This window comes from Salvia splendens, chromosome 1, assembly GCF_004379255.2.
Source record: "Salvia splendens isolate huo1 chromosome 1, SspV2, whole genome shotgun sequence".
Classification (NCBI taxonomy): Eukaryota; Viridiplantae; Streptophyta; class Magnoliopsida; order Lamiales; family Lamiaceae; genus Salvia; species Salvia splendens.
Genome location: NC_056032.1, coordinates 47037452 through 47107660, shown reverse-complemented (window position 1 = coordinate 47107660; position 70209 = coordinate 47037452). Strand labels below are relative to the sequence as shown.

The 70209-nt window shown below is 45.5% G+C and overlaps 4 protein-coding genes across 8 annotated transcripts; 1 reads left to right on the top strand and 3 right to left on the bottom strand.

Annotated features, from left to right (window-relative positions):
- Positions 1-43247: 43247 nt before the first annotated feature.
- Positions 43248-44992, bottom strand: LOC121804727 (protein SOSEKI 1-like). The gene is made up of 7 exons (XM_042204373.1): positions 44890-44992; positions 44724-44764; positions 44420-44556; positions 44289-44358; positions 44095-44213; positions 43511-44021; positions 43248-43444 (listed from the first exon to the last, which is right to left on the bottom strand). Exons 1-7 carry the CDS (start codon positions 44956-44958, stop codon positions 43279-43281), a joined length of 1113 nt encoding a protein of 370 aa, XP_042060307.1. The 5' UTR covers positions 44959-44992; the 3' UTR covers positions 43248-43278.
- A 1263-nt stretch (positions 44993-46255) lies between these two features.
- LOC121757138 (chromo domain protein LHP1-like) lies at positions 46256-49067 on the bottom strand. The gene is made up of 6 exons (XM_042152640.1): positions 48608-49067; positions 48496-48521; positions 48340-48426; positions 47341-48120; positions 46675-46735; positions 46256-46562 (listed from the first exon to the last, which is right to left on the bottom strand). The coding sequence occupies exons 1-6, from the start codon at positions 48932-48934 to the stop codon at positions 46518-46520; spliced, it is 1326 nt and encodes a 441-aa protein (XP_042008574.1). The 5' UTR covers positions 48935-49067; the 3' UTR covers positions 46256-46517.
- Positions 49068-49173: 106 nt separating this feature from the next.
- Positions 49174-51495, top strand: LOC121757144 (tRNA (guanine-N(7)-)-methyltransferase-like). Of its 2 annotated transcripts, none has more exons than XM_042152659.1 (8): positions 49174-49508; positions 49607-49663; positions 49740-49815; positions 50093-50172; positions 50280-50329; positions 50407-50491; positions 50606-50704; positions 50930-51495. In XM_042152659.1, the coding sequence occupies exons 1-8, from the start codon at positions 49317-49319 to the stop codon at positions 51152-51154; spliced, it is 864 nt and encodes a 287-aa protein (XP_042008593.1). In that variant the 5' UTR covers positions 49174-49316; the 3' UTR covers positions 51155-51495. The 2 variants fall into 2 exon arrangements, with proteins under 2 accessions (XP_042008593.1, XP_042008585.1); XM_042152651.1 differs by having other exon boundaries at positions 50606-50773.
- A 65-nt stretch (positions 51496-51560) lies between these two features.
- Positions 51561-69549, bottom strand: LOC121757114. 4 transcript variants are annotated; one of them, XM_042152608.1, is made up of 26 exons: positions 69243-69549; positions 68845-68925; positions 67891-68028; positions 67510-67620; positions 67375-67425; positions 67181-67281; positions 65910-66003; positions 64873-65004; positions 64525-64794; positions 64347-64425; positions 63037-63125; positions 62869-62952; positions 62268-62342; positions 62133-62180; positions 61482-61577; positions 61115-61344; positions 56493-60010; positions 56322-56401; positions 56029-56109; positions 55683-55754; positions 55503-55608; positions 55227-55281; positions 54819-54947; positions 53664-53781; positions 52724-52806; positions 51561-52130 (listed from the first exon to the last, which is right to left on the bottom strand). In XM_042152608.1, the coding sequence occupies exons 1-26, from the start codon at positions 69405-69407 to the stop codon at positions 51758-51760; spliced, it is 6459 nt and encodes a 2152-aa protein (XP_042008542.1). In that variant the 5' UTR covers positions 69408-69549; the 3' UTR covers positions 51561-51757. The 4 variants fall into 4 exon arrangements, with proteins under 4 accessions (XP_042008542.1, XP_042008550.1, XP_042008556.1 ...); XM_042152616.1 differs by having other exon boundaries at positions 51561-52127; XM_042152622.1 differs by having other exon boundaries at positions 51561-52115.
- Positions 69550-70209: the final 660 nt, after the last annotated feature.

The following is a 70209-nucleotide window of genomic DNA, read 5'->3' as shown; positions in this document are numbered from 1 at the left end:
GATTCCAGCAGGGATTCCTCCCTTTCACTTACCTTGGTGTCTCTATCTATAAGGGGGGGCTGAAGGCCGGCTACCTTTTAGATATCCGACAGAAGATGGTGGACCGGATTCACAGCTGGTCTCACAGACATCTTTCTCTTGGAGGGCGCCTCGCTCTGATCAAGAGCACCCTTGTCACCATCCCTCTTCACATCTTCCAGGTTCTGAAGCCGTATCAGTACTGGATGAGAGAGTTGGAGCAGATCTTGGCCCGGTTCTTTTGGGGCACGGTTGGGGAGCAGAGGAAGATCCACTGGGTTAGTTGGAAGAAGAAGATTTGCCTGCCGTTGGATGAGGGAGGCCTCGGCATCCGTCGTTTCCGCGAGGTCGTCAAAGCTTTCAGCATCAAGCTCTGGTGGAGATTTCTCGCGCAGGATTCACTTTGGGCGCAGTTCACCATGCGCAAGTATTGCTTCCATGCAGGTCGTGCTTTCATTTCTCCTTACTCTGTGCATGATAGTCCTATCTGGCATCGTCTCACGGACATTAGGGGTCAGGTTCATGGTCTCATTAGGTGGTCCCTAGGCGAAGGGCGGATTAGTTTCTGGGATGACGTGTGGGTCGGGGATCTCCCCCTTAGGACCTATTGTCCGCCCGGGACTGATCTTCCTGCAGCTGAGGTTTCTAGGTTCTGGCATGATCATACTTGGCATGTTGAAAAACTGCATGATTATCTGGCTTTGTATGGTGTGCCTTTGCATGTGTTGGATCTTATCAGGGCTGTCCCGATTGAGGTGGGCAGGCGGGATGTGATGCGATGGAGCCTCACTGGCGATGGCGAGTTCTCGACGGCCTCAGCCTGGGAGCTCATTCGGACACGGTCCCCTAGACATTTCGGACTTCGCATGGTTTGGAATGCTGGGCTGACCCCTACCATCTCTGTCTTCATCTGGCGTCTCCTCCTCCACAGGCTCCCTGTTGAGTGTTATGTTCAGGCCCGTGGTATCTCTCTTGCATCCAAGTGTCTCTGTTGTGTCTCTTCTATTTCAGTCGAGTCGTTTCAGCATTTGTTTGTGTCGAGTCCTCTGGCGAGATCGGTTTGGGATTACTTTGATGGCTGGTTCCCTTACATCAGCACACACATTCACACGTGCACTGACATTGCACATAGATTAGGTTTTTGGTGGAGGTCCTCTCACAGGGCCACCGCCTTGCACATTAGTTTCATCATTCCCTGTTTGGTATACTGGTTTATCTGGACGGAGAGGAATAGCTGCAAGCACCGCGGTATTTCTTTTCGTTCTTCGCATGTTATTTGGGAGGTTGTTCGGCACCTGCGGATCTTGGTGGCGGCGGGTGTGCTAGTCCCCCTTCATTGGCGCGGTTGCACCCCGGTCGTTGACTTCATGCCTTTGGCTCCTCCTCGCCGGCGAGTTCTGAGGTCCCTGCAAGTTCTTTGGCATCCACCCGACGATCCTTGGGTGAAGCTGAACACTGACGGGGCCTTTACTAGCTCGACGGGACAGGCAGGCGGTGGGGGAGTGGTTCGGGGCTCAGACGGTTCTCTCTTGGGTGCCTTTTGTACGCCTCTCGCAGCTGGGTCGGCCTTCGAGGCGGAGCTATTAGCTCTTCTTCACGGGCTGACACTGGCTATGCAGTTCTCCTCGCATGTCTGGGTCGAGATGGATGCGGTAGCAGTGGTCGCGGTGTTCACTTCAGGACGCAGAGGAGCAGCGGATGTGAGACATCACATGGCTCGCATTCGTACTTTGCTCGCACAGATACAGTTCATGTTCTCTCACATATTTCGAGAGGGCAACCGACCAGCAGACTTTTTGGCAGGTAGGGGGGTCCAGACCCCTGCCATCACCTTCTTTGATGCGGATTCAGCGCCTCGGTATTTGAAGTCGCTCGTCAGGATGGACCAGTTGGGCTATCCGAACTTCAGATTCAGATATCGAGATGGATGACTACTTCACTTGGTTCGTGGTTTTGATTTATGGTTTTTTTATTTCCTTTGGATTTGGCCAGCTTTTGGCCATCATCCTTGTCCTTTTTATGATGTATAGCTTTGTCATGTTTATTCTCTCTTTAGTTAGATGATTAGTACCCGGTCTGTGGGGATACCATAGTAGCTTTGTTAGCTCTTGTGTTTTGTATCTCTCGTGCGGACCGAGTCACTTTTGGGCTCGTCTGATGTATGTTCTTTTGGTGATTTTTGATATATACAGGTTGGGGGTCCGCCTTAACCCCCCGCCGTGATGGTGGCAAGGATACCGCACCATCCAGGAGGTCTTGAGTTCGAATCCTGGATGGCGCAACTTGGGATTAATGTCCCCTGTGGGCGCCTTTACAAGGCTGGTTGCCTTGGGGCTTGGCAAGCTGATGGGCCTGGAACCCGTCTCGGGTGGCGGCTGTTCACGGGCGTAGACCCGTCTCGGGTGGCGCCGTCTCAGATGGCGGGCTGTTCACGGGCGTAGACCCGCCGGAGGTGCCCGGCTGGTTGGCGGCCTGTCTACGAACCACAAGGGGCTGGTTGGCGGCCTGTCTACGAACCACGAGGGGCTGGGGAAGGGCTGGTTAGCTTGCCGAATGTATCTCGAACTCCTAAATATGTATGTCCGGAGGAAAAAAAAACTTTAAAATAAACTCATGTCAAGAGCATTTGTCCTAGTGGCAAGGAGCTTAGACATTATTGTATGATGTGCCGAGTTCGAGCCCTCTTGACATCAATTGTAATTTCATCATTTCTATGGAAGTTTATTTGAAAAAAAAAAAAAAAAAAAAAACCCTTAACCCTAATACTCCACTCTCGGCCCAGCTACCCCAGCCCAATCCCGATTCCAGCCTCATAATACATCCAACAATTCCTATTTCACCTCCAATAGCCCATAACCCCAACCAGCCCATTTCTATTCCACTCCCAGCAGCCCAATCCACTGATATGCAGCCCAATCTTTCACGTCCACCAGTCCAAAACATACCCCAGAAATAAAAAAAAAACATGCAGCCCCAACCCAAATCTCCCCTCCCAAAGCATCCAACCACTTTGATTTTAAAGTCAGCCACTCCATTTAAGAACAAAATTACAACACCAAGCTTTGGAAAAAAAATTAAAGCTGCTTCGGGACTGACCGAAAGAGAACTTGCTGCATCTCTCTTTACGGATCGAAACCAGCCCCAAACAAGGCCACGCGAACCAGTCGCTCCCCCCCTCACACTCTTGAATGGTGAGGCCGGTAATGGGCTGGACTTCCCACCATTGCCGAACAAGACTGGCCCTCCCAATCTGGAACATTTTGCGGGTGCAGCCACTTCAAAATCATGGGCAGAATTGGGCGAAAATGAAGCCCAAGTGGACCAGCGACCAGGCGTGCAACCCATGCACACGGATGAGTCCAATAAAGGGCAGCCTAACATTTATTTTGCCCGCTCCATGGCTGATATTCTAAGGACGGGCCAGCCGGCGGAAGGTCCTATTTTACTCGATCGCAAAAAGGCGGATAAAAGAGGCGAAGTCCGCATCGTCGAAGGTAAGCCGTGCCTTTATTTTTCGGCTAATGAAACTTCTCTTCTTGCAGGCCGTATAGGACCTGCCATCGTCGGAAAATTCTCTCACTCCATCCCCCCTGCCCACCAAATTCAAAAGGCCCTAGGTAACCTCAAACTTGTGGGTTCTTTATCTTGGAATTTTTTAAATGCAAAGCATATTTTTATTCAACTTTCCGACATGCGTGACTATGTGAAAATTTTGAATGGTCCTAATAACTCTCCTGTTTGGTATGTTGAGCATCACCCTATGCGTGTCTTTAAGTGGACCCCCGATTTTGACCCCTTCTTTGAAATCCCTATTGTGGCTATTTGGTGCAATATTCTTGCCTTACCTGTGCATTTATTTGAGGAGTCCTCGTTGATTGCGATTGGTGAGATGCTTGGTAAGCCAGTCCAAGTTGATCGGGCTACTATTACTAGATCTCGCGTCTCCTTTGCTCGGATTTGTGTCGAGGTTGATTTGTCGCGCCCTATTCCGGAGGAGATAGATATTGATATTGCAGGTAAACATGTGACACTTAAGGTGAAATGGGACAAGATCCCTTTATATTGTAACGAGTGCAAGCACGTGGGGCACTCGGCGATGTCATGCTACGCTTCGGGGAGGCGGCCTATGCCGCCAAAGAGGGACTACTCCCAACGGCCGACCCCACAGAACCGGCCTCCTCCCAACAGAGATGGAGAGTCGCATCCGGCTGGCCCTAGTAGACAGCCTCAGGGCCCGAGGTTCCAGCCTTTTGCTAGCCAGGCTATAGAGAGGCCACCCCCTGAGGTTGGACAGCCACGGCGTCAGGACAGGCGCAGCCAGGCCTTGGTGATCAGAGAGCCGGCCCCTCGCCCCGTCTCACACCATGGGCCGTATTCAGCAGCCGCAGAAGGTTCACAGGCTGCAGGGGACGACGGCTTCGTCATGCCTAAGAAGAAGAATAAGGGAAAGAAGAAGTATAAGGGCAAGAAGAAACAGGCGAACACCACCTCGGCGAGGACAGTGTCAGACGGAGAGGGTATGGAGGGGGATGATTCCTCGTCAGGGAGAGAGCGGGTCTCTAGGTCCAGATCGCCATCTATTACACGCGGCTTCGGGTACGGACCTCTAGCTATGGTTTTGCACGGTGATAACATGTTCGGGGCCTTGGAGGATTTTCCCTCGGATGATGCTGAGGTTGAGGTAGATTGCGATGACCACCAGGATCATATGATTTGTGAGGTACCGAACACGAGGCTCGAACCCGACGATCCGGTGCTGCAGTACATTGGACCCACTTCCCCTCCCGCAGAGGGTTCATCGAAGAAGGCGAGGCTTTCGGCCTCGGGAGCCTACTGAGTTCCCCATGTCTTCTCACTTCATGATCTGGAATGCCCAGGGGATAGCGAACGCTACTACCCAAGGCACTTTCAAGAATATGATAGATATGTACAATGTTTTGTTTGCCGCGGTGCTTGAGCCCCAGACGGATCCCCAGCCTTCTTTCTTTAGTAGGCGATTTGGGTTGCAGTTTAGGTGTTCGAACACAAACGGCAAGATTTGGATCTTCTCTCACAGGGACTGGCAGGTCGAGGTCATTGACGACTCTGAGCAGGTCCTTCACGTCCGAGTTTCTGCTGCGATTTTCCCTTTTTCAATCTATCTCTCTGTAGTGTATGCTAAGTGCTCGAGGGAGGGGAGATATGATCTGTGGAATAAGCTCAGGGACATCTCTCTAGCCACTGACGGCGCCCCCTGGCTTGTTGGTGGTGACTTCAACATCTTCTTGTTGGAGGAAGAGAGACAGGGCAGCACGACAGACAGGCACGGAGAAATGATGGTATTCGCCTACGCCGTAGCAGACTGCCAGCTACTGGACCCAGGCTTTGATGGCCCACCGTTCACATGGACGAGGAGTGGGCTCTGGGAGAGATTGGACAGAGTTCTTCTTGGGGAGCACTGGACGACCGCCTTTGCGGCTACTAGGGTGACTCATTTGCCTAGGATCTCCTCAGATCATGCCCCTTTGCTTGTGCGATGCCAGATCACGGCTCAGATTCCGAGGCCTTCGTTTAGGTTTCAGAACATGTGGGTTCGGCATCACACTTTCAGGGATGAGATTGCCAGAGTGTGGACGGCGGAGACGGGCTTCTTCGGCATGCTTAATCTTCAGTTCAAACTCAGCAGAGTTAAGGGATTTCTCAAGGGATGGAACAGGGAGGTCTTTGGGAACATCTTTGAAAAGCTGAGGGAGGCAGAGGAGGCAGTTGCCGCTGCGCAGGCGGCTTACGACGGGGACCCCACGGGAGCCCACAGGAGTGAGCTTAGCCGTTGCACCGCCCTCTACGTACTCCGCACTAGGATGGAGGAGGATTTCTGGAAGCAGAAGGCTGCCATTCGGTCGGCGGCAGAAGGCGAAAGGAACTCCAAATTCTTCCACGGGTGGGTGCGACAGAAGCGGGTGAAGTCCCGGATTCACGCCATTCAGGCAGGAGGACAGACTCTCACGTCGGAGGAGGACATCAGACAGTCGGCGGTTGACTACTTCCAGCGGCTTCTCACGTCAGACGTTGAGCACTTGGAGCAGCCGGACCTTGATCTCTTGCGCGGTCTCCCAGAGTCCGTGGACCGCGAGGGCCTCTGTGCAGTTCCCGACTACGATGAGGTGAGGGCGGCAGTCTTTGGCATCAGTGGGGACAGCGCCTCGGGACCGGATGGCTTCTCGTCTCTTTTCTTCCAGCACTGTTGGGACATCGTAGGAGCAGAGGTGGTGGCAGCAGTGGCGGACTTCTTCTTAGGAGCTCCCATGCCCCGCAGCTTCACGGCCACGACCATCATTCTCTTGCCGAAGAAGGCAAGCCCGGCGACCTGGGCAGAGTACAGGCCGATCAGCCTTTGCAACGTGACCAACAAGATCATCTCCAAGATCTTGACATCGCGTTTGGCGCCGCTGCTTCCTCAGGTTGTGGCGCCGAACCAGAGCGGTTTTGTAAAGGGTCGCTTGCTTAGTGATAATGTGCTCTTGGCTCAGGAATTGATTCACGATATCGGCAGGTCGCTCATTCAGAAGGCAAAGTCGCCTAATCTGGCCCTCAAGCTAGATATGGCTAAGGCCTATGATCGAGTGCAGTGGCCTTTCCTCCTCCTGGTGCTTGAGAGGATGGGATTCCCGCCGGGGTGGGTGAGTATGGTCGATCGATGCATCTCTTCTTGCTGGTTCTCAGTGCTCGTGAACGGGGCTCCGGCAGGTTTCTTTCAGTCTACGAGGGGACTTCGCCAGGGAGATCCGTTATCGCCGTCGCTGTTCGTGCTTGCTGCAGATTATCTTTCGAGGAGCTTGAACAGGCTGGTTGACACACATCCCGATATGGAGTATAGATGTGCAAGGCGCGCGCCGGCCATATCCCATTTGTCTTATGCCGATGACGTTATCATTTTTGTCAGGGCGCACAGACAGTCCGTGGAGAGGCTGGTTCATTGTCTCGAGCACTATTCTGCCGTGTCGGGTCAGATGGTGAACAGGGGAAAGAGTCATTTCTACCTCTTTGAGAAGTTCGACGCTTGGGCGGCTGAGGTGGCAGAGGCGAGTGGATTCCAGCAGGGATTCCTCCCTTTCACCTACCTCGGTGTCCCTATCTATAAGGGGGGGCTGAAGGCCGGCTACCTTTTAGATATCCGACAGAAGATGGTGGACCGGATTCACAGCTGGTCTCACAGACATCTTTCTCTTGGAGGGCGCCTCGCTCTGATCAAGAGCACCCTTGTAACCATCCCTCTTCACATCTTCCAGGTCCTGAAGCCGTATCAGTATTGGATGAGGGAGTTGGAGCAGATCTTGGCCCGGTTCTTTTGGGGCACGGTTGGGGAGCAGAGGAAGATTCACTGGGTTAGCTGGAAGAAGAAGATTTGCCTGCCGTTGGATGAGGGAGGCCTCGGCATCCGTCGTTTCCGCGAGGTCGTCTAAGCTTTCAGCATCAAGCTCTGGGAGATTCTCTCGCGCAGGATTCACTTTGGGCGCAGTTCACATGCGCAAGTATTGTTTCCATGCTGGTCGCGCTTTCATTTCTCCTTACTCTGTGCATGATAGTCCTATCTGGCATCGTCTCACGGACATTAGGGGTCAGGTTTCATGGTCTCATTAGGTGGTCCCTAGGCGAAGGGCGGATTAGTTTCTGGGATGACGTGTGGGTCGGGGATCGCCCCCTTAGGACCTATTGTCCGCCCGGACTGATCTTCCTGCTGCTGAGGTTCTAGGTTCTGGCATGATCATACTTGGCATGGAAAATTTGCATGATTATCTGGCTTTGTATGGCGTGCCTCTGCATGTTTGGATCTTATCAGGGCTGTACCGATTGAGGTGGGCAGGCGGGATGTGATGCGATGGAGCCTCACTGCGATGGCGAGTTCTCGACGGCCTCAGCTTGGAGCTCATCCGGACATGTCCCCTAGACATTTCGGACTTCGCATGGTTTGGAATGCTGGGCTGACCCCTACCATCTCTGTCTTCATCTGGCGCCTCCTCCTCCATAGGCTCCCTGTTGAGTGTTATGTTCAGGCCCGTGGTATCTCTCTTGCGTCCAAGTGTCTCTGTTGTGTCTCTTCTTTTTCAGTCGAGTCGTTTCAGCATTTGTTTGTGTCGAGTCCTCTGGCGAGATCGGTTTGGGATTACTTTGATGGCTGGTTTCCTTACATCAGCACACACATTCACACGTGCACTGATATTGCACATAGATTAGGTTTTTGGTGGAGGTCCTCTCACAGGGCCACCGCCTTGCACATCAGCTTCATTATTCCTTGTTGGGTATACTGGTTTATCTGGACGGAGAGGAATAGCTGCAAGCACCGCGGCATTTCTTTTCGTTCTTCACATGTTATTTGGCAGGTTGTTCGGCACCTGCGGATCTTGGTGGCGGCGGGTGTGCTAGTCCCCCTTCATTGGCGCGGTTGCACCCCGGCCGTTGACTTCATGCCTTTGGCGCCTCCTCGCCGGCGAGTTCTACGGTCCCTGCAAGTGCTTTGGCATCCACCCGACGATCCTTGGGTGAAGCTGAACACCGACGGGGCCTTTTCTAGCTCGACGGGACAGGCAGGCGGTGGAGGAGTGGTTCGGGCTCAGATGGTTCCCTCCTGGGGGCCTTTTGCACGCCCCTCGTAGCTGGGTCGGCCTTCGAGGCGGAGCTCTTAGCTCTTCTTCACGGGCTGACTTTGGCTATGCAGTTCTCATCGCAGGTTTGGGTCGAGATGGACGCGGCAGCAGTGGTCGCGGTGTTCACTTCAGGATGCGGAGCAGCGGATGTGAGACATCACATGGCTCGCATTCGTACTTTGCTCGCACAGATACAGTTTATGTTTCTCACATCTATCGAGAGGGCAACCGGCCAGCAGACTTTTTGGCAGGTAGGGGGGTCCAGACCCCTGCCATCACTTTCTTTGATGCGGATTCAGCGCCTCGGTATTTGAAGTCGCTCGTCAGGATGGACCAGTTGGGCTATCCGAACTTCAGATTCAGATATCGAGATGGATGACTACTTCACATGGTTCATGGCTTTGACTTATGTTTTCTTGTTTTCCTTTGGATTTGGCCAATTTTTTGCCATCATCCTTGTTATTATTTTGATGTATAGCTTTGTTATGTTTATTTTCTCGTTAGTTAGATGGTTAGTACCCGTCTGTGGGGATACCATAGTAGCTTTTTTAGCTCTTGTGATTTGTATCTCTCGTGCGGACCGAGTCACTTTTGGGCTCGTCTGATGTATGTTCTTTTGGTGATTTTTTATATATACAGGTTAGGGGTCCGCCTTAACCCCCCGCCGTGATGGTGTTTGGAAAAAAAAAACCCTAAACCCTAAACCCAGCAACACAGCCACGGGTCACAGCCTTTCTATGCACCAGAAACAGTCGGCGTTGTCTTCCGGCGACCCGGGCATGGTCCCCTCATCCTCTTGGGCGGATAGGATGGAAGAAGATAAATTTTGGAGGGGAAACGACTATGGAAAATTCTGAAACCCACAAAGCAGCGGCTGTTCCGCCTGAAAGCAATCCAAATATTTTCTTTGGTCGATCAATGGCTGATGTTCACAAGTCGGGGCAGCCGGCAGAAGGTCCAATTCTCCTAGACCGTCAACGAGCTGACAAGAGAGGCGAGGTTCGGATTGTTGAAGGTAAACCTTGCTTATATTTTTCGGCTAATGAAACTTCAATTCTTGCAGGCCGTTTAGGACCTGCCATCGTCGGCAATTTTTCACACTCCATCCCTCCTGCCCACCAAATTCAAAGGCCTTAGGTAACCTCAACTTGTGGGTGCCATCTGTCTTGGAATTTCTTGAATGCAAAGCATATTTTTATCAATTGTCTGATATGCGGGACTATGTGAAATTGGTTAAATGGTCCTAACAACTCTCCTACTGTGTGGTATATTGAACATCATCCCATGCGTGTTTTTAAATGGACACCTGATTTTGACCCTTTTTTTGAGATCCCTATTGTGGCTATTTGGTGTAACATTCTTGCTTTGCCTGTGCATTTATTTGAGGAGTCCTCTTTGATTGCAATTGGTGAGATGCTAGGTAAGCCAGTTCAAGTGGATCGTGCCACTATTTCTAGATCACGTGTTTCCTTTGCACGTATTTGTGTTGAGGTTTGATTTGTCGAGGCCTATTCCGGAGGAGATAGATATTAACATTGCAGGGAAACACGTGACTTTGAAGGTGAAATGGGATAAGATTCCCCTATATTGTTCAGAGTGCAAGCACGTAGGGCACTCGGCGATGACTTGCTATGCTTCTGGGAAGCGCCCCATGCCTCCCAAGAGAGATTACACGCACGGACCGCCTGCACAGAACAAACCGACTCCCAACAGAGAGGAGCGAGTTGCGACGTGCAGAGCAGCCCCTTGCGGCGACCTCCGCAGCTGGTAATCCTCCACAGGTCCAGCGACAGCAGCCTAGAGCGGGAAAGGCTACAGAGAGGCCTCCCCCAGAGGTTAGCCAGCCCTCCGCGTCAAGTGAGACGCAGGCAGGAGTTGGCGGTCAGAGAGATGGCCCCCACCTCTGTCTCACACCCTGGGTCTTCTTCCGCAGCCGCAGAGGGTGCACAGGTTGCTGAGGATGACGGTTTCGTCGCTCCTAAGAAGAAGAAGAATGCGAAGAGAGCTGCTAGTCGACAGAGGTTGCAAGAGAGGCGTCGGGCGGAAAGACGGGCAACCGCTATTGCTGCGAGGACAGTGTCAGACGGCGAGGGAGAGCATGGCATTGAGGCGGATAAGTCCTCGTCTGAGAGTGAGCGGGGATCTAGATCGCTCTCTCCTACACTTCGACTTGGGCTCGGATTCGGCCCCCTAGCGATGGTGTTGCATGACAACAACATGTTCGGAGCCTTGGAGGATTTTCCCTCTGATGATGCTGAGGTTGTGGTAGACAGCGATGACCACCAGGATCATATGATTTGTGAGGTACCGAAGACGAGGCTTGAACTCTCAGATCCGGTGATTCAGTACATAGGACCTCCTTCCCCTCCAGCAGAGGGTACACCGAAGAGGGCGAGGCTTTCGGCCTCGGGAACTCGCTGAGTTTCCAATGTCTAGCCATTTCATGATCTGGAATGCCCAGGGGATAGCGAACGCTACTACCCAAGGCAGTTTCAAGAATATGATCGATATGTATAGTGTGTTGTTTGCCGCAGTGCTTGAGCCTCAGACAGAACCCCAGCCTTCTTTCTTTAGTAGGCGCTTTGGGTTGCAATTTAGGTGCTCGAACACAAACGGCAAGATTTGGATCTTCTCTCACAGGGATTGGCAGGTCGATGTGATCGACGATTCCGAGCAAGTTCTTCATGTCCGAGTTACTGCCTGCTATATTCCCTACTCCAATCTTTCTCTCCGTAGTGTACGCTAAGTGCTCGAGGGAGGGGAGATACGATTTGTGGAATAAGCTCAGGGACATCTCCTTAGCGACTGACGGGGCACCCTGGCTTGTTGGAGGCGACTTCAACATCTTCTTGTTGGAGGAAGAGAGACGGGGCAGTACGACAGATAGGCATGGAGAGATGATGGACTTTGCTGACGCCGTTGCAGACTGCCAGCTCCTGGACCCAGGCTTTGATGGCCCACCTTTTACTTGGACGAGGAGTGGGCTCTGGGAGAGGTTGGACAGAGTCCTTCTAGGGGAGCATTGGACGACAGTCTTTGCAGCTACTAGGGTGACTCACTTGCCTAGGATCTCTTCAGATCATGCCCCTTTGCTCGTGCGATGCCAGCTCACTACCCAGATTCCGAGGCCATCCTTTAGGTTTCAGAACATGTGGGTACGGCATCATACTTTCGGGGATGAGATCACCAGAGTGTGGGCGGCGGAGACGGGCTTCTTCGCCATGCTCAATCTTCAGTTCAAACTCAGCAGAGTGAAGAATTTTCTCAAAGGATGGAACAGAGAGGTCTTTGGGAACATCTTCGAGAGGCTGAGGGAGGCAGAGGAGGCAGTTACCGTTGCGCAGGCGGCTTACGACGGGGATCCCACGGGAGCCCATAGGAGTGAGCTCAGCCGATGCACCGCTCTCTATGTACTCTGCACTAGGATGGAGGAGGATTTCTGGAAGCAGAAGGCTGCCATTCGGTGGGCGGTAGAAGGCGAAAGGAATTCCAAATTCTTCCATGGGTGGGTGCGACAGAAGCGGGTGAAGTCACGGATCCACGCCATTCAGGCAGGAGGACAGACTCTCACGTCAGAGGACGATATCAGACAGTCGGCGGTAGGTTTCTTTCAGCAGCTGCTCACGACAGACGTTGAGCAGTTGGAGCAGCCGGACCTTGATCTCTTGAGCAGCCTTCCAGACTCAGTGGACCGCGAGGGCCTCTGTGCAGTCCCGGACTCAGATGAGGTGAGAGCGGCGGTCTTTGGCATCAGTGGAGACAGCGCCTCTGGACCGGATGGTTTCTCGTCCCTGTTCTTCCAGCACTGTTGGGACATCGTTGGAGCAGAGGTGGTGGCAGCAGTGGAGGACTTCTTCTTGGGGGCCCCTATGCCCCGCAGCTTCACAGCCACGACCATCATACTCTTGCCGAAGAAGGCAAGCCCGGCGACCTGGGCGGAGTACAGGCCGATTAGCCTTTGCAATGTGACCAACAAGATCATCACCAAGATCTTGACATCGCGTTTGGCGCCACTGCTTCCTCTAGTATTGGCGCCGAACCAGAGCGGTTTTGTCAAGGGTCGCTTGCTTAGTGATAATGTGCTCCTGGCTCAGGAATTGATTCATGATATCAGCAGGTCGCTCATTCAGAAGGCTAACTCCCCTAATCTGGCCCTCAAGCTAGATATGGCGAAGGCCTATGATCGAGTGCAGTGGCCTTTCCTCCTCATGGTGCTTGAGAGGATGGGATTCCCGCCGGGGTGGGTGAGTATGGTCAGGAGATGTATCTCTTCGTGCTGGTTCTCTGTGCTTGTGAACGGGGCTTCGGCAGGTTTCTTCCACTCTACGAGGGGACTTCGCCAGGGAGATCCGTTATCGCCGTCTTTGTTCGTGCTTGCTGCAGATTATCTGTCGAGGAGCTTGGACAGGCTTGTGGCTACACATCCTGATATGGAGTATAGATGTGCTCGACGCGCGCCGGCCATATCCCATCTGTCTTATGCCGACGACATTGTCATTTTTGTCAGGGCGCACAGACAGTCCGTGGAGAGGCTGGTACATTGTCTTGACCACTATTCTGCCGTGTCGGGCCAGATGGTGAACAAGGGAAAGAGTCACTTCTATCTCTTTCAGAAGTTCGACTCTTGGGCGGCCGAGGTGGCAGAGGTGAGTGGATTCCAGCAGGGATTCCTCCCTTTCACTTACCTGGGAGTGCCTATCTATAAGGGGGGGCTGAAGGCCGACTACCTTTTAGATATCCGACAGAAGATGGTGGACCGGATTCACAGCTGGTCCCACAGACATCTCTCTCTTGGAGGTCGCCTTGCTCTGATCAAGAGCACCCTTGTCACTATCCCTCTTCACATCTTCCAGGTTCTGAAGCCGTTTGAGTACTGGATGAGGGACTTGGAGCAGATCTTGGCCAGGTTCTTTTGGGGCACGGTTGGGGAGCAGAGGAAGATTCACTGGGTTAGCTGGAAGAAGAAGATTTGCTTGCCGTTGGATGAGGGAGGCCTTGGCATCCGTCGTTTTCGTGAGCTCGTCAAAGCTTTCAGCATCAAGCTCTGGTGGAGATTTCTCGCGCAGGATTCACTATGGGCGCAGTTCACCATGCGCAAGTATTGTTTCCATGCTGGTCGTGCCTTCATTTCTCCTTACTCTGTGCATGATAGTCCTATATGGCATCGTCTCACGGACATTAGGGGTCAGGTTCATGGTCTCATTAGGTGGTCCCTCGGCGAAGGGCGGATTAGTTTCTGGGATGACGTGTGGGTCGGGGATCTCCCCCTTAGGACCTATTGTCTGCCTGGGACTGATCTTCCTGCCGCTGAGGTCTCTAGGTTTTGGCGTGATCATACTTGGCATGTTGATAAACTGCATGATTATTTGGCTTTGTATGGTGTGCCTTTGCATGTGTTGGATCTTATCAGGGCTGTTCCGATTGAGGTGGGCAGGCGGGATGTGATGCGATGGAGCCTCACTGGCGATGGCGAGTTCTCGACGGCCTCAGCTTGGGAGCTCATCCGGACACGGTCCCCTAGACATTTCGGACTTCGCATGGTTTGGAATGCTGGGCTGACCCCGACCATTTCTATCTTCATCTGGCGCCTCCTCCTCCAGAGGGTCCCTGTTGAGTGCTATGTTCAGACCCGCGGTATCTCTCTCGCATCCAAGTGTCTGTGTTGTGTCTCTTCTTTTTCAGTCGAGTCTTTTCAGCATTTGTTTGTGTCGAGTCCGTTGGCGAGATCTGTTTGGGACTACTTCGATGGCTGGTTCCCTTATATTAGCACACACATTCACACGTGCACTGATATTGCACTTAGAATAGGTTTTTGGTGGAGGTCCTCTCACAGGGCTCCCACCTTGCACATCAGTTTTATCATTCCTTGCTTGGTATATTGGTTCATTTGGACGGAGAGGAATAGCTGCAAGCACCGCGGCGTTTCTTTTCGTTCTTCCCATGTTATTTGGCAGGTGATTCGGCATTTGCGGATTCTTGTGGCGGCGGGTGTGCTAGTCCCCCTTCATTGGCGCGGTTGCACCCCGACTGTCGACTTCATGCCTTCAGTTCCTCCTCGCCGGCGAGTTCTGAGGTCCTTGAGTGTGCTTTGGCATCCACCCGACGATCCTTGGGTGAAGCTGAACACAGATGGGGCCTTCTCTACCTCGACGGGACAGGCTGGTGGTGGGGGAGTGGTTCGTGGCTCAGACGGTTCTCTTTTGAGGGCCTTTTGCACGCCCCTTGTAGCTGCGTCGGCCTTCGAGGCGGAGCTTCTAGCTCTTCTTCATGGGTTGACGATGGCTATGGAGTTCTCATCACAGGTTTGGGTCGAGATGGACGCAGCAGCAGTGGTCGCAGTGTTCACTTCGGGACGCATGGGAGCGGCGGACGTGAGACATCACATGGCTCGCATTCGCATTTTGCTCTCACAGATGCAGGTTCGGTTCTCTCACATCCACCGAGAGGGTAACCGGGCAGCAGATTTTCTTGCAGGTAGGGGGGTCCAGACCCCTGCCATCACTTACTATGATTCAGATACAGCGCCTCGGTACTTGAAGTCGCTTGTGAGGATGGACCAGCTGGGCTATCCGAACTTCAGATTCAGATATCGAGATGGATGAGTTTTTTATTTTTGTTATGGATTTTGATATGTATTTCTTGTATTTCCTTTGGGCTTGACCACTCCTTGGTCATCGCCCAAGTTATTATGTGCTTTATTAGTTCGTTTGCTAGATGGATAATACCCGGCTTGTGGGGATATCCTAGTAGCTTAGATAAGTTGTTTGATATGTATCTCTTTTTGTGGACCAAGTCACTTTTGGGCTTGGTCAATGTACGACACTTTATTGTTTGATTTGATATGGACAGGTTGGGGGTCCGCCTAACCCCCCGCCGTAATGGTGTTTGAGGAAAAAAAAAAAAAAAAAAAAAAAAAAAAAAAAAAAAACCCTAAACCCTAAACCCTAGAACCCCCCGCCGTGATGGTGTTTGAAGGAAAAAAAAAAAAAAAAAAAAACCCTAAACCCTAAACCCTAAACCCTAAACCATCCAAGCCAAGTTGCTCTAGTGGCAACCAGCGCTGGATATCCGTGTCCCTTTCCCAGGTGGTCGCGTGTTCGACCCCTGGTAGACGCAAACAATTTCACCCTTCCTCCTTATATAGGAGTTAATTTAAAAAAAAAAAAAAAAAAAAAAAAAAAACCCTAAACCCTAAACCCCTAAACCCCTAAACCCTAAACCCTAAACCGTCCAGAGCCATTGTCCTAGCGGCAAGGAGCTTAGACATTATTGCATGAGGTGCCGATTTCGAGCCCTCTTGACATCAGTTGTAATTTCCTCTTATCTATAGTGTAGGAGTTTATTTGTAATTTCCTCCCTTATATAGGAGTTAATTTTTTAGAAAAAAAAACCCTGAACCCTAAACCCTAAACCCTAAACCCTAAACCATCCAAGCATTCGTGCATGCAAATCACACACACTAAAAACACACAATGCTCTCTAGCCCAAAAAATTTCCAAGTCCGATTTCGCCAATTTTAGAGTCTTTCGTTTAGTTTTTTTTCCGTTCATCTTGTTCGTTTGAGTCTTAGCTACGGTTCTACCGTTCTTGTTTTTGTTTCTGTCGTGTTTTTTGGCCGGTTTCTGGCCGTTTTTAGTTTCTGTCGCCGGAAATCCTTTTCCGGTCATCTTCTTCGGTCAATTTCCGGCGGTTGTCCACCGTCAGTCGTTCTGTCTTGGCCTGTCGTCGTGTCATTTGTTCTTGCTGGTACTTCTCTGTGAATCTGATCGTGTTTCTGGTGCATTTGGGTGGCCGCCAACGCCAACCCGAAGCTTTGCGGCAATGGCGGATCCACCGCCAGAGCCGTTCCTGCTCTTTGACAGTAAAACCAACAGTTTCTTTGGGAAGGATGAGGTTCCTGATCATGTTTGGAATAAGGCGATGAGTTTTGACTGTGATTCGGAGGTCGTTCGTGATCGCCGGAAAAGCTCGGCTTCGCCGTCAATGGCGGACCGGCCCCCAAGGCGCCTGGAGACTTCCCTCCAACGGTTGGTCTCTGTTTTTGAAGGTCATGCTCATGCAGATCCTGAACAAGACTTATCCGCGACGCCAAATGTGGGTTTCCAACCAATTTCGGAGTTCGCCGTCGGGGTGAATTCGAACGTCTCCGATCACTCAATGTCGGCTGAAGAGCTAGAAGATGATGACTTACTTGATGATGAAGAGGAATATCTGAAAGAATTGGAAGATCAGCGAGTCATTGATGAGAAAAACGGTCATTTTGATGAAGGGTTCCTTCCGCCGTTCATGCCGACGGCGACGCGTGAGGAGGCCGAACAGTCCATTGACCGGTCGTTTGCAGCTGCTACCATGTCTCTTGACACGTTCGTAGGTGAAGGGGACGGTCTGAATTACAGGATTCATGGGATTGGAGTTAAGGATTCATCGAAAGATGGTGGAATCGGAGCTGGTGGAATCGGAGCTGGTTCAGGCGGGTTTGAACAGCCACCATGCAGACCTACTGACACTACCATGCTTGACTCCATACCTCTACCCATTGGGAATGTACAAGCTGTAATGATAAAGTCTACACAATCTTTTTCAAGCTCCAAGAATCAAGGTAACAACTACTCTACTTTAGGTGTGGAACGGCTGGTGTCAGATGTGCATGGGGAAATGAATGGAGAGACTGCTGCATTTCTTGACCTTGCCGAGAATCGATCCCTGGTGGAGCAGCTTCCCTTAATGGATCAACAAGATGGGCCTTCGGTTTTGGGCTCCGCATCTTTTTCGCCGATCCAGGTTAGTCCAGCTTCTGGGCCTGCTCCTTTTCCATTCATTTCTGCCCATTCAATTAATTCCACCCAGCCCATTTCAAAGACACCTCCTATTCCATCCCCTACAGCCCAAATCCCCCAGCAACCCAACCCTCAACACCCATCAACCCAACCCAAAACTCAACAGCCCAAAATCTCTTCACCCCCATATGAAACACGTTTCCAGAAGGCTAAAAAATTGCAGCATCAACACATTTTCAAAGTTCCTAAACCCCCAGCCCGATTCCCTGTTAATTCTTCTTCTTCATCAAAAAATAAAACCAAAAAATCAAGCCTTGGAGCTTTATCTCAGTCAGCTTCGGGATTAGCCGGAAGAGAGCTCACGGCTTACCTCTTTGCCGCGAATTCCGAACAGCAGCCTGCCCATAAAACCACCACCATGCAGCCGTCCATTTCTGCCCAGACATCGACCACATTGCAGCTGTCTTCCTCTGCCCAGAAAAATCAGTTTCGACGCCCGATTGCTCCAGATTTTTATGATGAAGACATGTTGGAGTTTCCTCCTCTTGAACTCACGGGTCTGATCCACACGGGGGTCACCGGAGGGAGCTCTTTGCAAGGCAGTTCAGCGGCTGCTTCCTTGCCCTCTTCGCAGCCCCAAAATGCCGACAATCCATGGAAAAATTCAAAGAAAAAAGGACCGAACAGGGAGGCTGCCATTTCGGCACAAAATTCTCATCCCGACAAATCAAATGAAGGACCACCTAACATGCATTTTGCCCCCTCCATGGCGGATGTTCTTCGGTCGGGGCAGCCCGCGGAAGGTCCCATCTTGCTTGATCGTGAAAGAGCCGATAAAAGAGGTGAAGTCCGCATTGTCGACGGTAAACCTTGTTTATTTTTTTCGGCTAATGAGACTGCTCTTCTTGCAGGCCGTTTAGGTCCCGCCATCGTCGGCAAATTTTCACACTCCATCCCCCCTGCCCACCAAATCCAGAAGGCACTAGGTAATATGAAATTTGTTGGTGCTATGTCATGGAATTTCTTGAATGCGAAGCATATTTTTATTCAATTATCTGATATGAGTGATTATGTGAAATTATTGAATGGGCCTAACAACACACCTGTTTGGTATGTTGACCATCACCCGATGCGTGTTTTTAAATGGACTCCTGATTTCGACCCTTTTTGTGAAATCCCTATTGTCGCAATTTGGTGTAACATACTTGCTTTGCCTGTTCACTTATTTGAAGAGTCTTCTCTTATTGCAATTGGTGAGATGCTAGGCAAACCTGTTCAAGTAGATAGGGCCACTATCACTAGATCCCGTGTTTCTTTTGCTCGCATTTGTGTCGAGGTTGATTTGTCGCGCCCTATTGTTGATGAGATGGATATCGATATTGCGGGGAAACATGTCAAGTTGAAGGTAAAATGGGACAAGATCCATCTATATTGCTCTGAATGCAAGCACGTTGGTCACTCGGCGTCGACGTGCTATGCATCCGGGAGGCGGCCTATGCCTCCCAAGAGGGACTACTCACAAAGGCCGACCCCACAGACCGGGCCCCCTCCCGGCAGAGAGGGAGAGTCGCATCAGGCAGGTCCTAGTAGATAGCCTCTGGGCCCGAGGTACCAGCCTTTTGCTAGCCAGCCTACAGAGAGGCCACCCCCGGAGGTTGGACAACCATGGCGTCAGGAGAGGCGCAACCAGGGCGTGGTGATCAGTGACCCGGCCCCTGGCCCCATCTCACACCATGGGCCTACTTCAGCAGCCGCAGAGGGCTCTCAGGTTGCATGGGACGGCGGCTTCGTCGTGCCTAAGAAGAAGAATAAGGCCAAGAAGAAGAATAAGGGCAAGAAGAAACAGGCGAACAGGACCTCGGCGAGGACAGTGTCAGAGGGAGAGGGTCATCAGGGCATGGAGGCGGATGAGTCCTCGCCAGGGAATGAGCGAGGCTCTAGATCCCGTTCGCCTTCTATTACACGCGGATTCGGTTATGGGCCCCTAGCGATGGTTGTGCATGGTGATAACATGTTCGGGGCCTTGGAGGATTTTCCCTCGGATGATGACAAGGTTGAGGTAGACAGCGATGACCACCGGGATCATATGATTTGTGAGGTACCGAACACGAGGCTTGAACCCGACGATCCGGTGCTGTAGTACATTGGACCTACTTCCCCTCCCGCAGAGGGTTCATCGAAGAAGGCGAGGCTTTCGGCCTCGGGAGCCTACTGAGTTCCCCATGTCTTCTCACTTCATGATCTGGAATGCCCAGGGGATAGCGAACGCTACTACCCAGGGCACTACCCAGGGGATAGTGTTTTGTTTGCCGCGGTGCTTGAGCCCCAGACGGATTCCCGGCCTTCTTTCTTTAGTAGCCGATTTGGGTTGCAGTTTAGGTGTTCGAACACAAACGGTAAGATTTGGATCTTCTCTCATAGGGACTGGCAGGTCGAGGTCATTGACGACTCTGAGCAGGTCCTTCACGTCCGAGTTTCTGCTGCGATATTCCCTTTTTCAATCTATCTCTCCGTAGTGTACGCTAAGTGCTCGACAGAGGGGAGATACGATCTGTGGAATAAGCTCAGGGACATCTCTCTAGCCACTGACGGGGCCTGGCTTGTTGGTGGTGACTTCAACATCTTCTTGTTGGAGGAAGAGAGACAGGGCAGCTCGACAGACAGGCACGGAGAAATGATGGACTTCGCCGACGCTGTAGCAGACTGCCAGCTACTGGACCCAGGCTTTGATGGCCCACCGTTCACATGGACGAGGAGTGGGCTCTGGGAGAGATTGGATAGAGTTCTTCTTGGGGAGCACTGGACGACCGCCTTTGCGGCTACTAGGGTGACTCATTTGCCTAGGATCTCTTCAGATCATGCCCCTTTGCTTGTGCGGTGCCAGCTCACGGCTCAGATTCCGAGGCCTTCGTTTAGGTTTCAGAACATGTGGGTTAGGCATCACACTTTCAGGGATGAGATTGCCAGAGTGTGGACGGCGGAGACGGGCTTCTTCGGCATGCTTAATCTTCAGTTCAAACTCAGCAGAGTTAAGGGTTTTCTCAAGGGTTGGAACAGGGAGGTCTTTGGGAACATCTTTGAAAAGCTGAGGGAGGCAGAGGAGGGGACCCCACGGGTGCCCACAGGAGTGAGCTCAGCCATTGCACCGCTCTCTACGTACTCCGCACTAGGATGGAGGAGGATTTCTGGAAGCAGAAGACTGTCATTCGGTGGGCGGCAGAAGGCAAAAGGAACTCCAAATTCTTCCACGGGTGGGTGCGACAGAAGCGGGTGAAGTCACGGATTCACGCCATTCAGGCAGGAGGACAGACTCTCACGTCGGAGGAGGACATCAGACAGTCGGCGGTTGACTACTTCCAGCGGCTTCTCACGTCAGATGTTGAGCACTTGGAGCAGCCGGACTTTGATCTCTTGCGCGGTCTCCCAGAGTCCGTGGACCGCGAGGGCCTCTGTTCAGTTCCTGACTTTGATGAGGTGAGGGCGGCGGTCTTTGGGATCAGTGGGGACAGCGCCTCGGGACCGGATGGCTTCTCGTCTCTTTTCTTCCAGCACTGTTGGGACATCGTAGGAGCAGAGGTGGTGGCAGCAGTGGCGGACTTCTTCTTAGGAGCTCCCATGCCCCGCAGCTTCACGGCCACGACCATCATTCTCTTGCAGAAGAAGGCAAGCCCGGCGACCTGGGCAGAGTACAGGCCGATCAGCCTTTGCAACGTGACCAACAAGATCATCTCCAAGATCTTGACATCGCGTTTGGCGCCACTGCTTCCTCAGGTTGTGGCGCCGAACCAGAGCGGTTTTGTAAAGGGTCGCTTGCTTAGTGATAATGTGCTCTTGGCTCAGGAATTGATTCACGATATCGGCAGGTTGCTCATTCAGAAGGCAAAGTCGCCTAATCTGGCCCTCAAGCTAGATATGGCTAAGGCCTATGATCGAGTGCAGTGGCCTTTCCTCCTCCTGGTGCTTGAGAAGATGGGATTCCGGCCGGGGTGGGTGAGTATGGTCGATCGATGCATCTCTTCATGTTGGTTCTCAGTGCTTGTGAACGGGGCTCCGGCAGGTTTCTTCCAGTCTACGAGGGGACTTCGCCAGGGAGATCCCTTATCGCCGTCGCTGTTCGTGCTTGCGGCAGATTATCTTTCGAGGAGCTTGAACAGGCTTGTTGACACATATCCCGATATGGAGTATAGGTGTGCTAGGCGCGCGCCGGCCATATCCCATTTGTCTTATGCCGATGACGTTATCATTTTTGTCAGGGCGCACAGACAGTCTGTGGAGAGGCTGGTGCATTGTCTCGAGCACTATTCTGCCGTGTCGGGTCAGATGGTGAACAGGGGAAAGAGTCATTTCTACCTCTTTGAGAAGTTCGACGCTTGGGCGGCTGAGGTGGCAGAGGCGAGTGGATTCCAGCAGGGATTCCTCCCTTTCACTTACCTTGGTGTCCCTATCTATAAGGGGGGGCTGAAGGCCGGCTACCTTTTAGATATCCGACAGAAGATGGTGGACCGGATTCACAGCTGGTCTCACAGACATCTTTCTCTTGGAGGGCGCCTCGCTCTGATCAAGAGCACCCTTGTCACCATCCCTCTTCACATCTTCCAGGTCCTGAAGCCGTATCAGTATTGGATGAGGGAGTTGGAGCAGATCTTGGCCCGGTTCTTTTGGGGCACGGTTGGGGAGCAGAGGAAGATTCACTGGGTTAGCTGGAAGAAGAAGATTTGCCTGCCGTTGGATGAGGGAGGCCTCGGCATCCGTCGTTTCCGCGAGGTCGTCAAAGCTTTCAGCATCAAGCTCTGGTGGAGATTTCTTGCGCAGGATTCTCTTTGGGCTCAGTTCACCATGCGCAAGTATTGCTTCCATGCTGGTCGTGCTTTCATTTCTCCTTACTCTGTGCATGATAGTCCTATATGGCATCGTCTCACGGACATTAGGGGTCAGGTTCATGGTCTCATTAGGTGGTCCCTCGGCGACGGGCGGATTAGTTTCTGGGATGACGTCTGGGTCGGGGATCACCCCCTTAGGACCTATTGTCCGCCCGGGACTGATCTTCCTTCTGCTGAGGTTTCTAGGTTCTGGCATGATCATACTTGGCATATGGAAAATTTGCATGATTACTTGGCTTTGTATGGTGTGCCTCTGCATGTGTTGGATCTTATCAGGGCTGTACCGATTGAGGTGAGCAGGTGGGATGTGATGCGATGGAGCCTCACTGGCGATGGCGAGTTCTCGACGGCCTCAGCTTGGGAGCTCATCCGGACACGGTCCCCTAGACATTTCAGACTTCGCATGGTTTGGAATGCTGGGCTGACCCCTACCATCTCTGTCTTCATTTGGCGCCTCCTCCTCCACAGGCTCCCTGTTGAGTGTTATGTTCAGGCCCGTGGTATCTCTCTTGCATCCAAGTGTCTCTGTTGTGTCTCTTCTTTTTCAGTCGAGTCGTTTCAGCATTCGTTTGTGTCGAGTCCTCTGGCGAGATCGGTTTGGGATTACTTTGATGGCTGGTTTCCTTACATCAGCACACACATTCACACGTGCACTGATATTGCACATAGATTAGGTTTTTGGTGGAGGTCCTCTCACAAGGCCACCGCCTTGCACATCAGCTTCATTATTCCTTGTTTGGTATACTGGTTTATCTGGACAGAGAGGAATAGTTGCAAGCACCGCGGCATTTCTTTTCGTTCTTCACATGTTATTTGGCAGGTTGTTCGGCACCTGCGGATCTTGGTGGCGGCGGGTGTGCTAGTCCCCCTTCATTGGCGCGATTGCACCCTGGCCGTTGACTTCATGCCTTTGGCGCCTCCTCGCCGGCGAGTTCTACGGTCCCTGCAAGTGCTTTGGCATCCACCCGACGATCCTTGGGTGAAGCTGAACACCGACGGGGCATTTTCTAGCTCGACGGGACAGGCAGGCGGTGGAGGAGTGGTTCGGGGCTCAGATGGTTCCCTCCTGGGGGCCTTTTGCACGCACCTCGTAGCTTGGTCGGCCTTCGAGGCGGAGCTCTTGGCTCTTCTTCACGGGCTGACTTTGGCTATGCAGTTCTCATCGCATGTTTGGGTCGAGATGGATGCGGCAGCAGTGGTCGCGGTGTTCACTTCAGGACGCGGAGGAGCAGCGGATGTGAGACATCACATGGCTTGCATTCGTACTTTGCTCGCACAGATACAGTTCATGTTCTCTCACATCTTTCGAGAGGGCAACCGACCAGCAGACTTTTTGGCAGGTAGGGGGGTCCAGACCCCTGCCATCACCTTCTTTGATGCGGATTCAGCGCCTCGGTATTTGAAGTCGCTCGTCAGGATGGACCAGTTGGGCTATCCGAACTTCAGATTCAGATATCGAGATGGATGACTACTTCACTTGGTTCGTGGTTTTGATTTATGGTTTCTTTATTTCCTTTGGATTTGGACCGCTTTTGGCCATCATCCTTGTCCTTTTTATGATGTATAGCTTTGTTATGTTTATTCTCTCTTTAGTTAGATGGTTAGTACCCGGTCTGTGGGGATACCATAGTAGCTTTGTTAGCTCTTGTGTTTTGTATCTCTCGTGCGGACCGAGTCACTTTTGGGCTCGTCTGATGTATGTTCTTCTGGTGATTTTTGATATATACAGGTTGGGGGTCCGCCTTAACCCCCCGCCGTGATGGTGTTTGAGGAAAAAAAAACATCCAAGCATTCGTCACTTTGCACGCAAATCATACACACTAAAAACACACAATGCTCTCTAGCTTTTCGAAGTTCTCAAATCAGATTTCATCAAATCTAGCCATGTTTTGTTAATTTCTTTCCTTTCAATCTGTTCGTTTTCTTTGTTGTTGAGTCTTTTCCGTTTGTTTTTTGTGTTTTCGTCGTGTTTTTGGCCGGAAAAAGCTTTCCCTATTTTCCGGCGTTCTTTTTTGTTTGAGCCGTCAACTTCTTTCTTCTTTTCCGGCGGATTTTGCCGCCTATTCGTGGCGTCGTGTCGTCTGTCAGTCTTTGTTGTGCTCGTTGTGTGTTTTTGTTGAAGTTCGTTGTGTTTTGGAGGTAGCCGGAAAGCTTGGAGCTTTTCCGGCCATGGCGGAACCGCCGCCGAGAGAAAATACGGGGATACAGTGGTCAGATACTGTTCGGCGTCGAGTGTCGGATGAGGAATGGGAGAGATCTCTAGCAAATATGGAAGAATCAGAGGCGGAAGAGGAGGTGAGCGATTATTCCGACTGCCCGTCAGATGGGTCTGTTGATTTCGCTGCAGAATTCCAGAAGGATATGGAGGAGCAGCGCTACGCAGATGAGAAGAATGGTCACTTTGTTGGTGTTCGTGATCAGATTCTGTCCATGTCCGGTCAGTTCGCGCGTCCGGCGTCGGAGTCTCCAACCATTGTTGAGGATCCTGTGGCGGCGCCTTCTAGGGTTTCCTTAGCGAGACACAAAGCGAGAGCAGCTTCTAGGATGAACCTAGACAAAATCTTGGCAGATGGGGGAAGTGAAAGGCAGGGCGAGATTTGTGCGAATCTTGACAATTTCCAAACGTCCAATATTCAAATTCAAAAGGATGGGAACGGCGTGGAGATTGAGTGATTGCATGCTGAAAATCAGGGGAGAATTATGGCAAGTCGTGGAGGAGCTGGTCTTAATTCAAATTTGAGCAATATTCGCGAGTTTGGAAAAACGCGTACAGCAGATCCTTCCTTATTTGGTGACAACGATTTAATTGGTAAGGTTGACTCTCCTGATATGGTGATGGCCGAGAATATTGCATGTAATATGGAGGAGAATATTGTGATTCATGGGGAAGAAAATAATTTGTTGGACCTGGTTGAGAATCGACCCCTGGCGGTGCAGCATATTGGAGAGGCTGCTGTTATCGGGCCTCCTTCTTTGGGCTCAGATAATTCCTCCAAGCACCAGGTTAGTTTGCTTACTGGACGGGTTTTGTCTCCCAGCCCAAACCCTCACATCCAAGCCAACCAGCCCACCGAAAATTCCCACCAGCATGTTACATCATGCAATCCCCAGCCCAAACTCCTTACCCAATCTAAACCACCGCTTGCTGCTAAAACATCCAACCACTCAGCCACTTTGAAAATTAAACGCCCAGCCCAAGCAACAATTAAACATCCAGCCCAGCCAACAAATAATCCAACAGCACGTTCCAAATTCCCACTTCCCATCTCTGCAGCCCAAAAGAAAAAGAAATCCTCCCTTTCCCAGCCCAACTCCCTTATCAAAAATAAAGAATTGTTGCTTCGTTATTTTCTGATGTCCGAAGCAGCCGACAAACTGCCAAAAAACAACATGTGCAGCTCCTAGTTTCAACTCCTCCTACCGATGAAAGCATGTTGGAGTTTCCTCCCTTGGAATCCACGGGAACTGCACAGCAAGTGGCTGCCGGAAGCAGCGCCACACCAAGCAGCTCAGCGGCTAACCCCCAGCCTGGAAAACAAACAGCCATGATTCCACCATCCCTGCCTGAAAAACAAACAGTTTCAACCCTCCCCAACCCAACATATGCTAACAAATCCAGGGTTGATTCTATAGCGAATGAATCAAACCGTGAGGGGGCTACCACCTCCGTCCAAAAGGAACAAGCTGAAACATCCAATGGAGGGCAGCCTAACGTTCATTTTGGCCGCTCCATGGCTGATGTGCTTCGGTCGGGGCAGCCGGCGGAGGGTCCTATCTTTCTAGATCGTGAAAGAGCCGATAAGCGTGGCGAGGTCCGCATTGTTGACGGTAAACCGTGTTTATATTTTTCGGCTAATGAAACTTCTATTCTTGCAGGCCGTTTAGGACCTGCCATCGTCGGCAAATTTTCACACTCCATCCCTCCTGCCCACCAAATTCAAAAGGCCTTAGGTAACCTTAAACTTGTGGGTGCAATGTCTTGGAATTTCTTGAATGCCAAACATATTTTTATCCAATTGTCTGATATGCGTGATTATGTGAAACTGTTAAATGGTCCTAACAACTCTCCTGTGTGGTATATTGAACATCATCCCATTCGTGTTTTTAAATGGACACCTGATTTTGATCCTTTTTTTTAGATTCCAATTGTGGCTATTTGGTGTAACATTCTTGCTTTGACTGTCCACTTATTTGAGGAGTCCTCTTTGATTGCTCTTGGTGAGATGTTAGGTAAGCCCGTACAGGTGGATCGTGCCACTATTTCTAGATCGCGCGTTTCCTTTGCACGTATTTGTGTTGAGGTTGATTTGTCGAGGCCTATTCCAGAGGAGATAGATATTAACATTGCAGGGAAACAAGTGACTTTGAAGGTGAAATGGGATAAGATCCCTTTGTATTGTTCCGAGTGCAAGCACGTAGGTCACTCGGCGATGACCTGCTATGCTTCTGGGAAGCGCCCCATGCCTACCAAGAGGGATTACACTCACGGACCGCCCAACCAGAACAGACCGACTCCCAACAGAGAGAGTGAGTCGCATCGTGCAGAAAAGCCTCTTGCCGCGAGCTCTGCGGCTGGTAAACAGCAACAGGTCCAGCGGCAGCAGCCTAGTGCGGGAAAGGCTACAGAGAGGGCTCCCCCAGAGGTTAGCCAGCCTCTGCGTCAAGCGAGACGCACCCAGGAGCTGGCGGTCAGAGAGATGGCCTCTGTCTCACACCCTGAGTCTTCTTTTGCAGCCGCAGAGGGTGCACTGGTTTGCTGAGGACGACGGTTTTGTCGCTCCTAAGAAGAAGAAGAATGCGAAGAGCGCTGCTAGTAAACAGAGGTGGCTAGAGAAGCGTCGGGCGGAGAGACGAGCAGCCTCTATTGCAATGAGGACAGTGTCAGACGGCGAGGGAGAGCAGGGGATTGAGGCGATTGAGTCCTCGTCAGAGAGTGGGCGGGGCTCTAGATCGCTCTCACCTACACTTCGACTTGGCCTCGGGTTCGGCCCACTAGCCATGGTGGTGCATGAGAACAACATGTTTGGGGCCCTACAGGATCCCTCTTCAGATGAGGACGCGCCCGATGTTGTTGAGCCCCAGGACTCGATGATGACTGACATCTTCCCCAGGAAGATTCACTTCACGGAGCCAGTGCTGCAGTACGTCGGCCACACTTCCCTCCCGCAGAGGGTTCACAGAAGAGGGCGAGGCTGTCGGCCTCGGGAGCTCGCTGAGTTTCCAATGTCTAGCCATTTCATGATCTGGAATGCCCAGGGGATAGCGAACGCTACTACCCAAGGCAGTTTCAAGAATATGATCGATATGTATAGTGTGTTGTTTGCCGCAGTGCTTGAGCCTCAGACAGAACCCCAGCCTTCTTTCTTTAGTAGGCGCTTTTGGTTGCAATTTAGGTGCTCGAACACAAACGGCAAGATTTGGATCTTCTCTCACAGGGATTGGCAGGTTGATGTGATCGACGACTCCAAGCAGGTTCTTCATGTCCGAGTTACTGCTGCTATATTCCCTACTCCAATCTTTCTCTCCGTAGTGTACGCTAAGTGCTCGAGGGAGGGGAGTTACGATTTGTGGAATAAGCTCAGAGACATCTCCTTAGCGACTGACGGGGCACCCTGGCTTGTTGGAGGCGACTTCAACATCTTCTTGTTGGAGGAAGAGAGACAGGGCAGTACGACAGATAGGCACGGAGAGATGATGGACTTTGCTGACGCCGTTGCAGACTGCCAGCTCCTGGACCCAGGCTTTGATGGCCCACCTTTCACTTGGACGATGAGTGGGCTCTGGGAGAGGTTGGACAGAGTCCTTCTAGGGGAGCATTGGACGACAGTCTTTGCAGCTACTAGGGTGACTCACTTGCCTAGGATCTCTTCAGATCATGCCCCTTTGCTCGTGCGATGCCAGCTCACTACCGAGATTCCGAGGTCATCCTTTAGGTTTCAGAACATGTGGGTACGGCATCATACTTTCAGGAATGAGATCGCCAGAGTGTGGGCGGCAGAGACGGGCTTCTTCGGCATGCTCAATCTTCAGTTCAAACTCAGCAGAGTGAAGAATTTTCTCAAAGGATGGAACAGAGAGGTCTTTGGGAACATCTTCGAGAGGCTGAGGGAGGCTGAGGAGGCAGTTACCGTTGCGCAGGCTGCTTACGACGGGGACCCCACGGGAGCCCATAGGAGTGAGCTCAGCCGATGCACCGCTCTCTATGTACTCTGCACTAGGATGGAGGAGGATTTCTGGAAGCAGAAGGCTGCCATTCGGTGGGCGGCAGAAGGCGAAAGGAATTCCAAATTCTTCCATGGGTGGGTGCGACAGAAGCGGGTGAAGTCACGGATTCACGCCATTCAGGCAGGAGGACAGACTCTCACGTCAGAGGACGATATCAGACAGTCGGCGGTAGGTTTCTTTCAGCAGCTGCTCACGACAGACGTTGAGCAGTTGGAACAGCCGGACCTTGATCTCTTGAGCAGCCTTCCAGTCTCAGTGGACCGCGAGGGCCTCTGTGCAGTCCCGGACTCAGATGAGGTGAGAACGGCGGTCTTTGGCATCAGTGGAGACAGCGCCTCTGGACCGGATGGTTTCTCGTCCCTGTTCTTCCAGCACTGTTGGGACATCGTAGGAGCAGAGGTGGTGGCAGCAGTGGAGGACTTCTTCTTGGGGACCACTATGCCCCGCAGCTTCACAGCCACGACCATCATACTCTTGCCGAAGAAGGCAAGCCCGGCGACCTGGGCGGAGTACAGGCCGATTAGCCTTTGCAATGTGACCAACAAGATCATCACCAAGATCTTGACATCGCGTTTGGCTCCACTGCTTCCTCTAGTATTGGCGCCGAACCAGAGCGATTTTGTCAAGGGTCGCTTGCTTAGTGATAATGTGCTCCTGGCTCAGGAATTGATTCATGATATCAGCAGGTCGCTCATTCAGAAGGCTAACTCCCCTAATCTGGCCCTCAAGCTAGATATGGCGAAGGCCTATGATCGAGTGCAGTGGCCTTTCCTCCTCATGGTGCTTGAGAGGATGGGATTCCCGCCGGGGTGGGTGAGTATGGTCAGGAGATGTATCTCTTCGTGCTGGTTCTCTGTGCTTGTGAACGGGGCTTCGGCAGGTTTCTTCCACTCTACGAGGGGACTTCGCCAGGGAGATCCGTTATCGCCGTCTTTGTTCGTGCTTGCTGCAGATTATCTGTCGAGGAGCTTGGACAGGCTTGTGGCCACACATCCTTATATGGAGTATAGATGTGCTCGACGCGCGCCGGCCATATCCCATCTGTCTTATGCCGACGACATTGTCATTTTTGTCAGGGCGCACAGACAGTCCGTGGAGAGGCTGGTACATTGTCTTGACCACTATTCTGCCGTGTCGGGCCATATGGTGAACAAGGGAAAGAGTCACTTCTATCTCTTTCAGAAGTTCGACTCTTGGGCGGCCGAGGTGGCAGAGGTGAGTGGATTCCAGCAGGGATTCCTCCATTTCACTTACCTGGGAGTGCCTATCTATAAGGGGGGGCTGAAGGCCGACTACCTTTTAGATATCCGACAGAAGATGGTGGACCGGATTCACAGCTGGTCCCACAGACATCTCTCTCTTGGAGGTCGCCTTGCTCTGATCAAGAGCACCCTTGTCACTATCCATCTTCTCATCTTCCAGGTTCTGAAGCCGTTTGAGTACTGGATGAGGGACTTGGAGCAGATCTTGGCCAGGTTCTTTTGGGGCACGGTTGGGGAGCAGAGGAAGATTCACTGGGTTAGCTGGAAGAAGAAGATTTGCTTGCCGTTGGATGAGGGAGGCCTTGGCATCCGTCGTTTTCGTGAGCTCGTCAGAGCTTTCAGCATCAAGCTTTGGTGGAGATTTCTCGCGCAGGATTAACTATGGGCGCAGTTCACCATGCGCAAGTATTGTTTCCATGCTGGTCGTGCCTTCATTTCTCCTTACTCTGTGCATGATAGTCCTATATGGCATCGTCTCACGGACATTAGGGGTCAGGTTCATGGTCTCATTAGGTGGTCCCTCGGCGAAGGGCGGATTAGTTTCTGGGATGACGTGTGGGTCGGGGATCTTCCCCTTAGGACCTATTGTCTGCCTGGGACTGATCTTCCTGCCGCTGAGGTCTCTAGGTTTTGGCGTGATCATACTTGGCATGTTGATAAACTGCATGATTATTTGGCTTTGTATGGTGTGCCTTTGCATGTGTTGGATCTTATCAGGGCTGTTCCGATTGAGGTGGGCAGGCGGGATGTGATGCGATGGAGCCTCACTGGCGATGGCGAGTTCTCGACGGCCTCAGCTTGGGAGCTCATCCGGACACGGTCCCCTAGACATTTCGGACTTCGCATGGTTTGGAATGCTGGGCTGACCCCGACCATTTCTATCTTCATCTGGCGCCTCCTCCTCCAGAGGGTCCCTGTTGAGTGCTATGTTCAAACCCACGGTATCTCTCTCGCATCCAAGTGTCTGTGTTGTGTCTCTTCTTTTTCAGTCGAGTCTTTTCAGCATTTGTTTGTGTCGAGTCCGTTGGCGAGATCTGTTTGGAAATACTTCGATGGCTGGTTCCCCTATATTAGCACACACATTCACACGTGCACTGATATTGCACTTAGATTAAGATTCTGGTGGAGGTCCTCTCACAGGGCCACTGCCTTGCACATCAGCTTCATCATTCCCTGTTTGGTATATTGGTTTATTTGGACGGAGAGGAATAGCTGCAAGCACCGCGGCGTTTCTTTTCGTTCTTCCCATGTTATTTGGCAGGTGATTCGGCATTTGCGGATTCTTGTGGCGGCGGGTGTGCTAGTCCCCCTTCATTGGCGCGGTTGCACCCCGACTGTCGACTTCATGCCTTCAGTTCCTCCTCGCCGGCGAGTTCTGAGGTCCTTGAGTGTGCTTTGGTATCCACCCGACGATCCTTGGGTGAAGCTGAACACAGATGGGGCCTTCTCTACCTCGACGGGACAGGCTGGTGGTGGGGGAGTGGTTCGTGGCTCAGACGGTTCTCTTTTGAGGGCCTTTAGCACGCCCCTTGTAGCTGCGTCGGCCTTCGAGGCGGAGCTTCTAGCTCTTCTTCATGGGTTGACGATGGCTATGGAGTTCTCATCACAGGTTTGGGTCGAGATGGACGCAGTAGCAGTGGTCGCAGTGTTCACTTCAGGACGCATGGGAGTGGCGGACGTGAGACATCACATGGCTCGCATTCGTATTTTGCTTTCACAGATGCACGTTCGGTTCTCTCACATCCACCGAGAGGGTAACCGGGCAGCAGATTTTCTTGCAGGTAGGGGGTCCAGACCCCTGCCATCACTTACTATGATACAGATACAGCGCCTCGGTACTTGAAGTCGCTTGTGAGGATGGACCAGCTGGGCTATCCAAACTTCAGATGCAGATATCGAGATGGATGAGTTCTTATTTTTGTTTTGGATTTTGATATGTATTTCTTGTATTTCCTTTGGGCATGGCCACTCCTTGGCCATCGCCCAAGTTATTATGTATTCTATTAGTTCGTTTGCTAGATGGATAGTACCCGGCTTGTGGGGATATCCTAGTAGCTTAGATAGAATATTTGATATGTATCTCTTTTGTGGACCAAGTCATTTTTGGGCTTGGTCAATGTACGACACTTTATCGTTTGATTTGATATGGATAGGTTGGGGGTCCGCCTAACCCCCCGCCGTGATGGTGTTTGAGGAAAAAAAAAACCCTGAACCCTGAACCATCCAAGCCCCTTGGCCTAGCGGTAAAGGGTGCTGGATACCGCGTCCATCCTGGAGGTCTCGAGTTCGAACCCTGGGTGGCGTAATTTGTCTTTCCTCCTTGTTATAGGAGTTGATTTGTAATTTCCTCCTTCATATATATGATATAAATATATGAAGTTAATTTTAAAAAAAAAACCCTGAACACTGTACCAAACCTGGATGAATTCATGCCCTTGCATGCAAATCACACACACTAAAAACACACAATGCTCTCTAGCCCTTTGTATTTTCAAAATCCGATTTCGCCTTTTTTTCACGTTTGTTGTTCTTGTTTTTTCGTTCTTCTTGTTCGTTTGAGTCTTAGATGTTGTTCTACCGATTTAGTTTTTGTCGTCGTTGTGTTTTTGGCCGTATTCCGGCCATTTTTATTTTTCATCACTTTCTCTCTCTAGATTTCCGTCAACTTCTTCCCTCTTTTCCGGCGGGTCTGGCCGCCTTCTCGTCGTGTCTGGTCTGGTCTAGGTGTTAGTGGTGGTCGTGGAGTCTTTCCTTCGTCTCAGTTTCAAGTTTGGAGCTGGTCGGAAAAGCTTGAAGTTCGGCCGTCAATGGTGGACCGATCGCAACGTCGTCTGCCTTCTTCTCTCCAGCGGCATGGCGGTGTTTTAGAGCGTGTCAGAGATATTGAACTATAATGGGAAGAAATGGAGCGAGAAAGGTTGATTTGCAGCCAGATTCGGAGATCGCCGACGAGATTGGTTCGAACGTCTCCGAACACTCTATGTCGGCGGAAGAGATTGATGAAGATGATTTGCTTGATGATGAAGAAAAGTTTCAAAAGGAAATGGAAGATCAGAGAATCCTCGACTCAAAAAACGGCCACTTCGAAGAGGAGCTATCGCCGGTCGGAACGTCGGTGACGGCAGAAGAGGCGGCCGAGTACTTAGCTCTCTCTCTCGCTGCATTTCCACTGTGTCAGGGAGAGAACATGATTATGACTGAAAGAGAGTGTTCTCGCGTGGGGAAGGAGCATTCCCACGTGAATCCGGGAACGGGAGGTGGTGCTTTGTTGATGGGTGGATGTGCATTGTTGATGGGTGGATGCTCCGGCGCCGCTTCAGTCGTGAGTGAACAGGAAAAGCAATTGGGTGAGGACCCATGTCTGGAGCAGGTGCAAGTTCACGGAAATCTCGGAAAGGGAGGCGCTGCATCGTCAATTCATGAAAGAGATGATTTGGTTTCAGAGATGATGGAACAGCCTGTTGTTGAGAAAGGCATGGCTACGGTTTCTAGCATGCATGCTTGCATGGAGAGTGGGTACACATTAAATGCAAATCCTTATTCCTCTTCTTTAGGTAGCACCGAGAATCAAAGCCCTATGCCTATTTTTTCGGAAACTGATATGCGGCTGACAGCTAGGCATGGGCATGTGATTGGAGTGGTTAATGGAGAGGATCATGAGCTCCTTGCTCCCACCGAGAATCGATCCCAGGACCGCCTACCAGCTGCCTTTGCAGAAGAAAGCCAGCTTTTTGATCTCATGGAGGTTCGATCCCTGGTCGCTCACCAGGTAGATTCGGGCCCTGCTCGCGGGCCGCGAGTTCCAGCAATTTCTCCAGCCTTGCCCCAGCCCAATTCTCACCCAAATTACTCCCAGCCCAATAAACACCCCACCAATCAATCCCCTTCCATCTTGGCGAAGCCCAATTCGGATTTTATTAATCCAAAGCCCCTTAGGCCCAGTTCAATTAACCAACCCAATGCCACCTCCCCTCAGCCCAAAAAAAACCATTTCAAATCCAAACAAGCTGCCAATTTTAAAAACAATTCCCCCCCTCTGCCTCGTCACTTCCAGTCAGCCTCCGACGCCGGCAAAGACCTTGCCGTCGCGATTTTCTCCGGCAAAAAACAGCCCAGCCAAGCTAATTCCATTCCACCCATTCAACCCCAACCCCCTAACGGCTTTGCGACCTCAAACATGGAGGATTTCCCTCCGTTCAACGGCTGCAATTTCACTCCAGCAGCTCCGACTCCTACTGATCGGACAGCCTCCCCAGCGGCTGCTCCTCTCCCGGCGATCCAGCTCTCACACACGACATCTTCTGCTGCCAACAAGGTTAATTCATCTCCTCTTTCTTGGGCTGCTTTGATGAGCGAAGAAGATAAAAGGGAGAAAGAAGTTCATGGGAACAATTCAAAGGCACATATGTCTTCTTCGACAGAAACTAATGGGGATCGATCCAACATTTATTTTTGGAGGTCCATGGCTGATGTATTAAAGAAGGGGCAGCCGGCAGAGGGTCCGATTTTGTTGGACCGAGAAAAGGCGGATAAAAGAGGCGAAGTCCGCATTGTCGAAGGTAAACCTTGTTTATTTTTTTCGGCTAATGAAACTTCTCTTCTTGCAGGCCGTTTAGGTCCCGCCATCGTCGGCAAATTTTCACACTCCATCCCCCCTGCCCACCAAATCCAAAAGGCACTAGGTAATATAAAATTTGTTGGTGCTATGTCTTGGAATTTCTTGAATGCGAAGCATATTTTTATTCAATTATCTGATATGAGTGATTATGTGAAATTATTGAATGGGCCTAACAACTCACTTGTTTGGTATGTTGACCATCACCCGATGCGTGTTTTTAAATGGACTCCTGATTTTGACCCTTTTTTTGAAATCCCTATTGTCGCAATTTGATGTAACATACTTGCTTTGCCTGTTCACTTATTTGAAGAGTCGTCTCTTATTGCGATTGGTGAGATGCTAGGCAAAACTGTACAAGTAGATAGGGCCACTATCACTAGATCCCGCGTTTCATTTGCTCGCATTTGTGTCGAGGTTGATTTGTCGCACCCTATTGTTGATGAGATTGATATCGATATTGCGGGGAAACATGTCAAGTTGAAGGTGAAATGGGACAAGATCCCTCTATATTGCTCTAAATGCAAGCACGTTGGTCACTCGGCGTCGACGTGCTATGCATTCGGGAGACGGCCTATGCCTCCCAAGAGGGACTACTTCCAAAGGCCGACCCCACAGAACCAGCCTCCTCCCAGTGGAGAGGGAGAGTCGCATCAGGGAGGCCCTAGTAGACAGCCTCAGGGCCCGAGGTACCAACCGACAGAGAGGCTTCCCCCGGAGGTTGGACAGCCATTGCGTCAGGAGAGGCGCAAACACGGCTTCATGATCAGAGAACCGGCCCCTGGGCCAGTCTTACACCCCGGGCCTTCTTCAGCAGCCGCAGAGGGCTCTCAGGTTGCATGGGACGACGGCTTCGTCGTGCCTAAGAAGAAGAATAAGGCCAAGAAGAAGAATAAGGGCAAGAAGAAACAGGCGAACAAGACCTCGGCGAGGACAGTGTCAGAGGGAGAGGGTCATCAGGGCATGGAGGCGGATGAGTCCTCGTCAGGGAATGAGCGGGGCTCTAGATCCCGTTCGCCTTCTATTACACGTGGATTCGGTTATGGGCCCCTAGCAATGGTTGTGCATGGTGATAACATGTTCGGGGCCTTGGAGGATTTTCCCTCGGATGATGCCGAGGTTGAGGTAGACAGCGATGACCACCAGGATCATATGATTTGTGAGGTACCGAACACGAGGCTTGAACCCGACGATCCGGTGCTGCAGTACATTGGACCCACTTTCCCTCCAGCAGAGGGTTCACGAAGAAGGCGAGGCTTTCGGCCTCGGGAGCCTACTGAGTTTCCCATGTCTTCTCACTTCATGATCTGGAATGCCCAGGGGATAGCGAACGCTACTACCCAGGGCACTTTCAAAAATAAGATCGATATGTATAGTGTTTTGTTTGCCGCGGTGCTTGAGCCCCAGACGGATCCCCGGCCTTCTTTCTTTAGTAGGCGATTTGGGTTGCAGTTTAGGTGTTCGAACACAAACGGCAAGATTTGGATCTTCTCTCACATGGACTGGCAGGTTGAGGTCATTGATGACTCTGAGCAGGTCCTTCACGTCCGAGTTTCTGCTGCGATATTCCCTTTTTCAATCTATCTCTCCGTAGTGTACGCTAAGTGCTCGAGGGAGGGGAGATACGATCTGTGGAATAAGCTCAGGGACATCTCTCTAGCCACTGACGGGGCCCCCTGGCTTGTTGGTGGTGACTTCAACATCTTCTTGTTTGAGGAAGAGAGACAGGGCAGCTCGACAGACAGGCACAGAGAAATGATGGACTTCGCCGACGCCGTAGCAGACTGCCAGCTACTGGACCCAGGCTTTGATGGCCCACCGTTCACATGGACGAGGAGTGGGCTCTGGGAGAGATTGGACAGAGTTCTTCTTGGGGAGCACTGGACGACCGCCTTTGCGGCTACTAGGGTGACTCATTTGCCTAGGATCTCCTCAGATCATGCCCCTTTGCTAGTGCGGTGCCAGCTCACGGCTCAGATTCCGAGGCCTTCGTTTAGGTTTCAGAACATGTGGGTTCGGCATCACACTTTCAGGGATGAGATTGCCAGAGTGTGGACGGCGGAGACGGGCTTCTTCGGCATGCTTAATCTTCAGTTCAAACTCAGCAGAGTTAAGGGTTTTCTCAAGGGATGGAACAGGGAGGTCTTTGGGAACATCTTTGAAAAGTTGAGGGAGGCAGAGGAGGCAGTTGCCGCTGCGCAGGCGGCTTACGACGGGGACCCGACAGGAGCCCACAGGAGTGAGCTTAGCCGTTGCACCGCCCTCTACGTACTTCGCACTAGGATGGAGGAGGATTTCTGGAAGCAAAAGGCTGCCATTCGGTGGGCGACAGAAGGCGAAAGGAATTCCAAATTCTTCCATGGGTGGGTGCGACAGAAGCGGGTGAAGTCCAGGATTCACGCCATTCAGGCAGGAGGACAGACTCTCACGTCGGAGGAGGACATCAGACAGTCGGCGGTTGACTACTTCCAGCGGCTCCTCACGTCAGACGTTGAACACTTGGAGCAGCCGGACCTTGATCTCTTACACGGTCTCCCAGAGTCCGTGGACCGTGAGGGCCTCTGTGCAGTTCCTGACTATGTTGAGGTGAGGGCGGCGGTCTTTGGCATCAGTGGGGACAGCGCCTCGGGACCGGATGGCTTCTCGTCTCTTTTCTTCCAGCACTGTTGGGACATCGTAGGAGCAGAGGTGGTGGCAGCAGTGGCGGACTTCTTCTTTGGAGCTCCCATGCCCCGCAGCTTCACGGCCACGACCATCATTCTCTTGCCGAAGAAGGCAAGCCCGGCGACCTGGGCAGAGTACAGGCCGATCAGCCTTTGCAACGTGACCAACAAGATCATCTCCAAGATCTTGACATCACGTTTGGCGCCGCTGCTTCCTCAGGTTGTGGCGCTGAACCAGAGCGGTTTTGTAAAGGGTCGCTTGCTTAGTGACAATGTGCTCTTGGCTCAGGAACTGATTCACTATATCGGAAGGTCGCTCATTCAGAAGGCAAACTCGCCTAATCTGGCCCTCAAGCTAGACATGGCTAAGGCCTATGATCGAGTGCAGTGGCCTTTCCTCCTCCTGGTGCTTCAGAGGATGGGATTCCCGCCGGGGTGGGTGAGTATGGTCGATCGATGCATCTCTTCATGCTGGTTCTCAGTGCTCGTGAACGGGGCTCCGGCAGGTTTCTTCCAGTCTACCAGGGGACTTCGCCAGGGAGATCCGTTATCGCCGTCGCTGTTCGTGCTTGCTGCAGATTATCTTTCGAGGAGCTTGAACAGGCTTGTTGACACATATCCCGATAGGGAGTATAGATGTGCAAGGCGCGCGCCGGCCATATCCCATTTGTCTTATGCCGATGACGTTATCATTTTTGTCAGGGCGCACAGACAGTCCGTGGAGAGGCTGGTTCATTGTCTCGAGCACTATTCTGTCGTGTCGGGTCAGATGGTGAACAGGGGAAAGAGTCATTTCTACCTCTTTGAGAAGTTCGACGCTTGGGCGGCTGAGGTGGCAGAGGCGAGTGGATTCCAGCAGGGATTCATCCCTTTCACTTACCTTGGTGTCCCTATCTATAAGGGGGGGCTGAAGGCCGGCTACCTTTTAGATATCCGACAGAAGATGGTGGACCGGATTCACAGCTGGTCTCACAGACATCTTTCCCTTGGAGGGCGCCTCGCTCTGATCAAGAGCACCCTTGTCACCATCCCTCTTCATATCTTCCAGGTCTTGAAGCCGTATCAGTATTGGATGAGGGAATTGGAACAGATCTTGGCCCGGTTCTTTTGGGGCACGGTTGGGGAGCAGAGGAAGATTCACTGGGTTAGCTGGAAGAAGAAGATTTGTCTGTCGTTGGATGAGGGAGGCCTCGGCGTCCGTCGTTTCCGCGAGGTCGTCAAAGCTTTCAGCATCAAGCTCTGGTGGAGATTTCTCGCGCAGGATTCACTTTGGGCGCAGTTCACCATGCGCAAGTATTGCTTCCATGCAGGTCGTGCTTTCATTTCTCCTTACTCTGTGCATGATAGTCCTATTTGGCATCGTCTCACGGATATTAGGGGTCAGGTTCATGGTCTTATTAGGTGGTCCCTCGGTGAAGGGCGGATTAGTTTCTGGGACGACGTTTGGGTCGGGGATCGCCCCCTTAGGACCTATTGTCCGCCCGGGACTGATCTTCCTGCCGCTGAGGTCTCTAGATTTTGGCATGATCATACTTGGCATTAGGCATGCACAAGGATCGAAAACCGCCGATTCAGGGTCATGAACCGGCGGTTCAAGGGTCGGGGAATGTATGAACCTGAACCGGCCCGCCTAGCTCCCGGCGGTTCCGGTTCCGGTTCAAAAAACCGGCGGGTTACGGGGCGGTTCAAAACCGCCGGTTTTTGGCTTGAACCGCCGGTTCCAGGCCGGTTCGACGGTTCGACGAATTTTTTTTTTTTTTTTTTGCATTTTTCAACTTTTCAATTTTAATCAACTTACATTACACTTTTCAAGTTTGTTTTTTTATGAAATGTGAGTAAATAAAATTGAAAAAAATACGGATAAAGTTGCAATTTTATTGAAATTGCATGTTTACAAATTACACGTTACAAGTTACAACAATTACAAATTGAAAACATATGGCGGTCTTGAAGTCTTAAACAAAATTTAAATACAAATGAGACTACTAGTGAAGAACTAATTACAAATGACAAGAAACGATGTTGAAGTTCTTAAACGTATAAGTGTATTATATATATACTCTTAACCGGCGAAGAAGATCTTTCTACATAACTAAATTAAGGACACCTTTAGCAATTCAACTTTAAATGTTGAGTTTCGTCTAACAATCAACAAATATAGTAGAATTGTCAAAAGTTTCCCTCATTTAGCCGTATAGAGAAATATACTTCATCGACTAGAGTATATACAAATATAATTATGTGATTGTTTTTGCATATACAAAAACATATGGCGGTTCAACCCTAAACCGGCGGGTTGTCCACGGTTTCCGTCAGAAAACCGCCGGTTTCTGACCGAAAACCGGCGGTTTCTGACCGGTTTTGCAGGCCTACACACTGACCCTACGGCCTAGCCTCTGAAAAGTTGCCGGAACCGTCAGAAACCGGCTCCCGAACCGGCGGTTTACCCCTCAAACCGGCGGTTTACCCCGCGAACCGCCGGTTCCAACAGCTATACTAAACCCCTACGCGAACCCTACGAACCCCTAACCTACGAAACACTATTTAACCCTTTGAACCGGCGGTTCGAACCGCCGAACCGCCGGTTCAGGTTCAATATATTGCCGAACCTGAACCGGCCCTTCTGACCCTTCAACCCTTCTGCCGGTTCAACCCGCCGGTTCCGGGCCCGGTTCCGGTTCATGAACCGGCGGGCCCGAACCGGCGGTTAACCGCCGGGCCGGGTCGGTTTGTGCATGCCTACTTGGCATGTTGAAAAACTGCATGATTATCTGGCTTTGTATGGTGTGCCTTTGCATGTGTTGGATCTTATCAGGGCTGTTCCGATTGAGGTGGGCAGGCGGGATGTGATGCGATGGAGCCTCACTAGCGATGGCGAGTTCTCGACGGCCTCAGCTTGGGAGCTCATCCGGACATGGTCCCCTAGACATTTCGGACTTCGCATGGTTTGGAATACTGGGCTGACCCCTACCATCTCTGTCTTCATCTGGCGCCTCCTCCTCCAGAGGCTCCCTGTTGAGTGTTATGTTCAGGCCCGTGGTATCTCTCTTGCATCCAAATGTCTCTGTTGTGTCTCTTCTATTTCAGTCGAGTCGTTTCAGCATTTGTTTGTGTCGAGTCCTCTGGCGAGATCGGTTTGGGATTACTTTGATGGCTGGTTCCCTTACATCAGCACACACATTCACACGTGCACTGACATTGCACTTAGATTAGGTTTTTGGTGGAGGTCCTCTCATAGGGCCACCGCCTTGCACATTAGTTTCATCATTCCCTGTTTGGTATACTGGTTTATCTGGACGGAGAGGAATAGCTGCAAGCATCGCGGCATTTCTTTTCGTTCTTCACATGTTATTTGGCAGGTTGTTCGGCACCTGCGGATCTTGGTGGCGGCGGGTGTGCTAGTTCCCCTTCATTGGCGCGGTTGCACCCCGGCCGTTGATTTCATGCCTTTGGCTCCTCCTCGCCGGCGAGTTCTGAGGTCCCTGCAAGTGCTTTGGCATCCACCCGACGATCCTTGGGTGAAGCTGAACACCGACGGGGCCTTTACTAGCTCGACGGGACAGGCAGGCGGTGGGGGAGTGGTTCGGGGCTCAGACGGTTCTCTCTTGGGGGCCTTTTGTACGCCTCTCGTAGCTGGGTCGGCCTTCGAGGCGGAGCTTTTAGCTCTTCTTCACGGGTTGACACTGGCTATGCAGTTCTCCTCGCAGGTTTGGGTCGAGATGGATGCGGCAGCAGTGGTCGCGGTGTTCACTTCAGGATGCGGAGGAGCAGCGGATGTGAGACATCACATGGCTCGCATTCGTACTTTGCTCGCATAGATACAATTTATGTTTTCTCACATCTATCGAGAGGGCAACCGGCCAGCAGACTTTTTGGCAGGTAGGGGGGTCCAGACCCCTGCCATCACTTTCTTTGATGCGGATTCAGCGCCTTGGTATTTGAAGTCGCTCGTCAGGATGGACCAGTTGGGCTATCCGAACTTCAGATTCAGATATCGAGATGTATGACTACTTCACATGGTTCATGGCTTTGACTTATGTTTTCTTGTTTTCCTTTGGATTTGGCCAATTTTTTGCTATCATCCTTGTTATTATTTTGATGTATAGCTTTGTTATGTTTGTTTTCTCGTTAGTTAGATGGTTAGTACCCGGTCTGTGGGGATACCATAGTAGCTTTTTTAGCTCTTGTGATTTGTATCTCTCGTGCGGACCGAGTCACTTTTGGGCTTGGTTGATGTATGTTCTTATGGTGATTTTTGATATATATAGGTTGGGGGTCCGCCTAAACCCTCCGCCGTGATGGTGTTTTGAGAAAAAAAAAAACCCTAAACCCTGAACCCTAAACCATCCAAGCCCCTTGGCCTAGCGGTAAAGGGTGCTGGATACCGCGTCCATCCTGGAGGTCTCGAGTTCGAACCCTGAGTGGCGTAATTTGTCTTTCCTCCTTGTTATAGGAGTTGATTTGTAATTTCCTCCTTCATATATATGATATAAATATATGAAGTTAATTTTTAAAAAAAAAAAAAACCCTAAACCCTAAACCCTAAACCCTAAGAATCTTGGCATAATTTGTCTTTCCTCCTTGTTATAGGAGTTGATTTGTAATTTCCTCCTTCATATATATGATATAAATATATGAAGTTAATTTTAAAAAAAAAAAAAAACCCTGAACCCTAAACCCTAAACCCTAAGAATCTTGTGTGACGCTCTGCAGTCCGTGCATTAGAAGTTCACATTCGAAGGCTTATATATTCTCTTTGTCTTCATGATTCAGCACCTGTGTGATATCATATTTAAAATTCGTGCATGCTACCTTGTTTTTTAGGACATGCAGCTAAAATGCAAAGGATGGGGCAGAATTTCTCCTATCGTTCATGTCAAGTGTAATGTTTTTTAATCCCCTTCATTTTTATATGCTGAATATTTACTCCTATGAAAAGCCATTTTGATATTGAGCGTGCAAAAGGTCTATTTTGTGCAATCATCACCTGAACTCCTATTGGGTGCCACGGAATGAAATTCTAGCTTTACATAGTTTCATCTAAATGTAATGTTTTATGTTTTCTAGTCTGCTGACATTTCTAACATATTTTGCAGGATGTTCATAGAGCTGTGTGAGTTATCAGATAAAGATACATCTGGTCCATTAGTAGAACAATTTTTGAGCGTTCATGAGAGCATCAAAAAGGCCTTTGAGGTTATTAGAACCCTTATAAATATCAGGTCTTCTGATGCAAATGATAGTACTGATTCAGTTTTAAGGTTCTGAATCAGAAATTTTCTTCAAGCTGCAGTTGAGACAGATATTTCCAAATTCTCTTTATACGCAAAACGAGGCAAAAAAGGCATCACAAATGGTGAGAAATGCAGTTATGTTGTGATAGAAAACAATTGTGAGAAAACTGACACGGTGAACTGTTCTATCAAAACCAAGCAAAGCCCTCGCAGCTCAACTAAACCAGTATCAAAAGTAAAAAATTAAACTTCTCATATGTCTCATTACAAAAGGTGCGCCTCCACCACCAAAGGAGCGGACGCTGAACGCGATACTGGGCCACCGGGTTAAAACATGTGGCTAAGTTAGCAGAAAATCTGCTCTCATTTTCACGTTCCTGGTTCTTAGATTACTTGGAAGTTTCCCTAAATTGTGGTTTTGGATTGAGGAGGGAAGGGACATCTCAGATGGCAGTCCTTCTTGGGAAACTCAAACGAGTAAACCAGTGGTTTGATGGTGCATTGAAAAAGAGATAAAGGTGATGAGAGGATAGAGATGCTGAGAAAAGAGTTATATCTGTTTCTTCTTGACAATGTTGATTCTGCATTCACTGACAAGAAGCTCACTGCTTAATATACAGCTGACCTAACCAAGTTACGGCTGCATCTGTTGCTGCACTGGTTCGCATTTAGTTTAGATCAGCTATTTGTCCAGGTTTTACTTTCTGGACTCCAATGATCTACTTTTAACTCTGCTGATTGTTTATAATCTTAACTTAGCTTGAGAGTAGAGAAAAGAATTGTATAGATTGTTGTTCTTTCTCCAACAAGAGTAAAAATACTAAATTTAGTCTTTTTGTGAAAGTATTAAACCTGTCTCTCTTTCTCTGTTATTATACTGTAATTACATTATACTGCTGCAGAGAAAGTGGTAACAAAGTATATTGTTCAGCACAATTGACTCCTAGAACTAGAAGAATGGACTCTGTAGTAGAAGAGTTCTAACTTTTGTGAGTAGGTAGATATGCAGACACTGAGTCTTCGTTTCTGGATGATGTTGATTTCTTTGATATATTCTGAGTAGAAGCCTTGGCCAAGGCTTTCATCCCCTTGCAGGAGTTCATATGTGATTGCAGTTTCTCCGGTTTAAATGTCTTCCCACATTGCCTGCCATCAAAACATAAATCTCTATATGATCAAAGCATGCAAATATTTCAGCAGGAGGAAACGTACGAGCAGTTAGGCCCGTAGAGTGGCCAAGCAACATGAGGCTTCTCCTTGGCAGGATCCCTCACCCCGTCTGCTGAGTTACCTGAGCACGTCTTCAAGAGTGGCTTATACCACTGGCTGGCCATGACCACGACTGAGTCATTTGTATCTACGCCACCACAGCTGATGAAATTCCGGAATAGACCACCAGAACGGCTCTTTCTGTGATGGGGTTTATCGGATGTGGCAGCTTTTTTACGAATGCCCTTGATGCTGATGATCTCGAGTTTGTTAGTCTTCCTCTTCTTTTGGTTCGATACAGATTCCCGGTTGGATCTGTGAGAGCTTTCTTCTAGTATGTGGTTCACTGAATCATCAGCTGAGGTGGATGTTTGTGATCCAAAGCTTGGTGTTTTTGATGAGGCATAGTTAGAGCTGTCTGATGAATGGATGATGTCAGTGGGTGATGCTATTTGCATATCTTTTGATGAATCTTGAAGTGGTGTTCCCTCTTTTTGCCTATGTGTTGAGATTTCTATCAAACAGCCAAGAGTCAAGATCAACGATTCCTAGAAAATAAACATTTATAGTATTAGATTTTGTTTTACCTATGTTGTGATTAGTGAAGAGAATCTCAGAGCCTTTGATGACATATTCATTGTCTGAGATGGGAGTAACTAGGTCGTCATCTAGTATGTCTTGCCATACGTAGCCTGCCTTGTATGTCCTGCAACAAAATCAGAGAGATTTAAGTTGTCACATGGAGTAGTATTGTTTTGAATGTAAGTAAATGTTTGCCTACCTCTTGTAAGACCAAGCAAATGATTCTGGCATGTTTTTTCCTCGCAATTCTCCCAACCATCTCTTGATGTCTAGTTCATATAATTTCATTTAATTATTTATATAGTGAGAGAAAAATAAATACATTCGTACCTCTGAGTCGAACACCATTATTGGAGAGATGATGGATTCGAATAAGATGAGGATGTTCGTGGCGACCGTTTCGACTTAGAAAGTATAGTATTTGAAGTCGCCTCACTTGTGCACCACCTTTTGCCTCCATTATTCTCCTAATAATTTTCAACTTATTCGATCATCTTATTTTATCAAATACTCAATTCTACTGTATATGCATAGCTATAAACATGTTTATCAAACATTTTAGGACGAAATGTAAGCTAAAAATAAATGAGATATATGGAAAATATGATAGTGATAGAGATGGAAAATCTCATACCTTCTGACTATTCGTCCATTGTGAAAATCCGTATATTCCATCTGGGCAAAATTTCCAAACCGAATGAACTTAAAACTCAAAATATTCTCACAACCAATCACCTGCAATTACTTAAACTAATAGCGCTAGTTTTCTAATATACTCCTGTATAAACATAAAAACTTACAGCTGCTGATCCTTTTCTTGAAGCTAAAGACTTTCTTTTGGGGTCAAAATTTGATGGTTGATCATACATTAAGAAAAAAAAGCGAATTCAACTTCTTTCAGTCTGCTGTCTTTCTCTTCCCTAAAACACACAAATATGAGTAAAAGGAATGAATTCATTTATGCAAGTGAAAAAGAGAAAGTCGTTGTTTGAGTTACCTAGGATATTCTGATGATGCTAAGATATTACCAAAAAAAGGCCAGATACGTGCGTGCCGTTTCAGCTGTGAGGAATTCATATATATATAGTGGTGAATGATACAAAATACCTCTCTTATATATCTAGTATATTATACTATGGGGCAAGGAATATTTATGGTCTGATGTTGTACGGGTCAAATAGATCGGTTCAATTGTATATATCTACATTTCATTTACATACACATGGAAAATATTAATTCTGACATTTGTTTTGTTGATTTGGTCTATTTCATCAAGCGAAGCTGATCCTAAATTGGAAAAAGCGACATTAAGCATGCATACAAGAGGTTATATTTCTTGCTGCATCTCATATTTCACTACTTTAATTTACACCATATGAAATGAAAATTATGAAATAATATAGGTTATTGTTTGTTTACTAGTATATAGTATGTAGTTGTGGGGTCGACCATAATTGTGAACATACCATCTACCATAACCACAATTTTGAATCCATGCAGTGTTTGGTTTGGTTGGAAATTGAAATTTAGTTTATTAGTAATATATAATGAGAATGGGTGATAGTAACATAATAACAGCTGCCTCTGCAGAAAAAAGAAGAAAAAAAAATTAAGGAATAGGAGAAGGTGATCGGCCATTATTAGAGCAGATATGCAGATCCATTATTTTAATTAAATTAAGTATGTAATTGTATATTTGTTTAATTAGGTTGAAGTTTGGTTGTGATTGTTCTATTTCGTCGCTGGTTCGTTGCCCATTACATTATTGTTCCCAAAACATAATTTTAACTCTATATTTGTCTTTCTTTACATGTACTCCACAAACACGAATCCTGACTTCTTGGATGGTTATTAATTTTAAGATAGTTATAACTTGGAATATATAAGTTGATTTATAGTAGGAGTATAAAAATACAAGAAATTCAAAGTATATGTAAAACGAAGAAACCCTCATGATTTTTGTAGATTTCTTTAAATAGTAGTACTCCATAATCAAACAGAATTTAAATAAAATTAACATTATACACATAATATATGGTCGTTCAAATAAAAAAAACAAATGAAGACTGCTATCGATACGATATGATTAAATTACATCATTACAGTATCACAGTCTAAAGACTCTTAAAGGTAAAGTAAAACGACGACATAAATACAAGAAGCAACTATGAAATAATAAAATGATTCATTACCAGGAGAAGTTGACAAGTCAACCATATTACATGAATTGATAAACAGAACCCGCAATAAGAACAGTTCAGCTGTTATATAAATCCAGCAACTATTTACCCCCTTCTATAGACAGGAACTCTGCTACATGGCCTACAACTGGCCTTCTGCTACAACAAACTTGAACTACAATACTATACAACAAGGAATGTGAAACGATGTTGCTTCTGATTGCATGAACTCGGTTTACTTAGTTTCGTCATGTCGGGCTATAACGTAAATGTTTCTCATAAAAGTCTATCAGCTGCATCATATTTGGAGAAAGAATAACAGAGATTGGTTATGCTTTCAGAGATATAAGGTTCATAGATGATCAAGTGCATGATTTCTGAAAGAAAATATACAGGAAAACTTACCAAAAGTGGATTGTTAGCTTTCAAAAATTTGTTATCCACTATAACTTTGGTTCCATCAGACCTGCACCAGAATGAAATCATTGTAGCAGAAGAAACGTTCACAAAGTTTGCCTACATATGGGAAGAACAAATGGTAGTACAAAATTTAATCCAAAACATTGCAGACTAACTTTGCGCTTGCAACCCCCATTTATCATCATTTGGGCCATATCTTTAGGTTATTGAAAGGATTTAGAACAATTATGAATGTAAAAAAACCAATAGCAACGGCTCCACTGAGGAAATAATTTAAGAAAACTTTATATGGTCATACAAGTCCATGTAAGTCAAGATATGGGTGTCTTGAGGTTGTGTGCCTCTCAGACTAAAATTACATTAGAAGACATAAATAATCAAATTATGTTTAGGGCATTGGTACTTCTATAGATTATAACATGGGAAGGAACGACACATAGAATTGTATGGTCAAGAGAATAACAATTGCATAAAACTAAAATGAACACTTGTGAAAAATAGTGGTGAAGGCCATGACATCATAGCTATTTCCCTTTTTAAATTATAATACTATCATCTTTAGTGTATATGATATACTTGAATAAGATAAAAAAACAAAATTATGCAATTTATAAAAAGAAATGAAGTGGCAATCGGCATTGAATCACAAACCTTATGGCCTCGAAGGCTACCAGGACTTCTTGGGCATTGTTAGATATGGAAGCCTTATAGCTTATGGGCTTGACAATTTCAGTGATGGAGCACATGCTTTTGGAATCTTCATGTTTACTCTTGCAACTCATATTGTTTCCAAGAAACTCTGGCTGTTGAATACCTATCGGTACAAGTGAAGCACATGCCAAGATACCATTTGATGCATTATCCACGGAGCAGAATTCTGGATCTTTCTTGAACCTCTTGACAAAACCAGATTTCCTCTTTTTAGCTCCAGTGAAACGACCTAAATGGACTGCATCGATCTTACTCAATCCATTCGCCAAGGTATCTCTTCCTGCTAGTTGGACTTCCTGGGATGTTTTAGCAACTCTGTCAGTGTCTTCTGAACTTACCACCATCGCTCCTTTCAGTTCACACAGTTTCAAATCCAACTCATTTAGCTCATTATCTTCATCTCTTGTAGCAGAACCCATTTTCACACCATTCTCATTCACTCTGTTGGAGGTTTTTACACTTTTTGTGACACTGACATTATTCTCATCAACCCCATTTGTACAACTCAAGTCATTTAGCATGGGAAAGGAGATTGGCTCCTGTGGAATCCTGATTACATGAGAGGGCATATTATAAGTAGCAGCTGCTGCAGGAGAATTCTGCTGCTGCTGATGTTGTTGTTGATGATTATGATGATTCAGTTTTTTCTTGGTTTGAACATTTGATACACCAGCCTTGCGCTTTCTCTTGCGTGTCCACCTACTTTTCCCAGATTTCAGACTACAGCAGATATTACAAGACAATGATTCAAAGCCAGAAAGAGGAAGGGGCAAAGAAAAGCACTAGTCAGGAACTCACAAATTACTGAATATTCGTTGAACAGAAGATAAAACATAGTACTACTGATTAACAAACAAACTAGCCAGAACTAAAAAGATAAAACATACTGCAATAGAATCGAAGATAAAAGAATTTAGGAAAAACTATAGAAAATACAACCTTTCTTCAAATGCATCAATAATATCCGAACACTGCAATAAATTCTCCACCGGCTCCCACGTATTCGCCGCCTCCGACCAGCCTCGCCTATTCAAAAACACCCAATTAACCGATTTATATAAAATTGAATGCCATTTAAAGTTCCAAATCACTCACCATTTAATTAGATACTGCAATTGACCCTGCAATTTTGCCGCATTCCAATTAATCACTCAAATCCACTTCAAAATGCATTCTAAATTGAAAATACACAGCAGCAGTAATTCACCTTCCGAACTCGTTTCCTGCGTACGGCTTCCATCTCGTAGAATCCATCGGCGAGCTTCGTCCGCACGCCCTCCGCCTCCTCAATTTGAGCGTTTTCGTCCTGTTCGTACTCTCTCTCAGCTTCGGAATCCTCTTCGTCTCTCTCGTCCTCTTCAACAGCATCCCCCGCATCTTCGCGCCTCCCGCTGTCCTCTGAACTTTTTTGGCGGTCCTCATCGCCGGCGTCGTTGAGGGAGGGCGCGGCGGTTGGGAACTCGGAGGATGGAGGTGCTGGTGGTGACGACTGAACGGGATCAGAATTGGTATTTCTCCTTTTCCCTCCTTTCATCTTTCTCTCTCGCAACAGAGCGAATTTCTCTCTCTAGAGTCCACTTCGGTGCTTAGGTGCTGAGGGTTTCACAAGCCCATTTTCGATATTTGAGCCCTTCATTACTCAATCCACTTTATCCCAATGGGGAAATTTATTTATTTTTCCCCAATCTCAATATGATTCCTAGTATTTTCTAGTAAAGTTACTGCTAATAAATCAATTTTTAGTCTTCAAAAAGATAAAAAAAAAAAATTGGGGATGAAGAAAGAGTTTTTTTTTTTTAAGATTAATCAATTCACTTCATAAATACTCCTTTGCTACACAATCTGTTAAGTACTTATAAAGTTTCCCGTCCTCCTCCGGTTGCTAGTGCGCTGCTCATCGACAACCCGGAGCGCCGATGTGGTGCTCCTTACCCAGATTTATCCGCCCCATCACCGCCGTATCATCACTGCCGAATTCATCACTTACTATTTTATGCCACCACGGAGTTTCGGCGGCTGCTATATACTCACCGGAAAAACTAGAATATAGCACCCAACTCGTCACACGGGAATACGCTGACCTAAATCTCTCCAACAACGATTGCCAGGTTGCTCAACTGGAGTTTAGGGTTCTATCTATATGAAAATTAGTGGAAAAATCAAAATTTGAATGAAATGCTAACATATGTTCGATTGGGTTTTGCAGGAGGTTGGCCATGTTAGGGTCCGGAAGCATGTTAATCCTCTCAGTTTTTTCAAAATGGTAAATTATGTTGGTGCATTTTTATAATTTTACACTTTGTGTGTGTGTGTGAGATCCATATTTGTGTTTTGCGTAGGTACCGGTGGAATTCCCAGATTGGAATGCTGTTTATAAAGATGCTAAGCTTCCATTGATGGTGGATATTGGTAGCGGTAAGAGCTTATTTATTTCATGATATCCAAATTGTTATTTTGTTTATCTTATGCTTAGGGATAGAAGCATGCAGTTCACTGGTAGTGTTTACAACTAAGTATTTACACTTTATCTTGATTTTCTTGTTTAACATTTTTGTGTTTCTGATCATGAACATGATTGGATAATATGATACAGGATGTGCAGATGAAATTATGCGAAATTTGCATTTCTAAACTCTTATAGTGCTATCTTGTCACTAAGAACCTAATCTCACAGATTAGGTAAAATTTTCAGGTAGTGGGAGATTTCTCCTATGGCTTGCCAAAAGAAACTGCGGATTGAAGAATTATCTAGGATTGGAAATTCGTCCTAAAGTATGCTATACATTCCTTTGAGCATATATCTAATTGCACTTTATTACTTCGCGGAACCCAAACAACTTTAGAAATCTATTCCTACCTGACTACTTATTTTTCTGCAGTTGGCCAAACGTGCTGAGCATTGGGTACATGAACTAGGGCTGAACAATATGTAAGGATAACTTTACTTTATCTTGCTTTGGGAAGTCCTTAGAATTAGAATAGTGGTTGACATGTTTGTGAATGCAGCCACTTTATGCATGCCAATGCAACGGTCTCCTTCAAACAATTTATATCTACTTATCCAGGTCCCTTGGTTTTAGTTTCTATATTGGTGAGTGTTTTTCGTATCCAGGTCCCTCGGTTTTAGTATCTATATTACCCCCATTTTATGATTGTAGCTAGCTGTATTTTCTTATGCCGGAGAGTTATTTGCTCATGTATGCAGTGTCCAGATCCTCACTTTAAGAAAAAGCATCATAAAAGAAGGGTTGTGCAGAATCCTCTAGTCGATTCCATTGTAAAAGGCTTAGTTCCTGGAGGACAGGTCTTCTTCAATATATGCCATACTCGACACCATTTCCTGTTCCTTTTTTTCCTCAGTACAACCCCAATTGTAAGATAACCGAGTGTAAAATCCGTTTCCAACTGGACAGTCTTACACAACCCACTTTTGAAATGTCTTTAAAATGACGAGACATTTAGAACCTGCGGCATTCCAGCGTGCGTACATTAACTATTAAGTGTCGTCTTCGTTTTTTCTGTTGAGCAGATATTCATACAATCAGAAGTCCAGGAAGTAGCAGTTGACATGAGGAAATATTTTGATGCTGAATTTGACAAGCTTGTGCATATTAACCATGTTGATCCTAATATTCTTTGCGACAATGATGGGTGGTTGTTGAGCAATCCAATGGGAATAAGGACAGAGAGAGAGATCCATGCAGAACTCGAAGGCGCAAGTATTTACAGAAGAATGTATCAGAAACAATGGTAACCAGCTGAGGAATCTTTGCGCTAACCAGACCTCAGAACATGAGACCTGCACTCATTTCTGCTTGGAGTTGGAAGAAGTGGTTGGTTTGTCAAGGATTGGAAACACGGCCTGGTGCAACCGTCTCCTTTCGCCGTTTCAGAATTTCCCCGTGTCAGGATTTTGTTGTTCCTCCTCTAACCCTCCACATCAATCTCTATTTACATTCTCTTTGTGAAAATATCATTCATTTTCTTTACTAATATTAATATACTCCCTTTAGAAAGTTTGATGTTGACTATAAAGCACTTTCTCTTTTCATTGATGAAGTGATATAAATTGAAGAATTCATAATATTCATATCTTTTTATATGTCCTTAAATCATTTTTTTATTTGTCCTTAATCACGAACAAATATAACAGTTCAAACTAACACAAAAAATAGCAAATATTACTACTAAACTTGAAAATGCATTAATGTACACGGTGATAGCCACCGGACACTAATCCAACGATGTATAACTCTCTACGAGCCTCGTTCTATCAGCCGGTGTACCACCATGTAAAAATGTTACAACAAACAAGCATACGACTAGAATACATTAACTTGTACACTTCATACATTCACTAGTGTTTTCGCTCCCATTTTCCTTCACGTCTACCATCGCGTTCTTTCCTGTCAATTATCTGGCGCGATTTGCTGCCCCTGGATCCATGCCTCTGACTAGATCCAAAACTAATGGGCTGCCCCTCCATGTCTGGATCCCCAACACTACCTGTATCACCTGAATCCTTGCTTCCATCAAAATTTTCTTCATAACTGCTGCCACATTCATCTGTTCTTTCACGCGATTGCAGATTGATGGGAAGTTGTCCCGAGAATGAGCCCCTGCCAGGTAGAGCTGTTGTGGTAGCATCAGCACCACGACTACTTGCTCTTAAGCTACCTTCGCCCCCATCCCTGCTTGCTTCTCTTTCACGGTACCTATCCCGTGTTCTACTGGTTAAAAGCAATAAAGGTCACTTCACGAGAAAAAAGTCCTACAATTATCATGAATCTTACGTGGCTAAAAATGCTCGATAGAATTTTTATCTTTTCAAGATTACTGTTCATTCATGAGTTACCAACGCTCAGAGGGATCACTTTTTTTCCATTTCCCTTTCATGAGCCTCAAAAATTATGTTTGGGGTTTTTCTACCATACTATCAATCTCTCTGCAGAACCATGGCTACATTTTAGGGATAACAATATGAGAGACACCATGATAGTTAATTTCACATTTGCAATAAAGACGGCAACCTTAAATCGTAGCAAAAATAAGTATGCTACTCTCTCCGTCTACAAAAAATAGTCTCATTTGTGGAAGACATGGGCTTTAATGATAAATTGGTAAAGTAGGAGAGAGGGGGAGAAAAAATGAATTAAGTATGTGAGAGAGGAGAAAAAGTGGTTAAAGTGTGAAAGAAAGTTTCCATTTTTGAAATGGGACTATTTTTTGTGGTCATCCCAAAATGGCAAAATGAGACTATTTTTCGTGGATGGAGGGAGTAAGAAACAAGACTTATAAATCTTTTCAATAGAATAAAACTCACCTAGTTTGACTGGAAGATGAAAATTCTCGTCTAGAAGGTCGGACTCCAGATTCAACTTGCTCAAGTTCCCGCTGGAGATCTCTCTACAAAAAAAAATTCATCTCTGTTAGTTAAAGAGCGACATGATTAGATAAATGAAATTTGAGAAACACGGATATCAAGTATGGAGAGGAGCTCAAGTTGAACTCTCCCATTTATCAAGCATATATAACTCAGGAGCAGGGATACAGACCAAAAGTTTGTCAGGATTCAAACTCATTATTGAAATATAAAAGCAAAGAAAATCTCAAAGAGAGAATAAAAGGGAAAAAAAACAAGTTAGATAACATAGAAAAGCATAATACATTCTAGGTCAGGATTGAAAGGCAGATAAAGCAGAACGCTCCAACAATCAGAATGTGTGCCTAGCAATGCACGAATGAAGATTCATAAGCAAGCAGTTCTCATGAATTTCATAAAATCTACTACCTCCGTCCAAAGGTAGATGTCACATTTGGGAATGACACATGATTTTAGGTAGATGTCACAATTGTTTAGTGGAGTAATAATGAAGAGAAAGTGTGATTGGATATATTAATAGTTACTTACTTTTGTCCAAAAGAGGAAATGTAACATCTTTTGTGGGACAACAAAAAAAAGGAAAGTAAGACATCTACCTTAGGAAGGAGGGAGTACAAATTAGCTTATGATTATATATTCTAGTAATCATGGTGCAGTATGATAAGGCATTCTATTAAGTTATCAGTTACTATTATATTTTCTATAGGGAAATTTCAACATGACCCAAAGGCAGACGACTCATGATCCAAGGATGATTTGCAGAAAAGTTGGCAACTGGGATGAGGCATGTAAATATGACTCCTGAATCATAAACTTCTTATTCATTAAGTAGAAATGAAAGCACGATCATCTTGCAACCAGTTACTATAGTAATCCTTGCCTGAGCCTGCTTTTCTTTCTCCATTTCAAGATTGTTCCGTAATTCTCTAGTTTTTGCTCGTTCAAGTTCAAGCAACTGCTGTCGCTCGAGCTCCTTTTCTACCTCTTCTGCTCTCTCTCTGATAATCCATATTGCAGATTTGTCACTACAAATAATATTCACATACTACATATATATATATATATATATATATATATAGGGGTGCATTAGGTGCATCCTTTCTTAAAATGGCAACGTACTTCCAACCTCGTGCTGCCACGTGGCATGTAACATGCAAAATTGTAAAAACTACCATGTAATTGTAGATGGATTTCTGCAGATTGCATAATAAATCTAGTCGGATTGCATTAACAGATAGTTTAGTTTTGTATTAGACATAAATTGTCTATAATGCAAAATAAATTGTGTTGTCTATAAGGCAAAATAATCAATATGTCTATATTTATAATGCAAATTAAACAGTATGTCTACAATGCAAAACTAAATTATCTACAATGCAATTTGTCTATATCTATAATGCAATATGCGGAAATCCATGTTCAATGTCCATTAATGTATATTGCATTTGTAGCGTTTATAATTTTGCATGTTAAGTGCCACATGGCACCATGAGGATGGAACTTGGAAGTACGTTGTCACTTTAATATTAGTTGTCATTTAAGTACATCCCTATATATAAGAAAGAGGTGTGATCCGTTGCTAACTCTGTTAACTCATCAATGCAGTGTATTAAAAATGTCAACAAGATAATATTGAAATGTCAACAAGATAATATTGAAATGTCAACATAAATTTAGTTCATATTTTAATACATTGTGTTGACATTGATATTTAAAATGTCAACACAGTATATTAAAATGTCAACACAAATTTTTATTGACATTTTAATGTGATCGTGTTGACATTTTTAATACATTGCGTTGATGAGTTAGCAATTTAAGAAAAGTTAACATTATAACACACTCATATAAATATAGGGGTGTGTTAACATCAAAACCAATCTTACATGTAAAACGTCATTAAGGAACATTAAACGGCATAAAATGTACTCTACATGGTTTGACGTTTTGACAAAAGATAGGGTTTTGATATGAATACATCCCTATATATATATATATATATATATATGATAATAAACCAGAAAAAAGGTGAAACCTATCAAGCTTCTGAATGAGTTCTGCTTCTCGTAAAGTTGCCTCTTCTAAAAATTGTTGACGGGCACGCCTCAAAAGAAGCTTTTGTTGCCTGCGAGCGACTATTTCTTCCCTGAGTTTTGCCTTTTCTCTGGTGAAAGAGTCCAGAAAGGACAGTAATAAGTACTTGATTATTCAAAATATTGATGTGGCTATACTCCTGGTTGTATTCTATTCATTGGAAAAAATAAGTACTTAACATGAAAAAAATATTAACAAAATAAAGTATAAAATGTGTTGACAAAAATACATTATTTATTAATTTCATATAATTCCACATATTCAAATGGAAACGTATGCATATTAATATATATCTCATTAAACACTAATGTTAGAAGACTAGATATGAACAAGCATTAACAGCACTTACATAGATTTAATTCCTTCTTTAATTTGTTGCAATCGAAGATCATCCTTTGAATAGGCTGCAAGGAACAGAAATGAGTATAAAAATTAATTAATCTAAAGTTGCACAAATAACATCTCACAGAATTAGTTGGTAGTACACTATCAAGTGGAAAAACTACTATTTGCCTCATATATTAATGACAAGATAAATCTCTTTCCGCAGATCTGCTCCTAAATAGCTAGTATTAGTAGTAATATTACAGTAAGAGAAAACTACATCAGAGGCAGCTAATATTACTGGACATAAATGGTAATTGGCGCCAATCTTTGAGTTTGAAGGTTGAATCAGGTAGTGGGTGCTCCTTTTGCAGAAATTCCATTTCCATTTGAGCTTCTTCCAGCTCCTACAAGAATAATAAGAAATTACTACGTGGTATAATTTACTAAAATAAGCAATGGTTAGGGTTCAAAGGCTGACCATGAGCCTCTGTTCAGCATCCTTTGAGAAGAAGTCCAAGTATGATTTGGTAGAGGTTAAATTGCCAATAACCTGGAATTAATGAAAGATAAGTGGACGCCAAACCATAGTGAAGTGTAGTACAAACGTAAACAACAAGTCAACTTAAGTTTCATTTTAAAATTTCAATATTCATTGTCATTTATTTGAAAGCTGCACAAGTTTCTTAATATGTTTGAAAAAGCTACAAATAGATTATTGAAATTAATTTTAGGGAGAAAATAATAAATTCTGTAGTATCAATTAAGAGCAATTAGCAAAATGACACATAAAGTTGCAAATAAAGTAGTGAATCATTGATGAATACCATAAGAATGGAATCGCGGGTTGTTAAAAAATCAGGAAGTTGCTGCTTTGGAGGAGTTGAAGAAAGCACTTCCCTCAAGACCTACGTCCAAGTAGAAAAATGAAGGGAATGAAAAAAAAAATATTAAGTACATTGGTAAGTTCTAACGGAAACAGAATTGAAGAAGAAACATAGAATAAAGAATGAAGATTCAGATACTGATAATTCAATTGAAGGTTATTGCATTTGGACCGTATTTTACCATCTCAAATTATAAGCCCTGTTGGATATTATAGTGTATCAGACTGCAATACCTGTTTAGCCTGTTCCCCGTCGCTTTTAAGACTGCATAGTGCTTCACAAGCCTTTTTCTCTAGGCTGGTGCAATACCTATCTACAATTAATAAGAAAAATGGAATACTTTTAGATATATGTCTGACAGCTTTAGATTAGCTATTTTTGTTGATAAGGTGTGTGAGGATTACCAATTTTAGACATTCCAAGAGCTTCAATACTTCTCCAAATACTTTCTGGAATCAGTGAAATATCTTCAGATGGACAATAAAGAAAAACACTGGCTATGAGCGCCAAAGAGAATTGTGTAAGTGGGCCATAACGTGTTGGTTGTGAAAGAGCTGTCAAACACTGAAGAATGTTGTCAGCAGATGCAAGAAACGATTGCAGTTTAGACCTCGCAGAAAATGGTATGAAGTTGATAAGAAGCGCAGTTGCATTTGTTCTCAGGAGCAGTGATGTATCAGAAGATGCCATCAAGGCTACGTTGTCCCATGTGGCTGCAACTAAAGAAGATAAAATCTGCTCATTAGCAGAAATGGGCGAAACAGGTGTAGCTATAACAGACTCGATCGTTGACGATAGAATTAACTTTCCACCGTCAATATCCTTGCCCACAAGTCTGCCCAAGTGTTTTAGTGCAATATATCGTTGTTCCGGCTCAGGATGCACAAGCATGGCACAGAAAAGATCAACCAGTGGAACTTCATTCTGACAGACCTTATAGATACCTCTTGCTAACAACAATTGTATCAGCTTGTCAGTTAATATTCTCCAAGAGATGTTTGGAGCACTATTAGAAAAATTCTTAACCGCTAAGCATACGTCACTTATCACATTATCCAAACAAAAGTGCTGGGGCACTCCCAGGAGAGAGTCGAGTAACAGAGATGCAACCTCCCAACAATGCTTATCCTGAAGCAGTAAGATCTTTTTAGATAGTCCTTCAAGACTTGTCCTCCAAATATCTTGCACATCATCAAAAAGTTTGCTTGGATGGAGATCCTCTACTCCTGAAGAGACAGAAACTCTATCAGCAATCAACCATAAGCACCTTGAGTATATCAAACACTCAGCACATGTGGAGGTCAGTTTCTTGGACAGTTTATTATGTAGTCTCCAGCACTGTTCCAAGGTCGGACTGAGTTTCGAAATAATGGCCTCTATTTCTTTTGGTAATGTCTTTACTTCTTCCAAAGTCAATTGACAAACCTTTTGACTGACATCAGCAACTGGTTTATCTTGATGCTCTCCAGATACATCAGTAGGAGAGGGGGAATAGCATATATCATTGAGAAACCAGGAGGAGAACTCAGGACAACCATTAACAAAGCTAATGCTAGCATCGGAATCTGGAGAAACTTGAAGTGGAATAATACCCCAGACTTTAGAAGTAGCAATTAGTAGGTCTCTGCAGTTCTCCATGAGAACCTGATATGCGCAAATATAATCAAGCAAAGAATTTGTTCCATCAGATGAGGCAAAATCGGCCCATAACAGGGCGGACTGTAAGAGTTCTGTTTTCCTCTGGAAGGACAAATTACCAAAAACAGAAGCTAGAACATATATTGTTAGTGCCTGGCATTTTCCTTTTTCCACAGAAGCGCCTAGATTCTCGCCAGTAGAGTTTATAAATTTAAAGAGCTCACTGAAGCATAAAGATTCAAAATTCTGACATGATTCATCTACTAATGAATCTTCCCCGGTAGGCACCTTATTAAGGGAGTATGCTATAATGGGCTTTAACAAATGCAATATCGATTCAAGAAACGATACGTCGCAGTATGATGTCTGACAAAGGGATACAAACACTTGCACCACTCTCGGTATCTCTGGAACCATTGCTTCCATATGCTCAACTACAATGGTTTCAAGAATGTAAAGGACGACAGCTTTTGCATTCTTGGCAACAAAACCTTTGTAATAATCAGGCTTGTCTTTGGATAAGGCCTGGGTATTCTTACTCTGCACAAAGGGACTTAAGCATAAATCAGAAAACCAACACATTAGATCTGGCACCATATAGGTAGAAAGAAATTTCATTTGCAGGCCAACTGCCTCCAAAATAGTTTCACCAAAACCTATAAAGTCTTCCTTCAAATTAGGAAAATATTTGCTGATAACAGGATACAAGACATGAAAAGATTGCCATCTATCTTCACATCCTAGACCCTTGCTTCCATCCTCACAATTTATATCTGGGTGAATACTCAATTTCTCAATCTGCTTGCCCATATTTTTCTGATCAGCGATGTTATCAACTACAGAGAGGTCATCCGAGAATATGGATAAAAGATATGTTAACTCTGGAAAATCAGAAACTAGGAAGAGACGGTCATCAAGATATTGCTTGGAATTGCGCGCAACTGCCATCCATCCAAAATACCTAACAATCGGGAAAGGAGAAGAAGAAAAGGCCGGTACTTTCTGCAGCCAGACCAAACTAGGAACAAGATTCGAGAACCGAAAACCATTTCTGACATTAACTGGTAGTACAGATCTTTCATCATTGCCACTTGAACCAATGACCAAGTTTTGAAGAAGAATCCAGCAGCGTTGCACCTCATGCAGCTTTAAATTGGGTAACTGTGGGTCGCCTTCCAATGATTGGTAACAAAAGGATGTCAAATGCATGTTGAAGGATTTAGCAAACTTTAATATCACATCAACCACAAACTCAGGCGCACAGAATAATCTAGTTGCAGAATGCAACAGAAAAAGAAGGCACCACATTAGAATCTCCTGCCTTGGATGCTGCTCCTGATGTGAGTCTATCTGCAAATGGTGTATCAAGAAATCGCAGAGTAGTGCTTGATTCTGCCTAACCAAGGTAATCGCATCTGCTGAGAGATTATCCTGCTGGAACAAATTAACAGCATCCTCGCCCCCTTCAACAGACAATCCCAAAGTTTCGCCCTCTGATGCCACTTTGCGGTACTTCCTGTCTAAGTCAGCTGCCTCAATCAGGATTTCAAGAACAACTCGGTCCCTTCTCCTTTCAATATCTGCAACAAGCTTCAAATCATTATCTTTTTGTCCAAAAAATTTCTCCATATCTGCTGCTCCGTGATTATTAGAATTTCCATGGTAGATATTGCTCACACTGGATAAATTGTCCTTGAGATAGACCATAAAGTAGGGATTTATATAACATTCTGCAGCAAGAAGCAAAGCATCTATGGCAACGTCATGACTCTCCTGAGTAAACTTTTTCTGGGAGATCAAGTTCAGAGCTAAACGCCTAAACTCAGAGGCCCTTAGCTCACAACCTCTATAATTTGTGAGTTGTGAATAATCAGCCAGCAAATTACTGAATTCAATACCCTGGTCAGCATCATTTCGAAACTGGTTGACTGAATTTTTAAGACTGGCGTTGTTGACCTCTAAACTTACATTCAGATGGTTAGAATATGAAATATTTTTGTCTGTGCTGGATGGAATATGAATGAGAGACATTCTATTCAGTTCTGGTGGAGCAAAGAGAAGGTTGACATCCTCCAATACATCCACTTTCCCGGTAATGTCAGTAATATCAACCTTTGTATCAGTAGTCTCTTGGCTATTTGACCGAGAAGAGATTACCCCATGATGAGAAGAAAGAGGTAGAGAAGCTAATGACTGTGGTTCCACCTTCCCAGGAGAAGGGAACTTGCGATTGTCAATATCAGGAGGTAACTGCATCTGAGAATCCAAAACTGATAGAAGTACACTGCACACAGAGCACTTCAAGGTGTTATCAATGTTAAATTGCAGAAAGAGATCAGTAGCAGAAAGGCGGAGCATGAGGAATACCATAGAACATCCAAGTTTCACAAAACAAAGGCTTAGCATAAAATATACTTATGACTTAATAAACTACAGCAATATAATAGCAGAAATGCTATAATCCTCATGTGAATTACGAGCAACACTAATGAGCTTATTTCAGTGAACATCACAAGCAAGGAAAACTTATAGTCCCTTGAGTCCTTGGCATTATTAAGTTACAAAAAAACTGTATTCCTGCTATATATTTCTCTTATTCAAACCAACTTCCTGCTGAACATATGGCATGTTCAAATAAAGGGTGCCTATCAAATTATGCAGGGGCATACTGAAACCAGGGAGAAGATAACCCCCCATGAGTTCCTTCTATAACTGGAAACAGTTTGGAATATTTATGATTAATTGAGATGTGTCAACACGAAACAGTCAACTAGATCACAAAATAAAGGGTGCCTATCAAATTAGTATGCAGGGGCCATACTGAAACCAGGGAGAAGATAACCCCCCATGAGTTCCTTCTATAACTGGAAACAGCATGGAATATTTATGATTACTTGAGATGTGTCAACACGAAACAGTCAACCTAATCACAAAATAAAGAGTGCCTATCAAATTAGTATGCAGGGGCCATACTGAAACCAGGGAGAAGATAACCCCCCATGAGTTCCTTCTATAACTGGAAACAGTATGGAATATTTATGATTACTTGAGATGTGTCAACACGAAACAGTCAACCTAATCACAAAATAAAGAGTGCCTATCAAATTGGTATGCAGGGGCCATACTGAAACCAGGGAGAAGATAACCCCCCATGAGTTCCTTCTATAACTGGAAACAGTTTGGAATATTTATGATTACTTGAGATGTGTCACCATGTAACAGTCAACTAGATCACAAAATGGTCACAACCTCTAAAAAAGAAAGCAGATAGAAGAGATCTCTAAGCAAAAACTCATAATCATTAAATAACTAATTAATAAAGGTGCCAATTTTCACAAAAATGAAAGCCCTGCGTACCAAATGTATATTAATTCTTATATGCTATTACCTAGGAGCAACAGATACACGTCTCCATTCAGCCTCAAGAGACGGAAGTACCGCAGACTTCCTTACCGCTGTGCGAATGACATTTATTGCAGTAGCACAATTCTTTTCTTGATTTTCACTAAAAATGGAAGATACATTTCCAAAGGCTATCATGCCCTTCAAGGGGGTTAAGGAAGGATCCAGATAAGGTTCGAGCATCTCCACCAAGAAAAGTAACTGGTACTTAGCCTCCTGAAACATGTCATTATTAAGAAACCAGTGAAAGAATCATTTAGTGAGAATTTTTTTCTTTGGGAACAGAATCGGAGCCGGACAAACTTAAAGCAATTTCAACACTTTGTACATTAACATGTTGCTAAAAGCACTACCTTATATTTTGCCATAATATCATCCATGTTTCCAGATAGCATCAGGACAATATACTTGAGGGCAGCACGTGCACGGGAGAATGAAACATGAGTGCCCTGTAAATGATAACAGTCAGGCCTTAGTTAGCCTAAGCATTGCAGGTCTACATCAAGAGAGATGGTTGTATTAAATGGACCATCCAAATGGGAACAGATAAGTTACACCAATTCACCGTTTGAACTGCTCTAATGGCCAGACCTAGTACTCATCTCTAGCAATATGGAACAGGCCAAGAAAAGGTACGCTGATGACACCAATAAAACAGCTTACTATAGATATATGCTATTATGTAATAAGACACCAGAAAACAGATGATAGATTTATATATTCCAGTTCACGTTTCTTTCCCAGTCCCAGGTCAGAATAAGCAATCAGAAATACGAAAGGAGAAACAAAAGTCTGTCTTTAGCTTGAACCCTCTCTGGTAGCTCCAATTTCCAATAAAACAAAGATATTAAGTACACAGAATTGAAAGGAAAATATTTAATATCATCTGCAACAATAATAGCATAATAGATCATGTTCTTTTATACTATTTCCTCAGAGAAACAGGACTACTCCACTGAAAAAACAAGAAAATAAACTATAGTCATCCAAGAAGAATGGAATACCTGGATCACACACAGAAGGTCCTCCAAGAGCTCAATGGTCAAGTCCACCTTCAATCAAGCACATTACAACAAATTAAAAAATGGTAACCCAGACAAAATATATGTGGTCCATTCTATTATGACAATACGCATAACCTTTGCAATCACTTGAGCAGTCCATGGTGCCAACACACCACAGCACAGATCAATAAGAACACACGCTGCTTTAGCCTGCAATTGGAGATGAAAGTTGGTTTAATATTATGAACTAAACGCAGAAGCAAATGGAGTTGCTATGGGATAATGAATTTTTTACTCCTACAATCCTCTCTGCTACATAAAAACATATAATGTTAATTATGTTATGCTACATCGATGTGTTTAGTTGACCAACCTATCACACATATGAAACTAATTGGCATAAATACGTAGTAAACGTGATCTTATCATCAGACTTGAGAAGGAAGAATAATAATATGAATATGATTGCTGTTAAATTGTTAAGTTTCAAGAGTTAACCAACTCCTGAACAGGCAGCAAGTACAACTTCTATGCTTGGACCACCTGCAAATATATCAAACACAACCTAGCCTAAATTATGAAAGTCTTAATGAGTGCACAAGCTATGGAAATGAGTATTTCATACAACTGGGTGGGGAAGAAGGTGATCACAGCAAAGAATATGCTTAGTAACTGTTCCTTTTTAACAGAAATTATCATCAATTTTATTCAAATCATAAGAAGTAGCATAACCAACATGTGATGGTGAGAAAGATGCTAAATAGCCAGCACAAGCCCGAAGTAAAGGACAGTAGATCGCTGAAGATGAAGTTGCCACAATCTGCCATTACAATTATATAGATTAAAAACTGAGTGCACTTCGAAAAATGTTTCAGCAGAACATTGCACATAGAACGCATGATACCTGAGAAAGTGCATTTTGTACAAATGGTTGTTTCCAAAGAGAGAACTTGTCATCAATCTGATAAGGACTGCTTGAATTAGGTCGAAGTGCTGTAGCAAATCAGAAGGGGCAGAAGAATTGAGAAATGCCATTGAGAATTAAAACATCCTTCCAAATAACAGATTTATTAAAGTTTTAAGCAATTACAGTTTAATATTGTATACATTCGATAATAATATCCATTTAAGACTTGAAGTGTAATTCTGAAACCTGAGTTGGAGTAAGTATAAAACATAGCATCAACATGTATATCATAAGTCCAAAACATAGCATCAACATGTATCTCCAAAATCCAAACGTGAATAAGTTCATCTTTATTTGCAAATGGTTGAATTGTACCAATTTAGATGAGAATAGACTTGAGAAAGAGACCTTTATTTCAGTCTTCTTTCAGTTATTTATGTGGGTTTGTACTTTGTATAAAAGTTAATGCAACTCTGATAAGCATATAAACTAGGGAGCCCCAACTTAACCCAAAGCCATGGTGAAAGGTGAAGGATTGACTCCCACTTATACGTCATTCCACACTTTCATGTGGAACCGATGTGGGATTCGTATCAAACTGGTAGTATTATATTTGAATTCGACATAAAATCAAAACCAAAGAACTGGCTATCTAATTTCAACTGAATCAAACTTACTCATATTAATATTCTGATACAAACAGACAAGTCATACTTTACAATCGAGTTTTAACTAAATAGGGCCACTTTCCCACTACAACCACAGTGATTTATATCGCCATACACATCTACATAAACATCAATCAGCCAAAGGCCTAGAATTTCTGTGATAATCTGTTACCATTCTTTAAAACCCAAATCATAAAGCATTCAGAAGTCTACAATGTAAGTAGATCTAATTACATGTTACAGGAGGAAATAGTATGGTTAAATAACAAGGACCTGTAAATGGATGCAGTAGTAGCTAAAAGAACTAGCTAAGCATCAGTGCAAAGAGATAAGGATGATTGAAAAAGTAGTCATAGACTGGCAAAATTCTTGAAATGGTACTATTTAAGAGCTAGATTCCCGAAATGGGATAGTACCATATCAAGAATTTTCTGTCAGCCTTCACCCTGACAAAATCTATAGAACTTTTTTGATATTTTTATTTAAGAGTGAAACAATCTATATCTTATTTGGAAAAACAGAATATTACAGGAGAACAATATTATAGTTTTGATGTCAGAACTTAACATTTTACAAAAAGGGCTGCGTTAACTCAAGGCTCATTAATTCTAGATAGAAGAGTGGTAGTAGCAGTAGGACCTGGAAGCAAGGCTTGAATTAGTGGTAATGCCAGCCAAAGATCTGAAGTATTTTCAGCAAGCTTACTACAATGTGATGGCTGAAACAAGAACAAACCATTTGCTAATTACACTTTGATAAAAATTCACTACTTCAGGTTCAATGCCAAACAGACCAGATCAGGCTTCATGTAGCAAACCTGGGAAGTGGAAGCATAAAGAACATGCACTAGTCCTTCTTCAACAGCTGCAGAATCTAACACGTTTAGGCATGTGAGGTCCCAAGAATCAAATGGAATTTGAAATTCCTCCCCCAACAATTTCGAGTAATCAGGTAATGAAATAGGATCACGATGATCAGATTTAGGAGTCTCATCATGTACAGAAGATGTAATCTCCGAAGCTAGACCAGAAGCAGATAATTCGTGCATCAGCATAGGCTCCATAAACTTCAAAAGAATTCTTGATACCTGTTAACATCATAGGCCTCAGAAGCAAACCTATACAAAAACCAGGATATAAATAAGGAAGTAGCACGCATTTCTCACCGTCCTGCAGACATTCCCCAGGTCCAAATCTTTATAAGCCTTTCTGAGTAGTAAAAGGACTGCATCAGCACGGAAAACCAAGTGCATAGATATAGGTAGGGAAGCAGACAATGTAGTCCTTGATCTCCTTGGCTGAGCATGGAAGAACAGAAAATTGCAATTAGCCATAAACATTGAATCAAATGTAATAAGGTGCCAATATGGAACATTTCAAGCACAAATTGGTAGGAGCATTTATACTACGAATTTCAGAAGAACATATTCTCATCCTTTTTTTCCACTAAATCATGACTTGATTTCAGGAAACCTTTAATGCTTTAATAATTAATAGTATACACAAGCCATAATTCTTATCTTCTTTTTTTATTTTCTTTTTTGTTTGGGGGGTGGGGGTGGGGGATTATACTGTGGCAGTGTGGTCATCACAATACAAAAGTCTCGATGCTTCCAAAATCCAATCAATGACAAACATGCCAACACTCTTGTTACAGTCTTTAATATCTGCAATGTTGAAAATAAAATTAAAAAGCTAACAGAGTCAGAGCAGACGCTTAAGAATATCACTGTCATCGTCAGCTTAAAACTAACCGTTTTGCAAAGTAAAAGAAGTAAAATTATCTGAATTGTTTTACCCCTTGTAATATATAAAATGGATTATGCAAAGAATTTCAGCATCAATCTGTCTATGGGGAGTAATTTCACAATCTCACAAGACACACATAAAGAACTTAAACCAGAACTGAATCACAAAAAGAAATGGATTGCTGATCAGGAAAAAATCATAGAACTTGTATAGCTCAACTACAACTATGAACAAGATGCTCATCTTTTTACATTATTGTGATGTATCCGAAGTAATTGAACTGAAAAGAATCTCCATTTCATGCGAAGCAAATTTCAAAATGAGTACCAGACACAGAAAGAAAAAAAACAAGGAAACACAATTACCAATAACAACATTAGTAACAGGAATCACACATAGTCTCAAAGAGCTGACAGCATCACAAACATATAATATAGGATTACTATTGCAGTACCTCAAAGTTTGAGGAAACCGTCAGGGCAGTAGACGACATATTGGTCTTAGAAGCTTCATGGTCAGAAAAATTAGGAGCCAGCCTTGCATTCTCTCTGTCATGTTACGACAAACACTCTTTAGGTTTAATGTTTAATGCTGAACAGCTTATAAACTTTTCTGGTAATAATTTGATGTAAAGAGTGGTATCATTTGAGGTTCGAGACACTTAATGCTGGCAAGTCATTAAGTAAGTTGATTCAGCATGGTATGTTACGGCCAAGAAAACATGAAAACAAATACCCTTAAGAAAGACTGAACAAAAAGATCCTAACATAGAAATCCGGAGGGAGTCGGACAACCTCTTAGAAATCGAAATCATATACTTTTACATAGAAAGGATAGATCAGTCGGCAATTAGCACTTTTAGCAGCCTCAAGTATACCTTTCAATATGCTATGGCACAGGATGGAAACTCAGATGAGTGACTAATTGGTACTTTGAATTCACAACAAATGTTATAATGACCACGAGGGATTTCTTTTCAGTAAATTAGCAAGAAGCCTTGCAAACCATACCTTTTAGCAAAACATAGGATAAGATGACTTCTTTTCATATAGCCAATCTCATATTCCTCCTATTAAGGATATCTCGCTATGTGCACCTCTCTTAACTTCACTCAACACAAACAGAAAGATTCTAACCCAACCAGTTCACAACATCGGCTTCCCCAGTAAGTAACTACTTAAGTAGATGTGGATGCATAGGTATTTCCCTATTTGCAATTAATGGCTATACATTGTAAGTAGCTTTAAGCATGTACACTGTTAAGCACCAACTCAAACTTGCAGGATACAAATTTAAGAAATTAAAACCACTGAAACCTATAGCAATAATTGAAATTTCGTGCTCAATGTAAATCAAGTATGTTCTCAACCTAGGACCCTATCCTGCTCCTTTAGCAACCCACCCAGCATAGACCATGATCCTAGTGTCAGAAACGTCACTATGCTTCTTGAACAAGGCATTCTACTCATTCAGCAACACATTGCAAATTGAAGATCAGATTAAAATGTAAGGGATAATGACCAGATGAAACAGTAAAGGACGTGAACTACCAAATACCAATTTTCAACCTACTTCTCAAGCAGTACGCACTTGTGGCAGAATTGATTCACAGAGAACCCTCATGATATATAAATGATGCTGGTTAAAACCTTTAGTGAGAAAAGCATCAGCATGTTAAGGGAAGCTCTGTGCGGAACTTCGCACCTATATGCTAGGTTCATGTACCTTTCGCTTGCAATCCGAAGGATAGGATAAAATGGACCGGCAAGCATAGCCAGAAAACGCATAGTAGGTTCTGCAGCTTCTGCAAAGCTATTAAGATCAGCCTGCAAATATTAATCCATGTGTGCAATAAAACTTCAGTTACATGTAGACTACAACACATACTTTTCACTAGATAAACTGGTCTGAATCTATACCTCAAGGTGAGGAAGAAACCTTGCCAACCGGCTTGTAACGTCTTGAAGCAACTACAAACGAACAGTTAGAAAAGAGAACAATAACAGGATTATGAATAATGCATTAGCCATGTAAGTCAATGTTAGCTAATTCACCTGGAGATGCATATCCACAGCATCTTGTTTGTGTGATATAATGTATGGTAACAAGTAGTTAACAACAGGTTGGAACTCTGGCTCTAAACCAGGAACCGAAATCCCAATTAGCTGCAATTGAAAGGGCACTCGGGTTGTTATAAACATAAAATTTTAGCAGCATAGGTTTCAAATCTTCTGTCATAATTAACATTGATTTGTACTGTAATGGAAAAAAGTGCATTGCCAAATATGGCTAATAATGTGAAAAAAAAAATCGAATTGCACACAGAACAGAAAATTAACTGAACATATCTGCGTTAAATGCTTAGACAGTTACATGTTACGGCTCAATCATGATCACCTAGAAGCAAGAACAAGGAGTACAAATTCAATGATTACCTGAACAAAAAACAAAGCAATTGGGTTTCCACGCATACAAGATATCCGCACAAAGCGGCAAGGTGTGTAATTCATTGGGTACATCATGTCACGCCGAGGAGCTTCACAGCGGGGACGAACCTTAACAAAGGTCTCTGGCTGTCGAGTGAACATGTAAATTGGGTGAAAAAATTATCCACTTCAAAGTCACTAAGAAAATATATCATTCTAAGAATCACATGAGAAAAGTAAACTGTGAGTCCAAGGGCATAAGATATGAGGATTGACAAAACTTCAGATGCCAGGCAAAAGAATCGAAGATGACAAGTAAAAAACAAAGGATAAAAGAGCCAATGTGTAAAACAGTATCTAATATGTTCAAACAATCAAAATAGGTAAATTAGTCAGTCAATGCCATTCCGCCAATGGGCCACTACCATGCAAAGTTCATGGCAACTAAACCAGAAATAACTTGTGCTCTGATTAAAACAGAAGAGAAGATGAGATGTCTGTAACAGGAAATTCAATCCTAAAAAGCCCATGAAATTGCCTTTTCCCAATAGTAAGTGTGACCAAATAAAATATAGCACAAAATATAATCTTCCATTTATATTGAAAGAGAATTAAATAATTCGTCCTAGATATGGTTCCAAATACAAAATCACAGACAAAAGAAAGAAAAATTACAAAAATAATCATTAACATGTCTAGTCTTCTCTCTACAGGTGGTGAGGTGGGAGGAGGGGGTAAGGATATAATGTGATCCATGAAACCGACTAACTTTGGCATAATAATTTACATGAAGTAAAGTCCTCATCATTCTTCTTCGTGCCTAATAAGTTTTAACAAAAGAGAAAAGATGCGACGAGGAAAAGATGTGACGGTGAAAAGATCAGATTTTGTACACGATCAAATTAGAAGATTATATACAGATACTAGGCATACATAAATTCTCAAAACTCGTGTTAAACAAACCTTATAACGTAACCCAGCTGAAATTTCCCATTCCAGAACTGACTTATTATATATCCGTATGTGCGAGAGCAGACATGGTTCCTATGAAGGAGAAACACGAAAGCATTAGACAACAATTGCAAGTGTAACATATTAGCATTAAAATTTCCAGGTTGTTAGCTGAATTAAGCAGTGACTGAAGTAAATAACCAATTAAAATTCAAAATTTTAACACCCTTTTTGCAAATACAAGATATAAAATATGTGGCAGCATCCCAAATTAAGCACAGGCTCAAGATTCTCTCACACCAACCACTTGAATCAATAAACTAAGCACAATCAACTGAATTCAAAACAAGAATACAACACTAGAATTCAAAGGGGGGGAGGAAGAAAAAATTCGCATGAGCAAAACATACGTCGAGCTCAAGCAAGATCCACTCTTTGGTGTTAGTGGCGGTCGACCAATGGTTGCGGAGGTCTGTATCGAGCAGGTGAGCAGCCTTCTGTGCAGGTGATTCTCTAGACATCGCCTTCACTTTGTAAACCAATGGCTTCACCCTTGGCTCCAACTCTACCTCCATCTCCGTCTCTCTCTCTCTCGGTCTCTCTCTCTAGATGTAAGAGTAAGTATATGTATGTGAGAGAAAGTCAGTATATAATTCGGCGCTGCGGATTCTTGGGGGGTTTTACACTGGGAGAGAAACTTGCCTTAGTCACCCCTTGAAATTCAATTTTTCAGAATTTGAGAAATCAAGATGGTTAAGAGCATCCACGGTGCGGATGTCTAGGCGGACATCCCCGCGGACATTCCAAAAGCATCTTCTGTCACGTCATAAGGACTTCCCACTGCACTACCACGTTATAAGGACATCCCAAGGACATCACGTCGGACTTTCCACAATAATAAAAATTCACAAATTCACCAAATTTAACAATTTACAGAATTAAACAATTTACGGAAAAGTATTTAGAGAGAGATACTCATTAATACAAGTGGTGCAAATGAAATGAAATTCAACGAGCATAGAATTTTCAAAAAAAAATAATAAAATAATCGGGACGTCCGCACGGACGTCCGTGGAGTCAACGCAATGGCGGACGTCGCTACGGACGTCACGGGAATGCCGCGGAACTCCTGTGTCCGCAGCGGAAGTCCGTATCCGCGTCAACGCTGCGCAATGGCGAGCGTCCCACGCGAAACTCCGGCACGTCGGCCGGACGTCCGCCGGGACGGGCGCCATTGTGAATGCTCTAAGACCGTGTTTAGATGTTGGACTAGCACATGGTACTAGTACGGTATTAATTTATATTCAGTCATTTTAATCATTATTAGTACTACTACATATTAAGTACTTTGCATCTCTTTTATTTTGTTGTAGCATT

What these genes read in the sequence shown, in the direction of transcription:
- LOC121757138 (XM_042152640.1), bottom strand. Translation starts at nt 48,934, where the DNA reads ATGAAAGGAGGGAAAAGGAGAAATACCAATTCTGATCCCGTTCAGTCG. An exon ending in TTGCAGTATCTAATTAAATG is followed by an intron (nt 48,427 to 48,495) that starts GTGAGTGATTTG and finishes GTTTTTGAATAG; the next exon opens with GCGAGGCTGGTCGGAGGCGG. An exon ending in AAGCTAACAATCCACTTTTG is followed by an intron (nt 46,563 to 46,674) that starts GTAAGTTTTCCT and finishes AATATGATGCAG; the next exon opens with CTGATAGACTTTTATGAGAA.
- LOC121804727 (XM_042204373.1), bottom strand. Translation starts at nt 44,958, where the DNA reads ATGTATGATCAACCATCAAATTTTGACCCCAAAAGAAAGTCTTTAGCT. An exon ending in CAAGAAAAGGATCAGCAGCT is followed by an intron (nt 44,765 to 44,889) that starts GTAAGTTTTTAT and finishes AATTTTGCCCAG; the next exon opens with ATGGAATATACGGATTTTCA. An exon ending in CTCTACGGGCCTAACTGCTC is followed by an intron (nt 43,445 to 43,510) that starts GTACGTTTCCTC and finishes TTTTGATGGCAG; the next exon opens with GCAATGTGGGAAGACATTTA.
- LOC121757114 (XM_042152608.1), bottom strand. Translation starts at nt 69,407, where the DNA reads ATGGAGGTAGAGTTGGAGCCAAGGGTGAAGCCATTGGTTTACAAAGTG. An exon ending in TTGCTTTGTTTTTTGTTCAG is followed by an intron (nt 67,621 to 67,890) that starts GTAATCATTGAA and finishes TTTCAATTGCAG; the next exon opens with CTAATTGGGATTTCGGTTCC. An exon ending in CCAATTACCATTTATGTCCA is followed by an intron (nt 55,282 to 55,502) that starts GTAATATTAGCT and finishes TGTTCCTTGCAG; the next exon opens with CCTATTCAAAGGATGATCTT.
- LOC121757144 (XM_042152651.1), top strand. Translation starts at nt 49,317, where the DNA reads ATGTGGTGCTCCTTACCCAGATTTATCCGCCCCATCACCGCCGTATCA. An exon ending in GATTGGAAATTCGTCCTAAA is followed by an intron (nt 50,173 to 50,279) that starts GTATGCTATACA and finishes ATTTTTCTGCAG; the next exon opens with TTGGCCAAACGTGCTGAGCA. An exon ending in TGGTTTTAGTTTCTATATTG is followed by an intron (nt 50,492 to 50,605) that starts GTGAGTGTTTTT and finishes TCATGTATGCAG; the next exon opens with TGTCCAGATCCTCACTTTAA.